The following is a 72,089-nucleotide window of genomic DNA, read 5'->3' on the forward strand; positions in this document are numbered from 1 at the left end:
ACATGACTAGTTTTCAGAGGCTAACTTTGACATCTGTTTATGTCTCAAACAGATGGTACGATGGTGATTGTTAGGAAATAATTGATACGAAGTTTAAAGAACATTTTGTTGACCACCTATCTGCATTTCATGAAGAGTGTCTTTATGGGACTTCGTACGACAAATGGAAAATTAATTGAACTTTTGTTGTAAAATAATTATTAGTGCCTATTTTATATTAAACTATTTCTTAACTCTACTTCTTTAGGTTGTAAATTCAGACATTATTCATTGTGGATTTATTACATATTCTCAGTTGATAGTGGATTTATTACATATTCCATATAAAACAGACATCAGACACACACAGCAATTGTTGATGGGTTGTTAAGAATCTGTACATTCTGTAAAACACTGATTATAAGCGAGGGAATGTTTACTGATGCACTGAAATGCCAAAGAAACTGTTACAGGCATGCGTATCTCGAGATCTCTAAACATAATACGGCATTGTGGTCGTCAATGCCTATATAAGACAAGTTCTGGCGCAGTTGTTAGATCGGTAACTGCTACTAAAATGGCAGGTTATCAAGATTTAAGTGAGTTTGAACGTGGTGTTATAGTCGGTAGAAGAGCGATTGGACACAGTATCTCCGAAGTAGTGATGAAATGGGGATTATCCGGTACGACCATTTTACAGTCTACTGTGAATTTTAGGAATCCGGTAAAACACCAAATTTCCGACATCGCTGCGGACGGAAAATATCCCGCAAGAACGGGACCAACGACGGCTGAAGAGAATTGTTCAACGTGACAAAAGTGTAAACCTTCCACAAACTGCTGCAGATTTCAATTCTGGACCACCAACAACTGTCAGCCTCCGAACCATTCAACGAAACATCATCGATAAGGGCCTTCGGATCCGAAGGCCCACTCGGGTACCCTTGATGACTGCACGACACAAAGCTTTTACGCCTCGCCTGGGCTTTTCAACACCGGTATTGGACTGTTGGTGACTGGAAACATGTTGCCTGGTCGGACGATTTGTATCGAGTGTATGGACATGTACGGGTATGGAGACAACCTCATGATTCCATGGACCATGCATACCGGCAGGGGACTGTTATAGCTGGTGGAGGCTCTGTAATGGTGTGGGGCGTGTGCAGTCGGAGTGATATGGGACACCTGATACATCTAGATACGACTCTGACAGGTGACACGTACATACGCATCGTGTCTAATCATCTGCATCCATTCATGTATATGTGCATTGCGACAGACTTGGGTAATTGCCGCAGGACAGTGCGGCACCCCACATATCCACAACTGCTAGAGAGTGGCCCCAGGTACACCCTTATGAGTTTAAACACTTCTGCTGGCATCCATACTCCACAGACATGAACATTATTCCTTGCAATGTGTTGTTCAAAAGAGATCTCCTCCCCTTAGTACTCTTACGGACTTATGACAGCCCTGCAGGATTCATGGTGTCAGTTCCCTCCAGCACTATTTCAGACATTAGTCGAGTCCATGCCACGCCGTGCTGCTGCACTTTTGCATGCTGGTGGGGGCCCTACATGATATTAGGCAGGTGCACCAGTTTCTTTGGCTCTTCAGTGCATATACCCACATGCTACAAACATCGGTTTTAAGTTCCCGGAGTCAATGACTAACTTCATTTTAAAGCTATATGCATCGAGTAGCTTTGGTAAGAAATACAGGGGTCGTCGAGCAGATGCGCAAAACTATAGACCTATATCTCTGACGTCGATCTCTTGTAGAATTTTAGAACATGTTTTTTGCTCGCGTATCATGTCATTTCTGGAAACCCAGAATCTACTATGTAGGAATCAACATGGATTCCGGAAACAGCGATCGTGTGAGACCCAACTCGCTTTATTTGTTCATGAGACCCAGAAAATATTAGATACAGGCTCCCAGATAGATGCTATTTTTCTTGACTTCCGGAAGGCGTTCGATACAGTTCCGCACTGTCGCCTGATAAACAAAGTAAGAGCCTACGGAATATCAGACCAGCTGTGTGGCTGGATTGAAGAGTTTTTAGCAAACAGAACACAGCATGTTGTTATCAATGGAGAGACGTCTACAGACGTTAAAGTAACCTCTGGCGTGCCACAGGGGAGTGTTATGGGACCATTGCTTTTCACAATATATATAAATGACCTAGTAGATAGTGTCGGAAGTTCCATGCGGCTTTTCGCGGATGATGCTGTAGTATACAGAGAAGTTGCAGCATTAGAAAATTGTAGCGAAATGCAGGAAGATCTGCAGCGGATAGGCACTTGGTGCAGGGAGTGGCAACTGACCCTCAACATAGACAAATGTAATGTATTGCGATTACATAGAAAGAAGGATCCTTTATTGTATGATTATATGATAGCGGAACAAACACTGGTAGCAGTTACTTCTGTAAAATATCTGGGAGTATGCGTGCGGAACGATTTGAAGTGGAATGATCATATAAAATTAATTGTTGGTAAGGCGGGTACCAGGTTGAGATTCATTGGGAGAGTCCTTAGAAAATTAGTCCATCAACAAAGGAGGTGGCTTACAAAACACTCGTTCGACCTATACTTGAGTATTGCTCATCAGTGTGGGATCCGTACCAGATCGGGTTGACGGAGGAGATAGAGAAGATCCAAAGAAGAGCGGCGCGTTTCGTCACAGGGTTATTTGGTAACCGTGATAGCGTTACGGAGATGTTTAATAAACTCAAGTGGCAGACTCTGCAAGAGAGGCGCTCTGCATCGCGGTGTAGCTTGCTCGCCAGGTTTCGAGAGGGTGTGTTTCTGGATGAGGTATCGAATATATTGCTTCCCCCTACTTATACCTCCCGAGGAGATCACGAATGTAAAATTAGAGAGATTAGAGCGCGCACGGAGGCTTTCAGACAGTCGTTCTTCCCGCGAACCATACGCGACTGGAACAGGAAAGGGAGGTAATGACAGTAGCACGTAAAGTGCCCTCCGCCACACAACGTTGGGTGGCTTACGGAGTATCAATGTAGATGTAGATGTAGATAATCTATCTGCCAATTAAGAATTAATAACAATGAATTGAGAAGTATTCGTTACTGAGATTTATTTACTTTTTGTTTTTATTCCTTTGAGACATACATTCGTTTACTAATTCAGTGACATGACTCATATGAGTTAGTTCATTTCTTTACTGCTCAGGGTTACTGCTACAATGACTGTCGCGATAGTCTAGTGGTTCTGAGCTCCATCCAGATGACCTCCTCGAAGTTGGTTGACGGGAAAGTTAGGTAAAAGAAATTCACCAAGCCTCGTGATGCAAAATGAGGCGCACTTTTATCAAATTAACCAACGGAATTGACGCATGGGCAAACAAAGCGATATAAATGCTAAATCCTTTCAGTAATGGGCCAAACATAACATTTAACAACGTTTGCGATCCAGATGACACATTTATAGACTACATGCGTATTACTTAACCAGAATTCTACATTAACATTACTAGTATTGTCATTCACTATTATCATTATTAAAGAAACCCTTTACAGGACTACAAGAATTATATTAAATTATGTATACAAAACATATACACTCAATGAGGATTTGAGTATTATGAAAATAGAAGTAAGGCAGAAATATAACAGTGAAGTAAATTAGCTCTGGAAAGATGATATGGAATAGGAGTGGCTCACAGAACACAGTATTCAGTAAGATAATTCGGCGCTGTTTAGTGGCAAGATGATCAGAACGAAATGTAGATTTAAGAAACTAGAGCAGCTTGGTACAAAGAGAAAAATAAAATTAAAGCAATAAAAAGACAATTAAAATATCAAATTAAAATATCATTACATCTTTATCTAATTTGCGCAACCTTAATGAAACATTTTCGAAACATGTGTATTGATAATAAACCAACGTCAAAAAGAATTAATTTATAATTACTAATAATGAACAGCGATTGAGAAAGGTGATGCCACGCCGTATTTTTCGAAACTGCCATGACATGCGTCACGAATTTGCCGATGCCATGGGAAACCCAATACAATGTGGCTGCGCCAGATAGCAGTCAAAGAATGTAAACAATATCAACTTTTATTAGCAACAATTGCATTTAAACAGTTCTTGAATATTGGTTTAGAACTAGGGGTGACCAGTGAGAAAAGCTTTCAACTCGGGCTCTTAATCATGCAATTTTTCACTAACAACGTTCGAATCCCACGAAGATCATTTGACACTGTATGCTGCAGACGAACGTATGATTTCTGGGAATTAAACGAACAGCTGCGAACCACCAACGTTATTCCATTATGGCTAGCACTGAAAGCTGTTATTCGAAGGTTGTTAGAGAAAAACTGCATGATTTAGCACCCGCATTGAAAGCTTTTCTCGCTGGTCACCCCTAGCTCTGAAGCAATATTCAAGAACTGTTTACATGCGATAGGCGTCGCAAAATTTCATCTTTACCTCTGTTTTTTTTCCAATGCTACCATACAAGAATACTGCGAAGGCTTGTGATACGAATGTCGAATACGCTGTTCTTTTAGTCAGCACTCCATCTAGCCTACATTTAATAGACTGCTTTAAAGGAAAGACGTCATATCCTGAATTTTCACGCAATATAACATAACTTCATGTATCACAAGAAACACTTTCGGCTATAGCAAAACATGAATTGAAACTACTTGTTTCTTCTGTCTGGCATTTACACTATATGATCGAACACATCCGGACACCTACATGCAGTACGGAACTGACCACTGGATGTCACGAGGGACGGACCTCTCCGGTATAAAAGGAGGCGGCGAGTACTGCGTTGTCAGCGGAGGAGCAGTGACAGCAGAATGGGCCGCAGAGCTCAGTGACCTCGAAGATGGATCATTCACTGAGTGTCACCTGAGTAACAGCTCTATGAGGGACACTTCAACACTTCAGCACTTCTAAAACTGCCCAAATCGACTTTTGGTGATGGCACTCTGTACTGGAAGCGCGAAGGAACAACCGCGACTGACCCAAGACCAGGCAGGCCTCATATACTGACTGACATGGACTGATGAGCATTTCGGAGAGTGGAAGAAAATATCACCTGAAATTAGTCGACGAAATCACTGCTGGTGCTCAAGTGGTTCCAGCATGCCTACTAACACAATTACCGTACATGAGGAGTTCAAGCGAATGGGGTACAATAGTCATAAACCACACATTTCAGTAGTTTTTGCTAAGCGAGGGTCCATGTGGTATAAAAGACGGCGCCACTGCACAGTGGATGACCGGCAACTAGTGAGCTGGAACCATGAATAACGCTATACCTTTCGGAAATCCGATGAAAGGGTGTGGGTTTGGCGAATGCTTGGATAACGTAACTATCTATCACGTGTAGTGGCAACAGTGAAATTCGGAGGAGGTGTTGTTAGGGCATGGAGGTATTTCTCGTCGTTAGGATTTGGTCCCTTTAATGCACCTAAGAAAACGCTAAACGCAGAAGTATATGAACATATTTTACAGCACCGTGTACCGAGCACCGTAGAGGAACACTTCGGAGACTATGATTTTTGTATCAGCATGGCAATGCATGGTGTCTCAAAGCTGCATCTGTGGGGCGTTTGTTTTTGGGCAATAACACTTCCGAACTAGACTGGCCTGCCTAGAGTCCCTACCTGAGTCTATTGGAACACTTTTGGGATGAGTTGTCGACTTCGCTCCAGATACCTAGTGTGGGACATCAGTATCTTCCCTGCTTGCGGTTCTTGAACAAGACGTGGCTGTCATTCCCCCACAGACATGCAGACACCTCACGGAAAGTGTCACCAGCAGCGTTAAGGCCCTCGTAAAGGATAAGAGCGTACACATTTCATATTGCTGTCCACCAATATTTTACAGAATACTTTCGCTGAGACTTTCTCCGCTCTTCTCAAGTGATTCAAGTTTCCATTATGGTTTCCTTTTTCAAAATTACTAACACCTATTGTTGGGCATAGCTGCCATGAATTATTACTCCCAAACCAGATGCCACTGCTCAATTTATTTTGTAACATTTTGTTTAAAAAGCATTATGGAGCAATCGAGATTCCTCAGTCAATGTGCGAGGTTAAAATACTAAATTGTTTCATCTGAAGAACTACCGTTAATTATTTAATATAATAATATAAATGCACTGATAAATTTCAAGACAATTTACCCCTACAAAATTCTATTTTAAGTTAGTAATCTACACTCCTGGAAATTGAAATAAGAACACCGTGAGTTCATTGTCCCAGGAAGGGGAAACTTTATTGACACATTCCTGGGGTCAGATACAACACATGATCACACTGACAGAACCACAGGCACATAGTCACAGGCAACAGAGCATGCGCAATGACGGCAATAGTACAGTGTATATCCACCTTTCGCAGCAATGCAGGCTGCTAGTCTCCCATGGAGACGATCGTAGAGATGCTGGATGTAGTCCTGTGGAACGGCTTGCCATGCCATTTCCACCTGGCGCCTCAGTTGGACCAGCGTTCGTGCTGGACGTGCAGACCGCGTGAGACGACGCTTCATCCAGTCCCAAACATGCTCAATGGGGGACAGATCCGGAGATCTTGCTGGCCAGGGTAGTTGACTTACACCTTCTAGAGCACGTTGGGTGGCACGGGATACATGCGGACGTGCATTGTCCTGTTGGAACAGCAAGTTCCCTTGCCGGTCTAGGAATGGTAGAACGATGGGTTCGATGACGGTTTGGATGTACCGTGCACTATTCAGTGTCCCCTCGACGATCACCAGTGGTGTACGGCCAGTGTAGGAGATCGCTCCCCACACCATGATGCCGGGTGTTGGCCCTGTGTGCCTCGGTCGTATGCAGTCCTGATTGTGGCGCTCACCCGCACGGAGCCAAACACGCATACGACCATCATTGGCACCAAGGCAGAAGCGACTCTCATCGCTGAAGACGACACGTCTCCATTCGTCCCTCCATTCACGCCTGTCGCGACACCACTGGAGGCGGGCTGCGCATTGTTGGGGCGTGAGCGGAAGACGGCCTAACGGTGTGCGGGACCGTAGCCCAGGTTCATGGAGACGGTTGCGAATGGTCCTCGCCGATACCCCAGGAGCAACAGTGTCCCTAATTTGCTGGGAAGTGGCGGTGCAGTCCCCTACGGCACTGCGTAGGATCCTACGGTCTTGGCGTGCATCCGTGCGTCGCTGCGGTCCGGTCCCAGGTCGACGGGCACGTGCACCTTCCGCCGACCACTGGCGACAACATCGATGTACTGTGGAGACCTCACGCCCCACGTGTTGAGCAATTCGGCGGTACGTCCACCCGGCCTCCCGCATGCCCACTATACGCCCTCGCTCAAAGTCCGTCAACTGCACATACGGTTCACGTCCACGCTGTCGCGGCATGCTACCAGTGTTAAAGACTGCGATGGAGCTCCGTATGCCACGGCAAACTGGCTGACACTGACGGCGGCGGTGCACAAATGCTGCGCAGCTAGCGCCATTCGACGGCCAACACCGCGGTTCCTGGTGTGTCCGCTGTGCCGTGCGTGTGATCATTGCTTGTACAGCCCTCTCGCAGTGTCCGGAGCAAGTATGGTGGGTCTGACACACCGGTGTCAATGTGTTCTTTTTTCCATTTCCAGGAGTGTATTAATTAAATGCAAAAATTAGGTGTCCGTGTCAACCATGTTCAGTTCAAATGGTTCAAATGGCTCTGAGCACTATGGGACTCAACTGCTGAGGTCATAAATCCCCTAGAACTTAGAACTACTTAAACCTAACTAACCTAAGGACAACACACACATCCATGCCCGAGGCAGGATTCGAACCTGCGACCGTAGCGGTCGCGCGGTTCCAGACTGTAGCGCCAGAACCGCTCGGCCACCAGCGGCCGGCCATGTTCAGTTCTTGCTCACTGTTTTGTAACAATTTTAATTCGCGTATCTCTTTAGCCCTTCAATCTTCATGTGCATCCAGTTCAGTCAATATACAGGGTGAACGTTCATAAAACTGAGAAGGTACAGGGACGGATCCCTGACTGGAAAGTGAAGAAAAAAGGTTTTATTAACATGTGTACGGAAATGAGTCATTGTCACGGTGGATGGCGGTGACAAATGAAAGTTCCTCTGAACACGTGCCGTTTGTTCCTTTCCAAGATGCTACTCCAGGCGAGTATAAAATGAATGAACGTAATGGAAAATAATACACGCAAAAATGAAGATTTGGCCCTGTCTGACTACCTCATGAAGCAGATCTTAGGATCTCTTAATTCTGTAAATTACAATCTGAACATCAATGAATGATGAAGGCAACTAATCCTACTAAATGATAAACGTTGCTACTGCTTATGTATTTACTGTAGATTAAAAAACCCTTTATATTACAAACTTTATTTCTTATGTAAAATTACTAATCAATTGCAGAACTCTGCCCCTTATTATGACTGCGCGGCCTAATTTCAATAGCGCGAAATGACTGACATCATCTATGTACCAAACACAAGAATATACTACTTTCAAAGATGATCTACAGTGGTGTGGAACCTCAGTGGAAATAAACTAACGTGATCACAGCTGTTTAGCTTTTATACCCTTATAATCCGAAGAAATTTGCTATGTCACCATATGTACTGCGTCTGGTGCTTCGAAGTGATGGTTGTCGTACTCGTCTGCGATGATGGAAGAATTCTGCCCACAGATAAACTCTTTCAAACACTAGGACGGCAGGAGGCGGTTCTCTGACCAACACACTCTAATACTGTCTTCTCCCCTCTGTGTTCTACAGACAAAAAACGCGAACTCCCATCCACAAGGACGGAGTTCAGATAATGTCTCAACGTAGGTACAGGCAGAGGAAGTGTTCTCAATTACTGAAAGCTGCGTACTCAACGACGACTTCAAACCCGGAGGTGAAGTCCAGAATCGTATAGATTCGCAACAGTACAGTGCCTAACCCTTATAACAGTAAACTCTCCTAAGAACAAAGACAGCAAAAAATGGTTCAAATGGCCCTGAGCACTACGCGACTTAACTTCTGAGGTCATCAGTCGCCTAGAACTTAGAACTAATTAAACCTAACTAACCTAAGGACATCACACACATCCATGCCCGAGGCAGGATTCGAACCTGCAACCGTAGCGGTCGCACGGTTACAGACTGTAGCGCCTAGAACCGCACGGCCACTCCGGCCGGCCAAAGGCAGCAAGTCCGTGTGTACCAACAAAGCTGATATCGAGTGAGCATCACATACGGGCGCTTGCAACGGAAGACCTCGTCTTTCCAGCGCTGGCCTCCGAGAAAGACTCAGCTCCCCACCATCGTAATTCCGAAAACTAATCGTATTCCCGAAACCATGGAATATTCTCCCTCTCTACAGATTCTTCCGAACGCCGAACAACCATATTTTAGACTTTTGTCGGCCAGCACGCAAAGTTTGCGAGGAAAAACCTGTACTCGTACAGTGGTACGCTTCTGAGTAACAGTCCTTGGAAATAACCCAGCCTGCGTGATTTCTGATGTTGCAATTCTTCGTTCCTCTCACCTGCGTCCAAAATTTGCAGAGTTCGGAAGTATTATCCGGTTATCATTCCGGCCCTTGTATAATAGCGGCCGCCCATCGCCCTATTGTACTCCAGAGCTAAGGTGCCACTACGTCCATCTAGCTACTTCCTGTGTTTAAGCAGGACCAACACCTGTGCGGGCCTTCCACCCAGAGCTTGAGTTCTGCTTCCCATTTCGCCTCCACTGGCGTCCCAACCTCTACTAGGATAAGCAATCGTTCATTACCCCATTATTTTATAATAAAGACACTCCGTCACCTTTCATGCAATGAGCGTTAACAATTATTTACAAGTCGTACGTGACAATGTCAGTCTCCTTTATATATTCATATATACGATGTACAACCAGTCACATGATACCTAATTGTGTTTGTAGATCACGCAAAGTATGTGGATGGGTGCTTGTAATGGAAGAGGAACTAGAGATCAAATTGCCAACATTCGGTGGATTATGGAAAAAGCGAGAGAATTCCAGAAAGATGTGTACCTCTGCTTTATTGACTACGCCAAAGCCTTTGACTGCGTCGATCACAACAAATTATGGAACGTACTGAAAAACGTGGGTGTACCAGATCACCTCATTCATCTGATACGGAGTTTATACCTTGACCAAGAAGCCACGGTGAGAACTATGTATGGAACAACGAAATGGATAAAGATTCAGAAAGGAGTCCGGCAAGGCTGCATACTGTCACCGTACTTATTCAATCTGTATGCAGAACATGTCATGAGGAATGCGAGGCTAGATGAAGAAGAAACAGGAAATAAAATAGCTGGAATAAATGTAAACAACCTCAGGTACGCGGATGATACGATCCTGTTGGCAGAAAGTGAAGAAGAATTGAGAACACTCTTACTGAAGGTGAAAGACGAAAATGAAAAGGCTGGTCTTATGCTGAATGTGAAGAAAACGAAAATTATGGTAACTGCACCTACCAATTCGTGGGATATAGCATGAGAAACCATGGAGGTAGTGACCACATTCAGTTATCTCGGTTCCCAGATCTCTGCTGACGGTGACTGCAGCCATGAAATCCGGAGACGCCTGTTGCTCGGTAGACAGGCGATGTCAAACCTTGACAAGGTTATAAGGTCCAGAGATATAACACTAGCAACAAAGATCCGTATTGTGATGGCTATGGTCTTTCCAGTTGTGATGTATGGATGTGAGACCTGGACCATTAGAAAGGCTGAACGGCGAAGAATTGACTCCTTCGAATTGTGGTGTTGGAAGAAACTTCTTAGAGTTCCATGGACTGCAAAGAGAACCAACAGATCAATATTGGAGCAAATTAAACCAGATTTCTCCCTGGAAGGTCTAATCTTAAAACAAAAGCTGACCTACTTTGGACACACAATGCGAAGGCATGCCTCGCTGGAAAAAACATTAATGCTGGGGAAGATTGAAGGAACTAGAAGAAGAGGACGTCAGAAGATGAGATGGTTCGATGGCATCACAGAAGCAATGTGTTCCAACCTGGAAGGTCTACTGGAGAAAGTGCAAGACAGGATAAAGTGGCGTGATTTGGTTCATGGGATCACGAAGAGTCGGAACCGACTAAACGAATAGAGAGAGAGAGAGAGAGAGAGAGAGAGAGAGAGAGAGAGAGCTTGTAAAGTGCGAAATTAAAGCCACTTTACACCTTGTGTGCTGTGTGATAGACGCAGCTTACTGTAAGCATCAGTATGGTCCGGTAATCATGTCGGGAAAAAAGTAGAGATGATGTTTATGCACGACCACGCAGATGCAAAAGGTCGAGAGGCAGCACGGCTCCACCAAAACCAGTGCCCTCACAGGCACCAATCACATTGCTTGCCTGGAGATTGTGCTGTGGTTCGTCTCAATATCCTGTAGAACCCTGTCCTCCAAATCTGGTGCACACAAAGTCCGACGCCTCCCTGCACTTTTGTCGATCTGAAGGAAGCATAGCCACAAACGACCAAAAAGGGCTTAAAATGTTGTGTCATGTGGTTGGTGTCTGTGAGGGTACTTGTTTTGGTACAGCCGTGCTGCCTCTCGATCGTTTCCACCTGCTTGGTCGTACACGAACTCGGCTTTTTCCCCCAACATGAATACCGGCCTATTTTGCTGTTTACAGTATGCTGCGTTAATCATACAGTCTGCAACACACAAGGAACAAAGAACATGTGGTCAACGGGACTTTCACTCATCAGTGCTATCTAGCGTGGCAACGCCACATTTCCGGTCGCATGTTCATGGGACATTTTTTCCTCTACTTCCAGTCAGGAATCCGTCCCTACAATGTGTCGATTTTATTACTGTTCACCCTGTTAGTATATGTACAGGGTTATTACAAATGATTGAAGCGATTTCACAGCTCTACAATAACTTTATTATTTCAGATATTTCCACAATGCTTTGTACACACATACAGAAACTCAAAAAGTTTTTTTAGGCATTCACAAATGTTCGATGTGTGCCCCTTTAGTGATTCGGCAGACATCAAGCCGATAATCAAGTTCCTCCAACACTCCGCGCAGTATGTCCCCATCAATGAGTTCGAAAGCATCGTTGAAGCGAGCTCGCAGTTGTGGCACGTTTCTTGGTAGACGAGGTTTAAACACTGAATCTTTCACATAACCCCACAGAAAGAAATCGCATGGGGTTAAGTCGAGAGAGCGTGGAGGCCATTTCCAATCTCCTGTTTAAGAAATGCCGAACGACATGATGGAAGTGCGGTGGAGCACCATCCTGTTGAAAGATGAAGTCGGCGCTGTCGGTCTCCAGTTGTGTCATGAGCCAATTTTCCAGCATGTCCAGATAAACGTGTCCTGTAACGTTTTTTTCGCGGAAGAAAAGGGGCCGTAAACTTTAAACCGTGAGATTGCACAAAACACGTTAACTTTTGGTGAATTGCGAATTTGCTGCACGAATGCGTGAGGATTCTCTACCGCCCAGATTCGCACATTGTGTCTGTTCACTTCATCATTAAGAAAAAATGTTGCTTCATCACTGAAAACAAGTTTCGCACTGAACGCATCCTCTTCCATGAGCTGTTGCAACCGCGCCGAAAATACAAAGCGTTTGACTTTGTCATCGGGTGTCAGGGCTTGTAGCAATTGTAAACGGTAAGGCTTCTGCTTTAGCCCTTTCCGTAAGATTTTCCAAATCGTCGGCTGTGGTACGTTTAGCTCCCTGCTTGCTTTATTCGTCGACTTCCGCGGGCTACGCGTGAAACTTGCCCGCACGCGTTCAACCGTTTCTTCGCTCACTGCAGGCCGACCCGTTGATTTCCCCTTACAGAGGCTTCCAGAAGCTTTGAACTGCGCATACCATCGCCGAATGGAGTTAGCAGTTGGTGGATCATTGTTGAACTTCGTCCTGAAGTGTCGTTGCACTGCCGGCCGTGGTGGCCGTGCGGTTCTGGCGCTGCAGTCCGGAACCGCGGGACTGCTACGGTCGCAGGTTCGAATCCTGCCTCGGGCATGGGTGTGTGTGATGTCCTTAGGTTAGTTAGGTTTAAGTAGTTCTAAGTTCTATGGGACTTATGACCTAAGATATTGAGTCCCATAGTGCTCAGAGCCATTTGAACCATTTTTTGTCGTTGCACTGTTATGACTGACTGATGTGAGTGCATTTCAAGCACGACATACGCTTACTCGGCTCCTGTCGCCATTTTGTCTCACTGCGTTCCCGAGCGCTCTGGCGGCAGAAACCTGAAGTGCGGCTTCAGCCCAACAAAAGTTTATGAGTTTTTCTACGTAACTGTAGTGTGTAGTGACCATATGCCAATGAATGGAGCTACATTGAATTTATAAAATCGCTTCAATCATTTGTAATAGCCCTGTATATAGCAGTGTTTCCATTCAGATGGATCAAGAAATCTATGAAGGTCCCCGAATTTTATTTTGATGTTCTTACTCTTCGTAACACATGATTTGGATGACCGTACAATAATAATGTCACAAGCCACCATTCTAAAATGTTCATTGAGGGCCAAACTTTTTACAAAGGGCCTAATGATATTCTGAAGTACTGTATTAGATACAACTGGTGGTGGAGTGTTTGTTGCTATCAGAACCGTTTCATCTTGCAGTGAAATTGAAGTAGACAGTTCCTCAGAGTTGTTGTTGTTGTGGTCTTCAGTCCTGAGACTGGTTTGATGCAGCTTTCCATGCTACTCTATCCTGTGCAAGCTTCTTCATCTCCCAGTACCTACTGCAACCTACATCCTTCTGAATCTGCTTGGTGTATTCATCTCATGGTCTCCCTCTACGATTTTTACCCTCCACGCTGCCCTTCAGTGCTAAATTGGTGATCCCTTGATGCCTCAGAACATGTCCTACCAATCGATCCCTTCTTCTAGTCAAATTGTGCCACAAACTTCTCTTATCCCCAATCCTACTCAATACCTCCTCATTAGTTACGTGATCTACGCTTCTAATCTTCTGCATTCTTCTGTGGCACCAAATTTCGAAAGCTTCTATTCTCTTCTTGTCCAAACTATTTATCGTCCATGTTTCACTTCCATACGTGGCTACACTCCATACAAATACTTTGAGAAATGACTTCCTGACACTTAAATCAATGCTCGATGTTAACAAATTTCTCTTCTTCAGAAACGCTTTCCTTACCATTGCCAGTCTACATTTTATATCCTCTCTACTTCGACCATTATCAGTTATTTTTCTCCCCAAATAGCAAAAATCCTTTACTACTTTGAGTGTCTCAGCATCTCCCGACTTAATTCAACTACATTACATTATCCTCGTTTTGCTTTTGTTAATGTTCATCTTATATCCCCCTTTCAAGACGCTATACATTCCGTTCAACTGCTCTTCCAAGTCCTTTGCTGTCTCTGACAGAATTACAATGTCATCGGCGAGCCTGAAAGTTTTTATTTCTTCTCCATGGATTTTAATACCTATTCCCAATTTTTCTTTTGTTTCCTTCACTGCTTGCTCAATATACAGATTGAACAACATCGGGGAGAGGCTACAACCCTGTCTCACTCCCTTCCCAACCACTGCTTCCCTTTCATGTCCCTCAACTCTTATAACTGCCATCTGGTTTCTGTACAAATTGTAAATAGCCTTTCGTTCCCTATATTTTACCCCCGCCACCTTCAGAATCTGAAAGAGAGTATTCCGGTCAACATTGTCAAAAGCTTTCTCTAAGTCTACAAATGCTAGGAATGTAGGTTTGCCTTTCCTTAATCTAGCTTGCAAGATAAGTCGTAGGGTCAGTATTGCCCCACGTGTTCCAATATTTCTACGGAATCCAAACTGATCTTCTCCGAGGTCGGCTTCTACTAGTTTTTCCATTCGTCTTTAAAGAATTCGCGTTAATATTTTGCAGCAGTGACTTATTAAACTGATAGTTCGGTAATTTTCACATCTGTCAACACCTGCTTTCTTTGGGATTGGAATTATTATATTCTTCTTGAAGTCTGAGGGTATTTCGCCTGTCTCATACATCTTGCTCACCAGATGGTAGAGTTTTGTCAGGACTGGCTCTCCCAAGGCTGTCAGTAGTTCCAATGGAATGTTATCTACTCCTGTGGCCTTGCTTAGACTCAGGTCTTTCAGTGCTGTGTCAAACTCTTCACGCAGTATCGTACCTCCTATTTCATCTTCATCTACATCCTCTTCCATTTCCATAATATTGTCCTCAAATTCATCGCCCTTGTATAGACCCTCTACATACTTCGTCAACCTTTCTGCTTTCCCTTCTTTGCTTAGAACTGGGTTTCCATCTGAGCTCTTGATATTCATACAAGTGGTTCTCTTTTCTCCAAAGGTCTCTTTAATTTTCCTGTAGGCAGTATCTATCTTACTCCTAGTGAGATAAGCCTCTGCATCCTTACATTTGTCCTGTAGCCATCCCTGCTTAGCCATTTTGCACTTCCTGTCGATCTCATACTAACTCCTCAGAGTTAATATGCGTAAATGTTAAACTTGACAAAAGGAGTAAATTAATAATTGGATCCTTTTACTTAGTCACCGATCCAAATGACGTAGTTGCTTCCAAGACAACTTAAGCCTCATTTAAAATACATGACACAGTCATACGACTGTATACAGATCAATCGTGTAACACCTATATCGATTAGAAGTAGGTTTATATTATGTAACTTGTGTCTGTAATTATGAAGTGTTTATTCCTTGTTAGTTAAGGTCATAGATTTGTGACAGGAAATTTAAAGTTTGTTATATATATATGGAAAAAGATAAATGGTAATTTAGAAAATGAAATTTTATAATATGTATAAGTTTATAATGTGTATTGGAAGCTGGTTCATGCTTAGGACACTTTTATTGTCAAATGTAAAAGAAGTAGTGAAGTTCCTCCACAACGGAAGTGGCATGGCGCGATGAAAAAGCTGGTTTTGGCGGTCGAACTGGGTGACTGCTTCGTGTAACCGGTACGCAGTCAGTGGTTAGCCGTTGCACGGTGCACACCGACGGTGCCAAGGGAATTGGGGGCAGCTTTGCATGGGATTTTGCTTCAGATGTGGATCTGGCTTGGTACTCTCGGCAATAAGGAATAGCTCTAATAAGTTGAATAACCGTCGCAAAGAATAAATTTTACAGATCATTCGAACATGAAGAACCGTGAGTACAGTTAGGCCGCACGTCGCATGCCACCACAACTTCGCCACTGCTCCACCACCTTCATGCATACGGACATGTCACAGAGCATGGACCAGTTAATTTGTGTTAGCGATTTTAATAATAATCCAAGTGCTATAAATCTGTGTTTGGTAGCGTATTTTCTATTCTAATCATGAACCTATGTAGGGTCCCCGCCTAAGTGTTTATAAAACCGAGTATCCTGTTTCAAATGAACTAGTGATTTATTTATGTGTGTCAAATGTGCAGAGATCAACAAAACTGAAGTTAGTTAGAATTTTGCTAAAGTACTCTTAGCTTATTGCAAAGTATCTTTTTGCAAAAGTACTGTGCCAGATTGTGTATGTGTTACAGTCTAAAATACCTTCTTCACAGGTGATGAAAAAGGCAAATAAGTTAAACTCGTTTGAAACATAATTAGCGTTGCTTATTATCATAAATGATTTTTTTAAGTTAATTCAGCTCAATGTTGAATAATTTTCCTTGAAAATTGAAATACAAACTCGCCCAAGTGAAGTTAAAAAGTGACTTCGTTCAAATTAAATTTTGCTACTGAAATAATCAATGAGTTTGACGAGTGATACTATGCCAGTTTATGGGTCCCCACCATATACTTCTCATATTAGAAATATAACTGGAATATTATTGCTGTTACGGAAAACAGATATAAGCAGAGGGATATGTACAGTGGTAATGCAGTATCATTTATCTTTATTTGTCGTTTTTACATGCCGTTTAGGGCAGTGGCCCCTCAGGTCCATCTTTAGTCCTGCACTTCTTGCATTAACAATTCAATATTGGTTCAGGTAATGATTTGAGTGTAACTGTTATTACCATAAGTTTGGTACAATTTTTGCTTTCTACGATTGGTGATTTGTTCATTACTGGTAACTGCTGCCACCCACATCTTATAGTGCCCTGTGCCCGCTTCTATCCTGTGTGCTATGCAAAGGGGTATATTAACGAAATTACCCTCAATAACTAACATTCAATTTTTTCAAGCATATATTTCAAAATTAATGTACCTAATTGGGCTGGCGAGCGTTTATTGTTTCATTCGTATAAGAATTTTACTACTTTCATTAACGCCAAATTTAAAACCTGTTTAGTTTTCTATTAATTGCAATATCTTCAATATTACAGTCCGATACCTTTATCCGTTAGTTACACACGGGCTCAAAATTCCCTAACCCTCTCAGAGGGTAACATTAGCTTGTTTCGCAGCAAGTTAGTATTACACATGGCTTTTACTGTGACAGGACGTATTGTTCGGTAGTTAGGGAAGAGTGGCGTATAACTTATAACAAAATAGTGTTATAACCTTTTCTCGAATTGTAGCCAAAAATGCATGTTTAAAGTCGGTGGGAGGAATAAAACATAGCACAAAATGTACTAAATAAATTCTCTCATAATTACTATGGGCAATTAGTTCAGGGTGCACTCGAATTGTAAATGGTTGTGAAAATGGATTTGATCTGTTAGTAGCATATAATCCTGAGCAAATGGGGAGCATCATGACACATAAAGGGATTAGTGACCACAAGGTCGTTGTAGCGAGACTGAATACCATAGCAACCGAATCCACCAAAAATAAAAATATATCTATTAAAAAGCATAAAAATGTTCCCTTGACGCCTTCTGAAGAGGCAGTATCGAATGTATCCGAACTAACTACATGACTGTGACTGAAACTTAAAAAAATAATATCTGCGGCAACTTATAGATTTATAACAAATAAATGATTGAGAGACTAAACTGATACAACGTGGTACAGTAGTGTGGAAGCAAAGAAAAACGGATGTCGAATTTAAAGGAACGTAAAACTTTTAAAATCGTCGATGTTTCACAGTATCTAGAAATTTAGTGCGAACATCTATGAGAGATGGGTTTAATGGCTTACACAATAAAGTTGTATGTCGAAATCTTGAGGAAACTCCAAAGAGATTCTAGTCGTATGTGAAATACACAAACAACAGGAAGCAATCACTACCTTCACTGCATAGTAGCAATGCTAATATTACCAACGAAAGAGCAACTGAAGTGGAGTTACTAAGCACGGTTTTCCGAAATTCCGTCACCAAAACAAACAGAGTAAGTATACGAGAATTCGAATCCACAACATCTGCAAAACTGAGAAATGTACAAGTCGAAATCCTTGATATAGCGAGGCTGCTTAAATCGCATAATAAAGGCAATTATTAAGCACTAAACTGTACACCATTTAGTTTCCTTTCACGTTGTTGTTGTGGTCTTCAGTCCTGAGACTGGTTTGATGCAGTTCTCCTTGCTACTCTATCCTGTGCAACCTTCTTCATCTCCCAGTACCTACTGCAGCCTACATCCTTCTGAATATGGTTAGGGTATTCATCTCTTGCTCTCCCTCTACAATTTTTACCCTCCACGCTGCCCTCCAATACTAAATTGGTGATCCCTCGATGTCTCAGAACATGTCCTACCAACCGATCCCTTCTTCTAGTCAAGTTGTGCCACAAGCTCCTCTTCTCCCCAATTCTATTCAATACCTCCTCATTAGTTATGTGATCTACCCATCCAATCTTCAGCATTCTTCTGTAGCACCACATTTCGAAAACTTCTATTCTCCTCTTGTCTAAACTATTTATCGCCCATGTTTCACTTCAATACATGGCTACACTCCATCCAAATACTTTTAGAAACGACTTCCTGACATCTAAATCCATACTCGATGTTAACAAATTTTTCTTCTTCAGAAACGCTTTCCTTGCCATTGCCAGTCTACATTTTATATCCTCTCTTCTTCGACCATCATTAGTTATTTTTCTCCCCAAATAGCAAAACTCCTTTACTACTTTTAGTGTCTCATTTCCTAATCTAATTCCCTCAGCATCTCCCGACTTAATTCGACTACATTCCATTATCCTCGTTTTGCCTTTGTTGATGTTCATCTTATACCCTCCTTTCAAGACACCGTCCATTCCGTTCAACTGCTCTTCCAAGTCGTTTGCTGTCTCTGACAGAATTACAATGTTATCGGCGAACCTCAAGGTTTTTATGTCTTCTCCATAGATTTTAATACCTACTCCGAACTTTTCTTTTGTTTCCTTTATTGTTTGCTCAATATACAGATTGAATAACATCGGGGATAGGCTACAGCCCTGTGTCACTCCCTTCCCAACCACTGCTTCCCTTTCATACCCCTCGACTCTTATAAGTGCCGTCTGCTTTCTGTACAAATTGTAAATAGCATCTCGCCCCCTGTATTTGACCCCTGCCACCTTCAGAATTGGAAAGAGAGTATTCCAATCAACATTGTCAAAAGCTTTCTCTAAGTCTACAAAGTCCTTTCAGAGGACACTGATGTAATAGCTCCACACTTACCAGCCATATACACCCGTCGTTCTCTCGACGAAAGATCGGTACCTACGGACTGTCTGCAAGTGATGCTCTCATTTGTCTTCTCGAAATGTTATGAGAAGATCAAAACCAATAGCAAATTGATTTAGACGAGATATTTGTAGGACGCAAAATTGGCAATTGACTCTAAACAATTATAAGTGTGAGATCATCCACATGAGTACCACATGTACGCCGATAAATTACGTTTACCCGACTAATTATAAAAGGTCAGCCAATTCAGCTAACTACTTATGGATTACAATTACGAATAGCTTGAATCTGGGAACACGAACCAAAGATTGCAACGGTCTACCAAAGAGACTGCCCACACTCCGCTTGTTCGTAGTCTTCTGGAGTACTGCTGCACGTTGTGCGACCCGTACAAGTATAGACGGAGGGCATCGAAAAAGTTCAAAAAGGACAGCTCGTTTTGTATTACCGGGAAGTAGGGGACTGAGTTTCACGGATATAAAATACGAATTGAGGTGTAATCATTAAATCACTGGCGTTTTTCGTTGCGGCAAAATCTTTTGTCGGAATTTCGGGCACCAGTTTTCTCCTCAGAATCCGAAAATATTTTGTTCACACCCATGTACATAGGAAGAACTGATTGTCATAGTAAAATAAGATCAATCAGACTTCGCACGGAGTGTTTGAAGCGTCTGTTTTTCCCTACTACTGTTCGAAAGTGGATCGGTAGAGAAATAGCCTGAAGGTGGTTCGATCAGTCTGCTGCGCGGCACTTACGTGTGAATTGCAGAGTAATACAGCAGATGTAGCTGTAGATGTAGGGAGGACAGTTACGGAACCATAGTGACAGGTGGTGGGGTCTGCAATTTCATTCCTGAGTAATACATTGAGGTAACAAAAGTCATAGGATACCTCATAATATCGTGTGGGACCTCCTTTTGCCCAGGTTAGGGCTGTAAAATGACGTGGCACTTACTCAACAAGTCGTTGGAAGTCCCCTGCAGAAATATTGAGCCATGCTGCCTCTATAGAGTCCATAACTGCGTAAGCGTTGCGGGTGCAGGATTTTGTGCACGAACTGATCTCTCGATTATGTACAATAAATGTTCGTTGGGACTCATGTCGAGCTGTACTGATGGCCAAATCATTCGCTCGAACTGTCCAGAATGTTCTTCAAACCAATCACCAACGGTTGTGGCCCTGTGACATGTTTGGGAACATGAAGATCATGAATGACTGCAAGTGGTCTTTACGTTCTCGAACATAAATCTCTCCAGTCAATGATCGCTTCAGTTGGAGCTGAGGGCCCAGTCCACTGCTTGTAAACACAGCTTACACGATTACGTAGCCACTATCAGCTTGCACAGTGCTTTGTTGACAACGTGGATCCATAGTTTCGTGGGGTCTACGCCACACTCGAACCCTACCATCTGCTCTTCCAACTGAAACCTGGCGTCATCTGGCCAGGCGACGGTTTTCCAGTCATAGGATTCAACCGATATGGCCACGAGCCCTGGACAGGTACTGCAGGTGATATCGTGCTTTTAACAGAGGCATTCACGTCGGTCGTCTGCTACCACAGCCAATTAACATGAAATTTCGTCGTACTGTGGATACGTTCGTCGTACATTCCACATTCATTTCTGTGGTTATTTCACGCAGTGTTGTTTGTCTGACAGCACTGACAACTCTACGCAAACGCCGCTGCTCTCGGTCGTTAAGTGAAGGCCATCGACCACTGCGTTGTCCATGGTGAGAGGTAATGCCTGAAATCTTGAAATCTGGTGTTCTCGGCACACTCTTGATACTGCGGATCTCGGAACAATGAATTTCGTAACGGTTTCCGAACCAGAATGTCCCATGCTTCTATCTCTACGTCTATCTCCAACACCATTCCTTGTACACAGTCCGTAAATTTATGAATTACCGTCGTGCGGCCATATTCACGTTGGAAACCTAAATTACCGCGTACAGACGACTGTTTCAGCAGGAAGGGACTTCCCCCTCCCCCTTTTATACCTTGTGAACGCAATACCGCCGTCACGTGGATACGTATATATCGCTATCCCACGTCTTTTGTCACGTCATTGTGGTGTGGAGGGAACACTGGTTATGGCTATGTTGAAGAGCATCAAAAAATCAGAAGCATGTTCCTAAAAGCTGCGTCATGGTCTTGAACTGAACAGTGACCCGGACATAGAATAAATTTCCTTCACTTCACGACTATGGTCACAAATTTTTTTATCATCAAAATACCGGTATCGGTCTATAATGAAAATCTTCAGATCCGTTTTATAAAAACATGACGTGATATACTGCTGCCATGGTTCCAGTATATTAGGACATGTTTTTATAAAACGGATCTGAAGATGGTCATTATAGAGCGATACTAGTAGTCTGATATCAAAAAAAGGTTGTGACCATATATGTCAAGTAAAAGAAAATTAACATGTTTTTATTTGTGCAGGAGACTAATAATAGTAACAAAAGATGACGTAAGGCTTTCGTTTGTAATTCAAATCTTTACGGTGATAATATTCATCTTCTGATACTCTGGACCTGCAACCCTGGACAATGTCGCAACAATTAGTACATCCAGAAGATTTGCCTATTTGAGAGACTACTTATGTGGGCTTGAGTGTGTGCTATGCCGTAAACAAAAGAAGATCTTGTTGTGAGATTCACTTTGTCCAATATTACACCTTGCCGTGGGTACATTAGAAACAACGCCATCGGTCCGGCGACAGCGGCAGCCAAGACGGTTGGTACGCCTGCGCCGCGGTCTTCTCGAATTCATTAGCGCGCACTTGTTCCGCAGAGCACAGAGCAGTTCTCATTCCGATTAATTAATGTAATTCGGCGGCCCGCACCAGCACTGCGATTCCTAACGACGTCGTTACTGGGCCGTGTTTCTGCTGCGGGCACGCCCCCTCTACCCCCCCCCCCCCCTCCACACCCGCCCACTCATTTTTTCCCTTCCTTCCTGTTAAATGAGAGTGCCTGGCTCCTGTAACATTCTGCCAGTGCAGTTCGTATGTAATGCATGCTAACTGAACGGTTATAATACTTCCCAACGTCACCACGCAACAAAGAACAGCTTCACAAGCGACGACTTGGTCTGCATTTACTGTACTGGATTAAGGTACACCGTGTTCCAGAAGTACTTTCCTGATTTCACGAGACTATACCTCTACATGAATGAGGGTAGAAACTTGAGGTGAATTTTATGTTAGGCATCGACACTAAAGCTTTTAATCGTTGCCAATTATAGATAGCTTGCCCTGTTAACGTCGTGGGCCGAAAGAAGTCTCTCGTGTAGCTACCTTTGTCGCTTGGTCGTTCGGTCGTTACCAAACCAGTAAACATCAATCCTCTCTCCCGCCACCCCCTCGGTTCTTTAAAGAATCGGACTCTCATTTATAAAATCGATTGAGTAGGATTTGTTGGAAGTCGCCAGTTGTTCTTATTATCACACTCTGAATGACTGCAGTCTGTGAAATTTACGCTCCCTTTTAAGAGAAGCTAACTTTTCACGCATCTCAAAGTATATGACGTCATATCTTCTGAACTATGGGTCATACATTCTTATAATTTAGCAGGTACATTCATTGGTATATGCGAATAGAATGATTTGAGAATGGAGTCAGTAGTAAAGAAGCAATGAACTAAAATGTTATGCCTGATGCTGAAGTGTTACTGAATGAACAGCTAAAACGTAGTAAGCGATAAAAATCTTTTCTTTCCTTTCTTATGTGGAAGTGTCAGAGAGAAAAAGGTTCAGAAAATGTTATTATTGTTCCTGTAAATGTTTTTTAATTTATTCAGTCGGGGTAAATAAACAATAAATAAATAAGTATACAGTGTGTCCGAAGAGGAATGGTCAATGTTCAGGGATATCAAAGGAACGATCATTCGAAGGAAAAGTCAATTAAACATTGACTCTGAAATGCATACCTTAAGAACATCCTCATCTTCAATAGCGTGAAATGAATCTCTACTACAGCAAACTTTTTACTTCCATATTTTACGACGATGTATTCTGGGCCAAAACAAGAAGAAAATATTTCCAGTACACCTCGGCTCTTTGACGCATAGCTGCCTGGTGTACCGGTATGAAAAGAGCGTTTCTTTGTGAAAATGAAACATTAATTTTGAATCGAAAAGTAAAAACGTTTTATTCCAAGTACTGACCACTGCTTTCTATACACCTTGACCACCTTTCTGGCAATGTGTAGACACCACGCCAATAGAAATGTTCGTCATTTGAAGCAAACCAATCAGACACCCAATTTTCGACTTCTTCGTAGGATCGAAGTGTTCCTCAGCCAATGCGTGTCCCATTGATGAAAACAAATTGTAGTCGGAAGGGGCCAAGTCTGGTGAACACGGCGGGTAGGGTAACAGCTCCTAGCCAAGTGTTTAGATTGTATCCTGAACCAGTTTTGCTTTGTGTGCAGGTGCACTGTCGTGTAAAAAAATTACTCTACCATGTCTTCTGGCCCATTCTGGTCTTTATTCGATCAATTCATAGTTCAAATTTATCTTTTGCTGTCTGTATCGATTAGTATTCACAGCTTCACTGGGTTTTAGAAGCTCATGATACACCTCACCTATCTGATCCCACTAAACACAGAGCAATGTCTTCTTGCCGAATCGATCTGGTTTTGTAGTCGATGTTGATGGTTTTCCCGGATTAACCCATGATTTTTCCCGTTTAGAATTCTTAAAATAAATCAATTTTTCATCGCCAGTAACAATTCGATGCAAAATTGATTTTCTTTCATGTGTTTGAAGCAAAATTTGACAAATGGTTTTTCGGTTTTCCATCTGTCTTTCATTCAATTCGTGTGGCACCCATTTTCCAACCCTTTTGGATCTTTCCCATAGCTTTGAAACTGTCAGATATTGTTTGTTGTGCAACATTTAGCATTGCTGCCATTTGCTTCTGACTCAAAGTATTATCTTCATCCAATATTGCTTGCAATTCGGCGTCTTCGAACTTTTTTGGTGGTCTTCCACGTTCTTCATTTCTTACATCAAAATCATTATTCCTGAACCATTGAAACCATCTCTTGCATGTTGCTTCTGATAGGGCATGATCACCAAATGCCTCGACAAGCATTCGATGTGACTCTGCAGCACTTTTTTTTTCAAATGAAAACAAAAAATTAATGCTTTCCGCAAATCATCAATTTCCGGTACAAAATTCGACATTGTTAACACGATGAAAACTTAAGATGTTGTTTGTTCCGTGACTTGATGTATACTAAATATCTTTGACAGATGTCATACCAATCACACACAAGAAACATTAAGGCTCGTTCACAACAAATGCTCCCTATTGACACATTTGTATCATAGTGCTCATTTCATGCACCTGGTAAAGTACGTGTCCTAGCCACTTCAGCTGAGGTTTGCTCACTCCACTCGCTGAGTTTCATCCGCCTCGTGTCCTCTAGTCATCAAAGAGACGACAGTTGCATTATTTATACGGAAGTTTCAAGCTAGAAGTTTGAGACATATAATGTTTACCTCTATGGAGCTCTAATCACAATTGTAGAGTCACCCCTTTTTCACCTGGTAATGTGAAAGGTGGTATTATGGACGAAAACAAGAACAAAAAGATGTCCAGTAAACGTAGACTCTCAAATGCATACTTGTTCAGACTTGCTACCGAAAAACACGTCCCTTTACTGACCAGGTTGATTTCTTCATTGGTTTTCCCAACAAAAAGATCGTAAAAATCGCTATTTTTATAGGATGACCGAGGAGAACGGACCCGTAAATTCAGAGCATATCCGGACTCACTTTCACAGGTAATCCGTTTTCGAATCCTAGCTGTGACCTTACAAGTTTACGAAACTTCAGTGACCAGCAGTAGTATGCGCGGCGGGGAATCCCCGGGAAGGAAGGTCACTGGTGCCGCCTAACGAAGCGACCTCTCGACATTTCGCGAGCAGCGCCGGGCAGTGGCTGCTCGTCCAGCCGGACTCTGCTGCGCCAGACTGGTTGGTTAATCGAGTCGGCGGAGGCGCTGTGCGCGGGGCGCTCCGTATCTTTCGAAAACCATTTATAACGGCCGGCAGCGGCCGCGCGGAGTGGGTGGGCGAGCCCGGGCCGTGGGCAGTGGTGCGAGGTCCCGCAAACTGGGCCCGCCGTTAATTTAAGCAGCGAATACATTAGCGGCCTGTTTCACATACAAATGCCTTTTCTATGCATAGCGCCGCCGACGCATTTGCATTTTCTACGAACTTAATTGTATCTTTTTACACCATGAATCTTCGTCTAAGGAATTATTAAGAGTGAGTGGTAAATCGCCGCCCCTACGTTAAAAGTCGCGCTGTCACGTCTTTCTGCAGCTCGTCAAAACTCAAGTCACTCGACGTCATTTCTATTCAACACGACCGAGCGATTTGCCGCAGTAGCTGCATCCGGAGGGAGTGAGACTGTAACTGCCAGGTACCCATTCAGATTTACATTTTCTGCTCTTCCTGGGAAAGCTCCACGCGAGCAGAAGATGGTTCCTGAGACATGGGACTAGGAAAGCGGGAAAGGTATTGACGGGGTCTAATCAATTACCGTTGTTTGCACAGGAAACACATACACTTTATTTAAAAAAAAAACTCCCAACAATCATTTTTAAAATATTTTAGCACACTGGAGGCTGAAAGCCGTATTAGAAGAATTGCAAGTTATTGTCGGCTGAAAGCCACAACTAATGTTACAAACAATTAACCGCTGAAGGCATGAATTACAAGTGGGGAAGGCAATAAAATGTTAAAACATTAGGGTAAATTTTACCCATTTACGACAACTTGTCCAAATAATACGGAATGATACACAGACAGTGCTCCCTGGATAGACCTGAGGAAGGTGACCACAGCTGTGTAAGGGGTGAGACGGGCAACCAAGAGTTCCAGGCCTACGACAAAGACAGGCCGCGGAGCGCGCGTCACGAAGGTAGTCCTGCGCTCGCTCGCTCGCTCAAATCAGCAGATCAACTACGTTTCTACACCTGTGAACTCGTAACTAGGTGTATCCGTATCTTAATCTACGTTTCTACACCTGTGAACTACCGAGCGGGGTGGCGCAGTGGTTAGACACTGGACTCGCATTCGGGAGGACGACGGTTCAATCCCGCGTCCGGCCATCCTGATTTAGGTTTTCCGTGATTTCCCTAAATCACTCCAGGCAAATGCCGGGATGGTTCCTCTGAAAGGGCACGGCCGCCTTCCTTCCCGATCCTTCCCTAATCCGATGAGACCGATGACCACGCTGTCTGGTCTCCTTCCCCAAACCAACCAACCAACCAACCTGTGAACTCGTAACTAGGTGTATCCGTAGAAACGAAAACTGAATCTTCTACAGGAATCCGCTATTATGGAATCTTACTGCTATTAGTCCTATAATTATGGGAAGTCCATGGGCCTACTTACAATTTGTTACGGCTGTACTGGCGAACAATAAAAGCAAATCATGATAAAATGATTATCAGTTGCATAAGGCACCACTTCGAGCATCTAATAGGTAATGTTAAGCAGAAGAGTCTAAATGCTATCAACAAGACGTTATACCATTTATATCGAGTATTGATCTTAAATTAAATTTTGCTGTAGTACTGTTAATCAGTAAGACTTCATAATAGCAGATTCCAGTGAAAGATGCAATTCTCGTTAGTACTTACATGCCCAGCTACGAGTTAACGGGTTTAGAAACGCATTTTGTCTGCTGAGCTGAGCGAGCGAGCGAGTTCATGAATACGTTCGTTACGTACGCGCTGCGGCCTATCTCTCTCGTGGGCCTCGCCAAGAGTTGTACTCGTGTAACAGGATGGCAACTCACTCTAGGGGTAGCTTAAGCGCCGACACACCGACTAACCAATCCGCCTAACGTACGATCACCAGTACAACGATGGGATATTTTTCGGCAAGAGCGAAGATAGCGATAGCACCACGTCTTCAGAAACACACCCCAGGCCGAAGGAAACACCAGAACTAAGGTAGACCTCCCAAAAACATGTACACAGTACAATTCAAGAGGGTGTCGAAGTACACGCCTTGTGGAACAGCATCAACTCGACGAGGAAAGGTATACTGCTGGAAAAGTACATTCACCTCCAGGGCAGGTAACTGGGGCGCTAGAGGCCACAAGTCAGAGAATACCGCTGGTTGCACCTCACTAATAAGAATAATACTAAATGCAAACTAACATCAAGGAGTAGACGGCGGCTAGTAGCTTCCGCCAACCTGACAGACTCCACTTGTTGCGGCTGGTCTCACCGAGCCTGGGAGCACCAATATGCAAACAACAGCGAGATTTCAGACAGTGGAGGTTTCAGTACTGAACACGGTTCACTCAACTTCAAACGTCCTGGGTTCGGTCGTCGGCTACGGCCCCTCGGCCCGACAGTGCCTGCATGCCGCCAGCAGTCCTGGCCTGCCCCTGCGCTGCGGACCTCCTCGCTGCTCCGTCCGAAGCCGAACTGATGTTCGTCCGCAACTGTCTCCAAATCCAGTGCGCAGACAGCATTAAAATAACTGCTGATTCAAAACTACAAGATACACACGGATCCGGGAAAACAATTCCACCAACAACTCACAATACTAAAACCAGTCACTGTGAAACAACACGGACGAATTATAAGTCGGCACAAACACAGAGAAGCCAGAAGCAGACGGAAGACCAAACGCACGTCTTCCGCTGCGACGACGGACCGAACGACCAACCAGTGGTCGTCCCCACTCGAATCAGGCACGGGAAAGGTCCCAGAATAAATGGTCCACTGACAATTTATTGCCATGAGATCACTTTGACGGGCGGACACACACACACACAAGTGAAAGATGCACTACTCGAATATCACGGCCCATTCAACTAAAACTCGCTGAATCCGGTCCTTGACGTGGTCGTGCACTCTCGCGACCATATCCTTCCGTCGGACAGTTTATGTGTGTCGACAGCGGTTGGGCGAGTACTGGCTGTCCGGACCTTACTGCTGCTCCGTCCTAGCTACACTAGCTCGACACAAGACGACTCGGAAATACTAGAGGCAGCTCCAAAGATAGCACCACGGTACGCGCTATCGATAAGCACTGCTGCTGCCACTCACGGAGAGACAACACGAATATACGTTGTGGCGCCAGTGAACACATTAAGAAAACGATACGCCACTATTGCTATTAAAAGATGCCGAGCTATGTACGGCATCAACGCGAGCCGCACACGGCTCAGTTCCTTCAAACAACACAGGACTATTTCATCCCCCGTTAATTTCGTATTGCAATATATGTCCCAATTGTGATGTAGTCAACAGACGTATCGCTGGCGCCGTCAATCGCACCACACATATGCTCCTAGCTATCGGAGCACCGCTGGCCACACCAGTGAGATGGAAGTAGCAAGACACGCCCGCAGAAGTTCTCCGTGCCACCGTCGGCGGTATGTCATGAAACAGATCGACACACGGACACGATAGCAGTTCTGCACCAAGCTCATTTCCAGACAACGCCAAGCTGGCAGTAACAGCGAGAAGAGAACAGTGGGTGGCAACAACACAGTTAGAGACAACCAGTGAGTCTCTCTAAGTAAATCTGCAAGACCTTGCATATGCTTGTGAACTTCGTCGTTGAACAGTGCTACGAGGAAGAGTTTCTAATGAAGAGTGCTTCGAGTCAATAAAATTAGTATGTGTTTGAGGCCGCATTGTCACTTATAAAATTCCGACGATTCGACGACTATTTCAAGACGCCTTCCTCAGTGTGTCCTGTTAACTGAGTACACCCTGGGGAAGGCGTCTTGCAATAGTCGTCGAAACGTCGGAATTTCATGGTTGACAATGCGGCCTCAAGCCCAGAAGAGTTTTATTGACTGTGACAACGGCCTCGGAAGCCTACGTTTACAAGAGTGCTTCGAGTTCTATTACTATCGCAAGTCTATTTGAACAGCAGTGTTACAATGCTTCTATCAATGTACTCTGAAGCACCAAAGAAAGTGGTATAGGCATGCCTTTTCGAATACAGATTGTGTAAACGGGCAGAATACGATGCTACGGTCGGCAACACCTATAGAAGGCAGCAAGCGGTTACTAGGTCGTTTATTGCGGCTACAGTGGCAGATTGTCAACATTTAATTGAGTTCGAACGTGGTGTTACAGTCGACGTATGAGCGGGACACAGCGTCTCCGAGGTAGCGATGAAATGGTGATTTTCCCGCACGACCGTTTCACGAGTGTACCGTGAATATCACGAATCCGGTAAAACTTCAAATCTCCGACATCGCTGGGGCCGGGAGACGATCCTTCAAGAACAGGACCAACGACGACTGAAGAGAATCGATCAACGTGACAGAAGTGCAACCTTTCCGTAAATTGCTGCAGATTTCAATGCTGGATCATCAACAAGTGTCAGCGCGCGAACCATTCAACGAAACATCATCCATAAGGGCTTTCGGAGCCGAAGGACCACTCGTGTACCCTTGATGACTGCTTGACACAAAGCTTTAAGCCTCGTCTGGGTCCATCAACACCGACATTGGATTCTTGATAACAGGAAACATGTTGTCTGGTCGGACGAGGGTCGTTTCAAATTTAATCAAGCAGATAGAGGTGTACGGGTACGGACACAACCTCATGAATCTATGGACCTCGCGTGTCAGCAGCGAATTGTTCAAGCTGGTGGAGCCTCTCTCATGATGTTCGGCGTGTGCAGCTGGAGTGATATGGGACTCTTGATGTTGTGACTTGGCAAGACAGCCAAGTCACAATGAGAGGAAGCCGAAAGGCACGCGTTTAGCTCACGCAGATTGGCGTGAGGTCTGGAACAGTTAAAGGAATTAATAGTAGCAAATAAAGTACCTAGTTGATATAATACTTAACTTTAATCCACAATTGTAGAACATCTCTCTTGACGATACATGTTATAACCACAATATAAAATAATATCCAATGCTATGGCGCCTTGCTAGGTCGTAGCAAATGACGTAGCTGAAGGCTATGCTAACTATCGTCTCGGCAAATGAGAGCGTAATTGTCAGTGAACCTTTCCTAGCAAAGTCGGCTGTACAACTGGGGCGAGTGCCAGGACGTCTCTCTAGACCTGCCGTGTGGTGGCGCTCGGTCTGCAATCACTGATAGTCCGACGTATACTAATGGACCGCGGCCGATTTAAAGGCTACCACCTAGCAAGTGTGGTGTCTGGCGGTGACACCACACTTGATACATCCAGAAACGACTCTGACAGGTGACACGTACCTAAGCATCCTATCTGATCACCTACTTTCATTCATGTCCATTGTGCATTTGGACGGACTTCGCCATCTCCAGCAGGATAGTGTTATACCCGACACATCCAGAATTGCTACAGAGTGGCTTCAGGAACACTATTCCGAGTTTAAACACCTCCGCTGGTCTCCAAACTCCCCAGACATGAATATTATTGGTCATATCTAGGATTGCTCGCAACGTACTGTTCAGCAGAGATCTCCACCCCCTCGTACTCTCACGGATTTATGGACGGCCCTGCAGGATTCATGGTGTCATTTCCCTCCAACACTACTTCAGACATTAGTCGAGTCCATGCCACGTCGTGTTGCGGCTCGTCTTTGTGCTCGCGCGGGCCCTACACGATATTAGGCAGGTCTACCAGTTTTTTTGGCTCTTGAGTGTATATAAATCTACTTACGCTGCGCCCCTTAGTCACAGGAAAGTAGAAGTGGGAAAACGAGATCTGTAAAAATGTTTCAATTCTTACATTTTAGGCGTGCTATAACCATGTCATTTACCACCTATTCAGAAACCAATTAATTTCTGACGACTTGTCACAACACCAGTGTTCACTGCATCAATGGGACACAAAATACATATAGTCTATACAAGAGGAATAATGTATGTCGATTACTCTGTTCAAAGAAAACTCTTATTTTTTCAATTAAAAGAAAAATAATCACTACATCTGGAAGACAGTTCGCCCCAGAATCCGTATTTAATTTCAAAGTTTCTTTAGAGACCTTAGATTTCGTGAAATAACGGATTTTTGACATACTGACGGCAGCTTTTGCTTTACACGTCTCTAGCAAAGTGACAGGCTTTCGCAAAAAGACTTTCGACTACAAACAGCACTAAAATCTGTCAAATTACGAAATAACCATAGAAATAAGTAACATATGAGTAAAAAAACTAAATATTTCCTGCGACACTTCATCCTGGGAAAGTAGCACTGTAACGATGAGGAGGGACCGGGCAAAATTATAATCGTCCAATTGTTTTGGTATCGCTTTTCCATTTGCAAAAAGTCCCGTCACTAACGGCACCAGGGTACTTGGGAAGAAATGTAAATGATCATTCATGATACGGAGTTTAAATGGCATATTCCAGCTCATAACGTGGTATGCTTTTAGTAGTTGACGCACAGTGATGTTTCTCTGCCCAATGGTTGGCTAAAAGGTTTTAGAAGGCACTTGCGAAAGGCAGTCAATCAGTGGTTCAAGAAACGAAGAAAACGCTCATCAGTTATAAATTCTGTAATTAGCAATTCTGCATTTATCCCGTCTTTTATTTTGCGCTTAATGATCCTTGGAAACTTTCTTAGTAAGTACATGTTTTAGCCGAGGCTTTCGCGAAACATTCTATGAGAAACAGTTTAAAGTGCAGCGGAGGTAGATATGCGTTTTTAGTGGTCAGTACGTGTTCACCTCATTATTGAGTTCAGTCAGTAGTTCATTCCAGGAAGACCGCCTCTCCAAATAATAGTCGTTTCTTTTTCTCTCAGCTGTCTCACTCTGATAGAAAGGGAAGATGCTTTGTGTGCCGAGCTGCAAGCTGCCAAGAATTAAAATCTCCGTATATGCGACATTTTTAACGATCACGCTGTATAAATGTGTGTAGCAGGTTCATATTTCCCTTTTGCGATTAACTTTAGAAGCAGTCGGAACATAAGGCTAACGTTACTTCCAGGCTAATGTTACTTTAAACCCTGAAGAAACGCCTCTCATTTACTCGGAAATCGTGCCCACGAGTGTTCTTAATGAATTTGGTATAGCCATAGGAAACCATGTCACATTCCTCGAAGGAATACTCAGAAAAAAACATCTTCACTGTCACAAAAAACACTCACTCTAGTATCGTGAAGAAGACGACTGCACCCTCTTAATCGTAAAGCAAAAAGTCAGTCAGTCATGATCGTTGTGATCCCCTTGAAACAAAAAAATGTGACCTTCGATTCAGAATGACCACGAAATGTAACGTCGGCGTATGTTTCTGCTTCTCTGTCTTCTATCTTCGACCTCATTCGGTGTTATATTCTCGGAAGGCATCCTTGTCCGCAGTTATTCATTGTGTCATACGGGCCTTATAGTAGAGGCAAATTTATCTCATAATTATCATGATTGTTTTAACTAAAAATGCACATAATTTTGTAATCATTTAACAAAAATGTTCACATTGCAGAATAAATAAAAACGAAAACCCAATGATGATGGCACAATGGTGCTGAAACATGTTTGGGTACCGAGAAAAACTGTGTTTTGCATAACTGGCGGACCGGGCACATTCAAAAAATTTTAACTGCGAACACGGCCAATACAAGGAGCTGCAAATAAAAAAGATGGATATTGTGAATTTCTTGCGCCTAGATTTAGAAACTTGTTAGTACAAAACAGCGATAACTTTGGTATCATTGCTCTAGAAGATTTTAAGTTTTGTAATACATGGAAACAAAGTAAGCAATAATATGGTGTCACTATTGTTACGAATGACTGTGGAAACACGAGGTTATTAAAAACTAGAGTCGGTATGCAGCCCTCTTCTCTTAAGAGATTTAATCCTAAGCTAGATTTTGCACCACACGTGCAAATACTCCAAAACAAAAGATTTACAATTTCAGAAAAATAGAATGATTTATTGAAGAGAAAGTGCTTCACAAATTGAGCAATTGGTCCACTTCTGGCCCCTATGCAAGCAGTTACGCGGCTTGGCACTGATTGATAACAGCTGTCGTCGACGTATTGCTGTGCTGTAGTGGTGCCGCGGATGACAGTCAAAGGACTCCTGCTATGGAATTAAATGGCGCCCCCACTTGTTGTCGGACCGCATGGTGGGTGACAGTCAGGTAGCCTGGAGCGTCTCCAGACACGTCTTCTTAGGTTATTGGCGCTCAGTTCAAAGCGGGAATCATCCACTACAGTCAATGACATTCCAGACCGAGTGTGCCCAACACCACTGCAGTCGGGCTTGCTGGTGCACGAACGTCAAAGGTACTCACCGCAAGTGGCGCTGTGCGCTCAGCTTATTTACTGTGAGCTGCCTATTAATGATCCTTGAGGTCGCTGGAGCACCAGTTGCACGTATAATCGATGACGATGATGAATCCGGTGCTCTGAGTGCCCCTCTGAGGATTGCTGGGTCCACACGTTCTGTCGTCTCTCCAGGTCAATCGCTTCCTTGCTGAAGCTGTGTTCGGCTGCGGTTCACCCAGTCCTGCCAACATCGTCTGACAGTGGCAACACTTCCATTCAAATGTCGAGCGATTCGCCGATTACGCCAACCAGCCTCTTTGAGCCCAACTACATATCGTCTCTTAAATGCTGACACCAGTGTGTATTGTTCACGCACCAGTCTGCAATGCACAGTTACTCTCCAAATGAGTACGCGGAATAAAATTCGCCGCGCGGGATCAGCCGAGCGGTCGTGGAATGTGCGGCTGGTCCTAGCGGAGGTTAGAATCCTCCCTCGGGCTTTGGTGTCTGTGTTTCTCCTTAGGAAAATTTAGGTTAAGTAGTGTGTCAGCTTAGGGACTGATGACCTTAGCAGTTGAGTCCCATAAGATTTCACACACCTTTGAAGATTTTTTTTTAATGAAATTCACAAGGACCTTATCTCCTGCTACAGACTTACCCCTTGTTTACTATCCTTGCCAGATGCTCGGTGAAATTATGCTGCAGCGTCACACATTCATCCGTCGGCCGCAGAAGTTTACAAAAGTTAGCATTTTCCATCGATTCCTTTGTGAATATTAATTTGTGTCCAATTTGTGTAACTCCTTCCCAGTGCGTGGGTTTTCTTTTTTATTTTTTTCCCCTCACGGCCTTATACGCTAAGACGCTACGGAGATATTACGAATCTAACCTACTTCATTGTTGTAGGCCGTAATAATCAGAATTCATTGTCACCCTCTCGTCCTGCTTAGACACTGATTTCTATTCCTCTTACATTCCTGTGCTGCGGGATTTTGCGACAATACGACACTTTTGTACAGTGATAGCAACATGTTTTCACAGAACAGGAGGAAAAAATCATAGAATTAGCAGGAATTTGGGAAAATTAGAAATAGTTGGCCTATGACAGACCATTGGAAGAAAGATACAGCAAATAAAAAGTGTTTCGATGACAAAAACTGTTATAAAATGATTCTTTGGTTTGTACTGCTCTAAAATAGTTATATGGGTACAGAACCTTCATTGTTTAGTTATACATGAAAACAAGTAAGCAATAATGTGGTGTTAGTATTGTTAAGAATGACTGTGGAAACACATGAATGCAATATATTATAATGGAGTCGAGGGTACGGACACGATTGAATGCCAGGATGGTAGTTTCTGACTCAGAAAGGGTGTGGAGGACGGTGACTTGCGTGGGGAGTCAGGAGATTTCAGTTAGCAATTACATTCTTTATTCTGCAAAATTCTCTTGCAGGGAGATTGATGACGGCGTCGCTGAGGCGTGAGTGGACCCGCTGGTTGCGACCTCAACACCGACGTTGCTGACTCACGCCAGTAGGGACTCCGCTGACATGAGGTGTGCGTCTCTAGTAGCCGATGGAACTGCACCGCTGTGGCTGTGAAAAGTGGCCCAGAGTTCCGTAGGGCGTTCGAAACACCAAAGAGCCTGAAATAGAAGAGGTGTGTTTCAAAATGGTGCAGATGAACAAGTAATCATAACAACAAGAACTGCAGTTACCTTGAAATCTCCATATATGCGCCATTCGTAATTCTTATGCTGGAAAAGAGTGTGCAGTAGTTTAAAGTTAATTTCCTTTTGTCTTGGCCCATTCTAACATCTCACAAGCTATGGAATACTTTTTAGCGCACTGTATATGTGACACCATCAGCAATATTTTATAGTAGTAGTATTTGGTATTGGTGAACGTAGTTGAAGTTTCCTGGTCGGCCGTTCGTTCGAACGTTAGAGTTCGCTATACTTCCATTTGTGGCACAATATTTTTTGCGTAGCCGTCAAAATATTCATTCCAGTACAGAAGCCACTACCACAGGTTGTAAGAAGACTCAGTCTGACTTACTGAAAAATCTTGTCATCGTTTGTTGTTGTGGTCTGTAGTCCGAAGAATGGTTTGATGCAGCTCTCCATGCTACTCTATTCTGTGCAAGTCTCTTCATCTCTGAATGATTACTGTAATCTCCATCCTTCTTAGTCTCCTTACTGTATTCATCTCTTCGTCTCTTTCTACGATTTTCACACCTATACTTTCCTCTGATACTAAACTGGTGGTCCCTTGATGCCTCAGAATGTCTATTACTAACCGATCCCTTCTTTTAGTCAATTTGTGCCATAAGTTTCTTGTCTCCCCAGTTCTGTTCAGTATTTCCTCCTTAGTTACGTGCGCCACTCATTTAATATTCAGCATTCTCCTGTGGTAGCTCATTTCAAAAGCTTGTATTTTCTTTTTGTCTAAACCGTTTACCGTCGATGTTTCACTTTCGTACGTGACAAACCAGACAAATACTTTCAGAAAATACTTCCTAACACCTAAGTCTGTGTTCGATGTTAACAAATTTCTCTTCTTCGGAAACGCTTTTCTTGCCATTGCCATCATCCGTTATGAAGCTCCCTGGCCGATTAAAACTGTGTGCCGGACCGAGACTCGGATTCGGGACGTTTACCAAAGGTCCTGGGTTCGCATTTCGGTCTGGCACACAGTTTTAATCTGCCAGGAAGTTTCATATCATCGCACGCTCTGCTGCAGAGTGAAAGGTTCATTCTGGCGTCATGCTGCCCAAAAAACAAAACTTTTCTACTACTGTAAGTGTCTCGTTTGCTAATCTAATTCTTCCCACCTTATAACCTCCTTTCAAGAGACTGTCCAGTCCGTTCAGCTGCTCTGCCAAGTCCTTTGCTTTCTCTGACGGAAATACAATGTCACTGACAAACCTCAAATTTTTATTTCTTCCCCCTGGATTTAGATTACTACTCCAAATTTTTCTTTGGTTTCCTTTACCGCTTACTCAAAGTACAGACTGAATAACATCGGGGACAGGCTACAGCCCTGTCTCATTCCCTCCTCAAACGCTGCTTCTCTTTCATGCCGCTCGACTCATAAATGCCGTCTCGTTAGTGTACAAGTTGTATATAGCCTTTCACTCCTTTTATTTTACCTCCACTACCTTTCAAATACAGAGTCCCAGCCAACATCATCAAAAGTTTTCTCTAATTCTTCAAACGCTGTGAACGTAGGTTCACTTTCCATAACCCATCTTCTAAGAAAAGTCGTGCGATAAGTATTGTCTTGCGTGTTCCTACATTTCTCCGAAATCCACACTGGTTTACCCCGAGATCAACTTCTACAACTTTTTCCATTTTTCTGTATATAATTCGTGTTAGTATTTTGCAACGATGACTTGTTAATCTCGTAGTTCGGTAATTTTCACACTTGTAATTTTCACATCTGTCACTACCTGTTTTCATCGGAATTGGAATTACTACGTTCTACTAGAATTCTTACGGTATTCCTACTGTCTCATGAATCTTGCACGCTAGATGGAAGAGTTTTTTGACGTCTGCTTCTCGCAGGTCTATGAATAGTTCTGATGGAACGAGAAACTACATTATTCCGAAGACAGGGGTAACTTCCCAAAAAATTTATATAGTATATTTGATTATACGTAGCGAGAAGAAATCAAAGATGATTACAGCAGTCTTACAGTGCCCACGTGGGCGTCTTCAGTTAGCATTATGTACCTTTCGAATGGTTCCCTATTGGTTAAAAATATTCATCTGCCTGAGTTGGGATGCTTTAAAGCATGAAAGTATGTGGCGTGAACCATTATTGGTGAGTCACTAGAGTTGACTATAGGCAGTATTCTAATCGTAAACACTGGACTCAGTCTCTGCCAGCTATTTTATTTTATTTGAAAGAAAGAGAAGGACTCAAAAAAATCACCTTTGAAGATTAGGATATTTCTTACTGCCGACAAGCGCAAAAAATTTCGAGTTTAGTAATATTATTTTCCGTAGGTGAGTATGTTGTGGTTTGCAGTCTGACATACGCAGATGATCACAAGTTTTCGTGCGAAAATCTGAAACAGATACGGGCTGTTCCACGGCACAAGTTAGAAAGTACAGAAGAGACGAACTACTGTAAAGCAAGCAGACTTCTTCTAACGAGATGCCAAACCTAATCCTTCATTTATCCGCAAATTGGTTAAAAGGTCATACGATAGGCAATAATGTCACAGTACAAACTAGAACTCGAGAAGACTTCTGTCTGCACGTTAGAACACATGATCACGAGTTACCACAAACAAACAAATTACAAAGTATGTTACACCAGCTTCTTGACTGAATCAGTCTTATAAAATCTACTGTGAGAGCAAGTGCAGTATATAAAATAGAACCTACTTTTAACAACACATCGAGACAGCTAAAGCAAACAATGCAAAAGGTAAAGCAGAAGGTTTCTTCGGAACATGGGGTGACTGCATTCTGAAACAGGTGGCGAACATTTTGTTATTGGAGCCGGGTACCATGCTGCAGGCCATCTTCCTCAGTAAACTGCAGGTTCTGCAACAGTGAGTGAAGAGGAAATGATATGCATGAATTCTTTGTTAACTTCCTTTTTCTGTTGGATTTGTGGAAAGATTCATTTCAGTGTTCGAGTTGATTATCAAAGTTCGCTACCAGTGTGTTGATATGTGATCTTGTCTTTTATATAGCTATGACAACACCTATTGAGTAATAAATGAAAAAATATGTGTAAAGTGAAAGTCTAATGATCTTGACGTTGCTGGCTCAGTTTTCATTATTGGTAACTTTTTTATTTTAGTTAAATTCTGTATTTTTATCAAACGAAAATATATTTTGCAAATACTGAATCACAGTTTTGAGCAAACATATATTTTTTACTTTTTAATCAGAGAATAAATTGAAATTTAATGCACATGTAGTTCGTTGTTTAAACTCAAATGGGAATTAAGATAAAATATGATTTTTTATAATAATTGTAACTTAGTAACATCGCCATTCATTAACAGATGTGGAATTAAAATTATGTTAAAAAATGTGTTTCTAGAGAGGTTCCAAAAAATGACTTTACGATTACAAAACTTCTTTTATCCGTGCTCATACATCTTTTTCCAATATGTGATGAGAGCTTTGCTTAAAATTTCTATTACAGCTCATAAACTTTAAGCTCCTTCGTGTTTAGCATTACTTCAGTTGTTATTATTTTCATCTGCAAGGAACATTATACTTTTCCAAACTTAAGCAGTTACCAGATATTTTAATGTTTTCCACTTAATATATCTGAAATGCCATCATTTTTTACACTCTTCCTAATGATATTCCTAACACTCACCGAAATAAAGAAAATCATTCACATTTTAACTGGCATCTTGAGTAAAGACAATAGAAGACAATTACAAGTTTTTTTTTTAACTAAATGCAGAAGAACAGAGTGGCCCAAGAAATGGACAATGGATTCACACAACAATAGAAGCACTATTTGCCGTATAGTGAATTCAATAAAGAACATTATTCAGCACTCATTACGTTAAAATGGCAAAACTTTTGAATCAACAGTGGTCAAAAACATTTTGATGTACAATGTCAGTAACTTAGAGCTGTTTCAGTTTTATTAAAGTTCTGTAGTAAATTCGTCTTAGTACCTTAGGAATCTGATATTTGGACACTGAGCATTAAATCAAATTTTAAAGAAACTGGAAGAGGGCAGGTCTGTGAGGTCCCCCTATCACTCACAAAAATTAAGCGTTTCCTGGTTCCCTGCGAGTATTGCAAAAGAGTTGAATGCCAGCATCAAGATGGCAGAGTGTAAGACAATTTCTTTACTGGTCGATGTCGCTCTTTCAAAGAGATTCCTGCGTACGCTGAGCTAGTTCCTGTTTCCGTAATTCAGGACAAAAGAAGGTATCATTACAAGGAAGAAGAATCTACCGACAACAAGCCCCGAAAGAGAAGAAGAAAAAATTCTGAGGACAGAGCGCCAGTAATGGCAGACGTATTGGAGAAATACTTCGTAGCTGTTGCGGACACCTCCTGAGCATCGGCGGTAGCAGCGCTACGGGCCCTACGACGTAAGCCGGCGCCCCTTAAGTTATGCAAACTGCTCACTCTTGTGCTGCCGATATCGGCGCCCCAGACCTGAGAGGACGCACGCCTCTGAATTAGGAGTCGGCCACGAGCGCTTTCTTGCGGAGGTCCCCTGTTTATTGTGCCAAGCAGGTGCTCCTTTATTCTCCAATCCCGCTCCTCCTTCTCCATCCGACCTTGCTCCCACTTCTACATGCGCTCGCGCTCGCGCTTATGTGTATGTGTGTGTGTGTGTGTGTGTGTGTGTGTGTGTGAGTTCCTTTCTTTCGCCTCCTCTTTCATTCGACAAACAAGTTCTCCACGACTTTGTCTGCACATCATCAAACTTTGTTTCTCAGGGCTTATTACTGAACTATACGTTGTCTCTAAGCAGCAGCAGTTTTCCATCCCTCAAGCATTAGTTGTTTCCTCAACACCCTTTTATTAATTCGGCTAGCCAATCATACGAAGAGAGACAAAATGTTGACACAGAACCATAGAGGGATATCTATAGTACGCACGGGCTGTAAAATAACATTTAGAATTATAGTGAACAGATTCAACCCATACACCGAAGAAATCATCTGACAGCATAGTGAGAGAGGAAATATGGAGGGTAGTGGCAAAGTGTTTGATACCCGACAAGGTATTGCAGTGTGATAGAATCAAAGTGTAGAGTTGAAGTACAGAGAGAGATCTTAGAAACATTTAAGGCAAAAATACGAGGTAGGTATTATATCACCATCCCTGTTCAATTTCATACTCACTAACACCCTGAGGACAGTAACACGAGAATCTGCAGGACTCACCGTACGGAAAAGGATAAATGTTCTGGCTTTCGCGGATGATATTGTTGTGATAGGAAAGAGTATGGGAAACCTGTAGAATATGTGATCTGTACTCATGGAAGAAGCTAAGAAAGTAGGTCTAAATATAAATGATAGTAACAAATTTCGTGGTAATAGGAAGAAGACCTCAGTTAGGACCAAACCATTTAAAAATCAGAAATCTAAGAACGGTGTGCTACGGAAGCGAGACATGGACTCATCACTTTTGAAAATAATGTACTGAGAAAAATATATGGACCAGCGAAGGAAAATTACCAGTGGAGAATAAGGAAAAACAGAGAACTCAGACAATTGTACACAGTACCTGACATCTTAGCGAACGTGAAAACTAAAAGACTCAGGTGGTACGGACATGTGAGGAGGAACGGAGAGAGCGCGGTAATAAAGCCAGTGATTGATGGAGAAGCCGTAGGAACGAGGCCGCTAGGACGACCGAGAACGAGATGGAAGGGTAATACCGTTGGAGACACGCAGGTACTGGGTCTGGGAGAGGAAGCTGCAGCTGACAGAAAGGTGTGGAAGGCTGGACTGAGTGAGACCAAGGACCGACAGCGGTTTGTGTGGCTATTGTAGGATAAGTAAGTAAGTTGTCTATAAGCTGCTGTCTTTACCGCTAATGCACACTTGCTAAAAGCTATGTGGAAGACAGGATGAAGTGTTTCCACATTGTTCACTGAGTGTCCAAAAGGCGTGGGAAGACGCTGGATTTGACTTTGGTAGTTGCTTCTCTCAGGGCTCCCAAATCCGCAGCGACTCGTCGAGAGGTCGATGAATTAGATACGGATGTACTGGAATCGTCCTCGAGAGACGCTGGTCGCTGTCTTTCACATATGCATACGTGACTAGTGATGGGCTGACGAACATGAGTGTCTACAGACTGTTGTTTTATGATATATGGATATGTGTGCTCGCACTATGTAACAGCGTCACCAATGAATTTAATAGTAATGAGAACGACATATAAATGTGTCAGCTCATTTCAGGTTGACATGGACTAATAGCCATAACGTCTTCACTCGATAATGGCCTAAGGCCGGAACTGCAGTCGAGAAGTAAAGAAAGTGTTACAGTCACTGGCGTGAATATGTCTTTTATAAAGTTCTACATGACTGTGAATCCCAGGTATAAAAGGTTTGTGATGGCTTCATCAGGAGTCAACGGGCATCGGTTGCTTTCCGTAACTGCTCTATTAGGTCAAGGTTGTGTGATCTCGGTGACGAAATTATGACCATGAATTCACTAGAGTACCTGTAACAGTGGCGTGAAAATTCCAATGTTGAGAAAGCGTATTTCGTGGCGTCAGACCTGAAGATTATCTCCAGTGGAGAATGAAACCGGTAGTTGGTAATAAAAGAAGTTGTGAAGTTCCTTTATTCATTATAACAAGACAGATCATTGTTAATAATATAGGGCTTCAATTCTGGAGTATTACATCTGTATCTGTACTTGAGTATTGCTCATCAGTGTGGGATCCGTAGCAGGTCGGGTTGACAGAGGAGATAGAGAAGAGCCAAATAAGAGCGGCGCGTTTTGTCACAGAGTTATTTGGTAAGCGCGATAGCGATACGGAAATGTTTAGCAAACTCCAATGGCTGAGTCTGCAAGAGAGGCGCTCTGCATCGCGGTGTAGCTTGCTGTCCAGATTTCGAGAGGGTGCGTTTCTGGATAAGGTATCGAATATATAGCTTCCCACTACTTATACCTCCCGAGGAGATCACGAATGTAAAATTAGAGAGATTCTAGTGCGCACGGAGGCTTTCCAGCAGTCGTTCTTCCCGCGAACCATACGCGACTGGAAAAGGAAAGAGAGGTAATGACAGTAGCACGTAAAGTGCCCTCTGCCACACACCGTTGGGTGGCTTGCGGAGTACAAATGTAGATGTAGATATCTGTCAGCGTGACACAGATTTTATATTGGCAACAATGTTGTCAGCCAGATAGAATTTTTCGGACTATGTCTTTGCTACAGCCTTTTTATCCTTGCATGTGAGAAATAAATAAGCCTCTTATTTAATTTATTTGTTGGCCATTTGATGACCAAGCAGCCTCAGAATCTGAGTAGCAGCCGTGGACGTGCACTTGCAGAATAGACAATGGGGTGAAAAATTTACAAGGGGCGGACAAAAATAAAAATATAAAAAACGCGAGACATCGCCGTGCCTAGTACGGTGTAGGGAAATGGTTTGCATTCAACTTCTGGTCGTCTTGAAATAGATAAATGCAAGTGGTTTATGGTTTGTAAGGGAATCTTATACCATTCTTAGTGAAAAATAGTGCCGAGTTCGGCTGATCGAGGTGGATAGCTATCACGCAACATCCACTACAAAGTAGACCACAAAACCTGATTTACAGTAAGAACTGGTGAGTGTGCCGGCCAGGGTAAATCCAGCAATTCGCCCTCGCGCTCACAAAACCAGTATTGGAAAATGCGAGCTGCGTGAACAGGGGCCCTTTGTTAGGGGAGCACCCACCATACGGGCACGACCTAATCACCGGCGATCGGATTCACGTGGCTCCGACATAATGCTCTCACAACTACAAGGAATACCTTTCTGGCCACTACTGTCACTTCGAACGGGGTTGAGGGCATTGCACAGCCGCCGTTCTTAATGAAATACAACAACACAATCTCTAGGCTTGTCTAGCATCTGCAATTACGTTTCAACATGCAATTGCCGAGGTGTTTCCATACTTTTCTTTCACCCACGTAACGAACAAGTATATCCACCAAATTTCACAGGATTGCATATTTACTTTTGTCAGCGCCTTGAAATATCTGCCAGTGGACGTGCTGTAGATTGCATTGTTATCTATATAGATTGCCAAAGCTGGAAATCAGCTTAAAATATTGGACTGATGATTGGCCCAGAGTGACAAAGTAGAAAACGGGCTACAGACGTTCTGCTTTGGTGCCTCTACTGGCATGATACAGTTTTGCGGGTAGTTCAGTGTTTACGCGGATTAAAAACATGAATCTGAAAACAAACCAAACATTAAAGTTTTCGAGATGATAATTCCTAAATTTTCCATACTCTGAATTGACTACTAACTCTTGACATGGGTCTAGAATAGGATACACCGACGTCGGGCGGACAGCTATATTTTCTGAAGTCGAATTAGTTACTCTCCTTCCAAAATGTGTCGTTAACGGTCGGAAGAGACATGCCCCTTTGTGTTCAAATCTAATGTTCCCATAGGGGATGACACAGCAATCTGTCTTGGATGGAGAGTCATCGATAAACCTACAAGTAGCTTCGGGCGTGCCCCAGGGAAATGTTCCGGAACTAACAGGCGGTGCTGAAAGCATGGTTCCCCGCTCGGGAAATGAGTGTTTGTGCTGTCCTCATCATTTCATCATCATTCGGGAAAATGGCGAGACTGGACAGTGAAAAAATTGGGAATTTGTACGGGCACTGATAAAACGCCGTCGAGAGCCCTACAAGCCGAAATCACCACCACTTGAAAGCATGCAAATAAGGGCAACACGAATGGCCATAGCATTCTTGATCCGCAGTATTGCAGAGATGCTGAAGAAACTGAGCTGTCAAACTCTTGAAGACAAGCGTAAACTGTTCTGTGAAACCATAGAAGGCCTAGAACCAACTTTAAGTGATGAATCTAGAAATACACTACAAACCCCGAAGTGTCGTTCCCATAGAGGTAGAAAAGACAAAATTCAGGCTTTTTCCAGCGTGTTTGCTGCTTCCAAGGTTCTCGGATGAACTGCCTGATCCAGTCCACGATATTTCAGCAATTAACCTCTCTGCGGAAAACATCGGAAGCAAAATTCAACTAATTACAACGCGTACTCACGCGTTTAAGCAATGATTCATCTCGCGCTCCGTACGTGAATGGGGCGAGAAAAATTGCAGATAGCTGATACAGTGGGAAGTACCCTCTTTCAAGCAATAGTAGATGCAGATGTAGGGAATGAGACAACGGTCTTCGCGTAGCCATTGGGCATAGTCGCGGGACTTAATTGCTACTGTTAAAAACGTATTTGCATCGGTCATTGAATCGAAATACAATACTTTGGTATCCCAATGTCAGAGATTCAGAATAAATGTTGCGTTTTGCTTTTCGCATGAAAATTTTTGAAATATCTGCATGTACTGATTCGTTTTCCCATGTTTGTAGTAATATGTAATATTAAGAATAACGAATAAACGTCATACATATGTAACGAGCCGCGCTTCGTGTAATTACGTAACGAGGAATTATCCTAATCGGGTTCATTACGCGCCCGGTGATGTGACACGAGCGATCCACCTGTCCGGCGGAGCGTTGCGCGCTGAAATCGATTTCGACAACAACCGTCCTGTAATTTCAGCGAGTCGGGCAGCGCGTGGCGGCCACAGCTCACTGCGGGGAACAATAAAAAGCTGCGCACGCCAGATTACGGGACTCATTGCGACGCGTTTAAACCCGATTACTGTCTGCACCGGTGGCTGGGGGCCGCACAATGGATTTCCAAGTACGAGCTGGACTACCTCGGCACCTGCTCCGTGTCAATCTAACGATCTCCCCACATTACACCACCTATTGATTGATTACATAATGGTGAAACGGCGATTTGGAAAACAGATTTTAAACTGTAGGATGTTTCTAGTGGCTATGACCTTAATACTTTGGTGACTGCCTGCGAATTAAAACTGAAGCAATTGGAGAAAGAAATAAAGGAACCGTACATTCGTAATAACAAAAACCACAGGTTGTTGAAAGCAACGATTGACTGCAAAAAGGAAATGGAATAAAACAGAAGAGGATTGGATAACACTGAGAGACAGAATAGGAAAGGCAGCAGATGATCTAATAGTTACAAGGCAAGGACTACTTGGATAGTAATGAAACAGACGAAAGAGAATACAGCTATAAAAAAATGAGACTGATTGTAAGCCCAAACTTTCAAAGCAGGAATGGATGTACGCGAAATGCAAAGCTGCAGAAGCTGGGTAGGAGAAAGGTAGATGACGTCTATAGGGAAACTGAAGACATACCTCGTATTTTGACACAAGAGAAGTAGGTCTATGTACATCGAGAGCTCAGATTACAAGCCCATTCTAAGGAAAGAAGAGAGAGCTGGAACGGAGAATGAAAATATAGAAGAGCTATATTTGTGAAATATACTTCAAAGCAATACCATATAAAAGAAAGGAAGTGAATGAAGAGGACATGGGAGATATGACACTACAAGAAAAATTTTACAGAGCACTGAATGACCTATCTCGTGACAAAGCCCCTGGACTAGATATCCCCACAGAATTATTGACACCGTTGGTTGACAAAACTGTTTCAAATGGTATGCTAGATATATGAGACAGGTGACATATTTTCAGACGTAATAAAGAGTAAGACAATTTCAGTTTCAAGAACAGGCAGGTGCTGAAAGGTGTGAATATTTCCAGACTATCACTTTAATAATCATTCCTGCAAAATACAGATACGAATTATCTATAGAGGAACAAAAAAACTGTTAGAAGTCGACCACGGGGAAGATCAGTTTGCGTTCTGGAGAATTCTAGGAACATGTGAGGCAATACTCACAATACGATTTATTTTGGAAGATAGGTCAAAGAAAAGCGAACCAGCTTTTACAGGATTTGTTCAAGTAGAGAAAGCTTTTGACAGTATTGACTAAAAAAATTCTTTGAAATCTAAACGTGGTAGAGATGTAATACGGGGATCGAAAGGTTATTTACAACGTGTAGAGAATCCAAACTGAGCTTTTACAGGATTTGTTCACGTCGAGAAAGCTTTTGACAGTATTAACTGAAAAATATTCTTTGAAATCTAAAGGCGGCAGAGATGAAATACGGGGATCGAAAGGTTATTTGTAACTTGTAGAGAATAAAAACTGCAATTGTAAGAGTCGAAGGACAAGAAAAGGAAGCAGTTGTTGAGAAGGGAGTGAGACAGTGTTGTATCTATCGTGACGTTATCCACCCTGGACACTGAACGAGTATTAAAGGAAATCAAGGAGAATTCTGGAAAGGGAGTAAAAGTTCAGGAAGCAGAAATAAAAACTTTCTCGATGACGTTGTGATTTTGCCACAAATGGCAAAGAAGTTGACAGAGCCTTCGAACAGGGTAAATAGTGATTACAAGATGAACACCAACAAAAAGAAGACATGAGTAATGATACGTAGTCGATTTAAATCAGGAGATGTTATGAAAATTAGATCAGGAAATAAGACATTAAATGTAGTAGACGACATTTGCTATTTGGATAGCAAAATGACTGATGGTATACGAAGTAGAGAGGAGATAAAATGCAGACTGCCGCTAGAGTAAGAAAAGAATTTTTGAAAATTTGCTATTTGTAACATGTAATATAAATTTACCTGTTGTCTGGGTGTAGCCTTTTACAAAAGTGAAACACGGTGCTGCAGAAGTGCGTTGTAGAATAGATGGGTTTGTCGAATAACTAACGAGGAGGCATTGAGTCGAAGTGAGAAAAAAGAAATTTAAGACATAACTAGACTAAAGGAGGGGTCAATTGACATGTTCTCAAGCATCAATGAATCGTCGATTTGGAAATGTGGCAGCTGAAATTTGAGTGCGACATCATGCTATGACTACAGAAAGCAAGTTAATATGTATGTGTGTTGCAATAGTCATTCGGAGATGAAAAGCGTTGCACAGATAGAGTAGCAAGAAGAACTGCTACGGAATGAAGATCACCACGGGAATATTTTAAAGCAAGCAGTGTTTGCTTGACTTTATTGGTCTATGTGCTTTTCAAGAATTAAATACTATATCTCTCTGTGCTCCGTTTATTTCTTTATTACACAGCCCGTAAATCATAGGTTTTCTAACAGAAATACTGATTTGAAGTGTAATTTGCAGGTATTAATCAGAGGTTCTGGTGTTTAATGCCTTTCAGAGTTCAACGACAAACGGAACGAACTAAGTTTTTCACAAGCACTGTAATAGGTTTCATGTGGATTCGAACGAAACATGAAAGGCAGAGATAGAAGAAGTGGAATGGAAGGGGGGGGGAGTTAATGACACTCCTATTCCATTCATGTATTGAGCAAGGAAAAAATTGCTATCCATATTTTTCTGTTGAAGCCCAAATCTCTCATAAAGTATTCTCAACATATTAACGGAAGGTATACAACAACGTTAGTAGTATTTGACAGTTTCCCTCTAATACAGATTCTTTAAATTTGTCCAACAGACTTTCAAGACAACGACATCGACTCTCATCCAAAAATTGCCATTTAAGTTTCTTGAGGATCTCCCACATATTGCCACGTAGAAGAAGGTGTAATTAGATGAATGATGAACACAAACTTCACTTAACGAAGGTTTATTCAGCACTTGCACATACAAGAGCGCGGAGCGAACTGCCTCCAGCCACAACACATACAGTATATATACATCTACAGAACATTCCAGTACAATGATTCTTGATATTTGTGGATACTTCTAGAATGTATTCGAACCGAATGTAGAAATTAAAATCATACAGTCAACGTAAGTTTTGAACTTACGACCCTCCGTGCAACAGTTTATCACAACCACTATACAACGGTGTTACTCAGCTTCTTCTGCGACAATATTATCGTAGAGCCTACACTGGTCTGTTAGGATCCTAGTGATGGGTTTCTACACTGCTGGTCATTAAAATTCCTACACCAAGAATAAATGAAGGTGATAAACGAGTATTCATTGGACAAATATATTATACTACAACTGACATGTGATTACATTTTCACTTAATTTGGGTGCATAGATCCAGAGAAATCAGTACCCAAAATAACCACCTCTGACTATAATAATGGCATTGATAGGCCAGGGCATTGAGTCAAACAGAGCTTGGATGGGGGGTACAGGTACAGTTGCCCATCAGCTTCAACACAATATCACAGTTCATCAAGAGTAGTGACTGGCGTATTGTGACGAGCCAGTTGCTCGGCCACCATTGACCAGACGTTTTCAGTTGGTTGGAGATCTGGAGAATGTGCTGGCCAGGGCACAAGTCGAACATTTTCTGTATCCAGAAAGGCCCGTACAGGACCTACAACATGCGGTCGTGCACTATCCTGCAGAAATGTAGGGTTTCTCAGGGATCGAATGAAGGTTAGAGCCACGGGTCGTAACACATCTGAAATGTAACGACCACTGTTCAAAGCGCCGTCAATGCGAACAGGGGGTGACCGAGACGTGTAACCAATGGAACCCCATATCTTCATGGCGGGTGATACGCCAGTATGGCGATGACGAATACAAACTTCCAATGTGCGTTCACCGCGATGACGCCAAACACGAATGCGACCATCATGATACTGTAAACAGAACCTGAATTCTCCCGTCGCCGGACGAAGTGGCCGTGCTGTTCTAGGCGCTACAGTCTGGAGCCGCGCTACCGCTACGGTCGCAGGTTCGAATCCTGCCTCGGGCATGTATATATGTGATGTCCTTAGGTTAGATAGCATTGAAAATAAGTTTGTTATCATTTTCAATTCAAGTTTTTTATATCAATTGTTCTTTTTTCTGCTCTTTTAATAAGATTTGGTTTAAATGAGAAAAAGTTTATTTGATTAAATAAAATTAATGTAGTCGAAAATATAATGAATAGGGAGAGTTCTAGGGGACTGATGACTTCAGAAGTTAAGTCCCATAGTGCTCAGAGCCATTTGATTCACCCGAAAAAATGACATTTTGTCATTCGTGCACCCAGGTTCGTCGTTAAGTACACAATCGCAGGCGCTCCTGTGTGTGATGCAGCGTCAAGGGTAACCGCAGCCATGGTCTCCGAGCTGATAGTCCATGCTGCTGCAAACGACGTCGAACTGTTCGTGCAGATGGTTGTTGTCTTGCAAACGGCCCCATCTGTTGACTCAGGGATCGAGACGTGGCTTCACGATCCATTACAGCCATGCGAATATGGTGCCTGTCATCTCGACTGCTAGTGATACGAGGCCGTTGGGATCCAGCACGGCGTTCCGTATTACCCCCCTGAACCCACCGATTCCATATTCTGCTAACAGTCATTGGATCCCTACCCCGCGAGTAGCAATGTCGCGATACGATAAACCGCATACGCGATAGGCTACAATCCGACCTTTATCAAAGTCGGAAACGTGATGGTACGCATTTTTCCTCCTTATACGAGGCTTCACAACAACATTCACCAGGCAACGCCGGTCAACTGCCGTTTGTGTATGAGAAATCGCTTGGAAACTTTCCTCATGTCAGCACGTTGTGGGTGTCGCCACCGGTGCCAACCTTGTGTGAATGCTCTGAAAATCTAATCATTTGCATATCACAGCATCTTCTTCCTGTCAGTTAAATGTCGCGTCTGTAGCACGTCATCTTCGTGGTGTAGCAATTTTACTGGCCAGTAGTGTAAATTCGTTCAATTCCAGCTACCATGTCTACATGCTATGGGCTCCAAACTCTAGAACACTACTCTGGAGTTGCTCACACTAAGATCTCGTATTGGATTTCCCTTACAGATGTGCGGCACATTTGCAGAACCGTTCCAACAAATCTAACTTATCATTTCGCCTTTGCTAACATTGATTTAGGAGAAATTCTAGCACGGAAGGGGATTTACCGACTGTTATCTTTCCGAGCCGACATTCGAGGGTATAACAGGAAAATGACGTACTGTCGCCCACACATCATGGCCTTTGGAGTACAGAGGTAGAGTGAGACATAACTGGCCAATGTTATATACATAAAGGACTAGGCGATACATGCTTATAGAGAAATGCGCAATGCATTGTAATTTTCTATGGCTTGTACACTGAGATGACAAAAGTCAAGGGATATTGTTATGCCGTTATACACAAGAAGGCAGTACTGCATACATAAGCAGTTATGGGGCAGTGCATTGGCGGAGCTGTCATTTGTTCACAGGTGATTAATGTGAAAAGGTTTCCGACAGGATTATGGCCACACGACGAGAATTAACAGACTCTGAACGTGAGATGGTAGCTGGAGGTAGACGCATGTGACATTCAGTTTCAGAAATCTTTAGGGAATGTCCGACATCCACAGTGTCAAGAGTGTGCCGAGAATACCAACAGGCATTACGTCTTATCACGGACAACGCAGTGGTCGACATCCATTATTTGACGACCGAGAGCAGCGATGTTTGAGTGGTTGTCAGTGCTGACAGACAAGGAACACTGTTTGAAATAATCGCGGCAATTAATTTGGGACGTACGACGAACCTATCCGTTACGACAGGGTGGCGAAATTTGGTGTTAATGTGCTGTGGCAGGAGATGACCGAAGCGAATGTCTTTTCTAACAGCACAACATCGCCTACAGAGCCTCTTCTGGGCTCTTGACCAAGACTGGAAAATGACGGCCTGATCAGAAGTGTCCGGACTTTTGAGGTAAGAGCTGATGGTAGGATTCGAGTGTGGAGCAGAATTCACGAAGCCATGCTCCCAAGCTGTGAATAAGGCACTGTGCAAACTGGTGATGGAACCATAATGGAATGGACTGGGACCTCTGGTCCGACTGAACACATTGACTGGAAATGGTTATTTTCGGCTACTTGAAGACCATTTGCGGATCACTTGACATGAATTCGATGTATCATTATGGATGTAATCGAGAGGCCAGTTCGTGCACAAAATACTACATTAGCAATACTTTAGAAGTTACGTATGGCTGTAGAGGCAGCATCCAGTGACGCCTGTGAGCTGAGGATGACACGGTGGCCGGCTGGTACCGTTGGGCCTTCGTGGCCTGTTGGGGCGGAGTCGAGTGTTACAGAGGCAGCATGACTCAATATCCCAGCAGGGGACTTCCAATGACTCGTTCAGTCCATGCTGCGCTACGCCTGACAAACGGAGGCCTGCCACGGTGTCAGGAAGTATTTTATGACTTTTGCCGTCTCAGTATGTATTTACGATATGTTTCTTTCTTTCTTACGTACCATTATTTTAGACAGTGTGAAGTAAGTTAATGACTTGCAAAAGGCGAAGTTCAGATTCTCATTACGGTTTTGTACAAACTGAAACTTTGTGTAAAAATGTTTCACTTCAGTTATTACATTGTTTCAAATCTAGGTAGGCCAAAATTCTTTCAAAACTCTCATTCGTAGTATCTTAAGACAGAAGTGTCTGTAAAACCCTGTAAACGTCACAGTAAGTCGTTGGAAAAGAAAATAATTCAATCTCTCCAGTTTAATGAAATTTTAAAATATATTGACTTAGAAACCAACAATATTTAGGTAACATAACATCTGTAAATACTAGTAACAAAGTTGATTAACTTTTTCTTCAAAAATATATATATTTCTTAATTTATGATTAAAAACTGAAAATTTCGAATTTTTGTGGGGAAGGTTTCTTGTGAGAAATATTTATGTCTCAGTGTGTGTACGTTCAGTTCCTCATTGTAATTCAAGATAAATTAAAACTGCTACAGTGGACAACTTGTTAGGTAATTATTAATCACTTACATTAGAAAAACAGGTTCCAAGCCATAGGTGGAGCCTTTGTAGGTGTTACAGAGAACTGAAGTTGGTGTCAGTAATGTGTCAGAATCCAACCAGTCACCAACAGAATACGTAAAACTGAAATTATGAAACTGTGACGCTATTTCAAATGATGAGTGATATTACGTGGCATGAAAAGTGCATTTTATTAACAGTCTGAGTTAAATCCTGGATCTCTCGTCAGCTTTAGACAGTACTAAGTACTTTATTGTGATTCAAGATATTTTTCCTATCGCAGTTATATGTGCAAATATGATAATTTTTAATCGACCACTCTGTTATAGTTATATAATTAACTGTGGGTAGAAAGTTATATACGAAGATGTAGTTTCTGATATAGACTTACGACAGATGTTCGCCTCCAATCTTATACTCGAATGCTGTAGAGTAGTTTCTGTTCGTTCCTCTTCTTCTCTTCCCTTTATAGGTTACGTGATTTCTCCGATTCACGTCAACAAGGTCAGTCTGTTCCATGCTCTTCCTCATCTGCCCAGCCACTCTTTGTGTTTGATAGTTTGTTTTGGTAATTTATTTTCATACCTTCTGGCTGCATGTTCCCATCATCTGTTTCTGTTTCGATCAGTTTTCTTGCGCACTTAAACTACTTATAATTAATTACTAATATCTTCTTCTATAGTTCACCTTTTATGGAGAAATCTAATTTCCGCAGCATGGTTCAAAATGGTTCAAATGGCTCTAAGCAGTATGGGACTTAACATCTGAGGTCATCAGTCCCCTAGACTTGGAACTACTTAAACCTAACTAACCTAAGGACATCACACACATCCGTGCCCGAGGCAGGATTCGAACCTCGACCGTAGCAGCAGCGAGGTTCCGAACTGAAGCGCCTACAACCGATCGGCCACCGCGGCCGGCTGCGCAGCATGGATCCAGTTCACTTTTGCGTGGCAACGTAGTATAAGATTCATAGAGCATACTAGACACTCCCATAACTTTGTAAATTCATGTGTGTCTCTTTCGTGGCCTGTTTTCTTTCGGCATATTTCTAATTATTCCATAGATTATGTTTAATTTTAGGATCTTGCTATTAGTTTTACTGTCGAAATTTCGTACTGTTTCACAGCCGAGATACAGAAAGTGGGTTACCTGCTCCAGTATTGCATTATTTATTACAGTTTTAGATCTTACAGGCAATTTTCTCTTGAGTGCCATCAACTTCCTTTTATTAGTGGAAATTTTATATGTTATATTTAGAAATCAACAAACTGAGATGATAAATGGCTATTTGGAGAAATATCTCCTTTTTCTCGAACTATTGTTTGACCGTCTGCACATAATAGAACAGTAAAAGTATGTTTATGTTGACGCAGTACGTGATAGTTTGTTTACAAGCCCTACCTGTCCTTAGCGTTACCTTGTGTATTGACAAACTCAAGTAAGTCCTTGAGAGAAGCTGAACTTATTTGCCAACATCGCTTGTATGAAATGAAAAAGAATTCAGATCTGTGAATGCATTCATTCAGTGTAAAACTGTACATAGATAAAATTGAGTATAACAGCAGGCACACTGTAGTAATGAAACCGTATTACAACGTACTTCGTCAAAAGTTTATTACATGTCTGCTACACCATCTGTACACGTACTCTTTCTATAACACTGCGATGTATGTGCGGGACGAAATGAATGATGCATTTGCAAGTCAAGGTAAAAGCCAGTGAAGGTAGTTATTGGTGAAACAACCGGTTTTCTATTATATCGGTTTCAACCAAGCCAGGTTAAGATTGCTGTTAAAACCGTTCAAAGTAATCAGTTTCTGAAAGAACCGATTCTTGCTTTTTTGTTCCTGGTATTTCCGATACTAAATATAGGAATCGAATAGAGACTGAAAAATTTTGAGTAGCTCAGTATCAAGAGACATAGGATCAAAATATTAAATTAAATGTGCAAATAAAAGGAAATTTAGTCCGTCCACTGTCTGTTGCTTTTTTCGTAAAGTGATAAGTCGTTTAATACCACAAAAAAATTGATTCTAATTTTTTGAAACTCTGCTCAAAAATCATGTGGTAGTAGAGGATCATGCCACTATCTGGGCATTAGGCGTAGTCATTGCTAAACGGTGAAAACTGAGGGTGACAAACTCTATTTTTCATGTTAGTTTATCGGTTTTCAAGGGCTTCACCCAAGGAAAGGCATATTGTGTAGCCGCAGGCAGCAGATCAACTGTTTTCAATTTTTATCGTAAAAGATGATTTAATTATTAAGTTTTGAGTTTTGTCTTCATAAGTTTTCTCAGAGTTTGTTGGTTCTTCCCGGTTTTATTCTCTTGAAGCAAATGGAGTATTGTATTTCGTTGATAACACACGTCGTAAGATTCTTCCAGACCAGGGGTGGTGCCGTTCTCTAATACAGTAGATGTCCGACGTCAGTGAGAAACTACCGTATGTACCAGAAGGTGTAAGTATTGCACACAGCATTTATACGAGTGCCATCTAATAGGCCACGCCGCATGGCAACAGGTACATTATTCTCTCAACAACCCTGTACCAATTCTTATGCCAAGTGTTTGTTGCTCATTTCTGTTGGCACTGTTGTCAAAACAGAACTGATCGCTTTCCGCATTTTCTATTATTAAGCAATATTTGAAAGAAATGGAAATGTTTCCAATAAAGTTTACTCGTCTTTTAAGAAAGGTTTATTTTAAAACTAAAAATTAAACTGCAGCCATGATTAACTGAAGTTTAGGTGTTTTCACGCTGTTATTAACAAAAATTAAGAGAACACCTGTTATAACCGAGGCGAAACAAATATCCAAAAACATCGATTGTTAATGAATAAAATACCGGTATAGGTTTTAAGCGACCGTTTTTCCCCAACCCCTAATTATAAACAACGATATGCAGAGAAAAGCCGTTTTCTTGTGATTAGAGTTGTAAGCGGCAGAGATCAGATTACACGAAAATGAGTCTGCTGGGACTAACTTTGGCGCCTAATCCGGCGGCAAGCCATAGTGTGAAGACAGCAGGTGGTGTAAGAGGCCATTACTCAGACTTCACCGAGCGGCATCTGGAGACGATGAGGTCTGGAGAACGCGCAGATGCTCTGCAGCCGAGTCGCCGCATCTGATTCGCTTTTAAACCGAGGAGGAACTGCAGCCAGCGATGATTAAGTCCTTAAGGCGTCCAAATGCGGTCCTCCGAGCGAGCAAGTTTGTGAAATACTGCTGAACACTTCTCGGACACATTAGGCAGCAGCGGGAAGACGGCGCACCGCGTCGCCGGAGGGGCAAACGATGTTTTCATGCCAGTCGCGAGTTTGGGGCATTAACAGCGGCGCGCGCGCTCGGGCGGCGCGTTTATCACGCACCTTCCTGCGACCGCAGCACAGCGCAGCGCAGCGAGACGCGGCGCGTCCGATTCCGGCCGCATTGTGCGCTCTCGGCGATTCTGCGCACATGTCGCAGCGAAAGCACCGGGCTGCGCGACCCCAAGCCGCCAACTTGGCGCGCCTTTAATGGGGCGCATTCATCATCGCGCTCCGCCGGCGCCATTTACATATCCTGCCTGCAACTCCTCCTCGCAGAACACCTCTAGCCCGGAGCATTCCTCCCTGCTGTGCGCCGGCTGCTATCCAGTTACACCCTCGGTATATTTAATTCTAAGACGTGATTATTGCTGTTTCCCTTTTTCAATTCCACTATTTTTTCTCAGAATCTGGGGGTTCTACATGGTTCTTTCTAGTGTAGACGGTGATACATATCCTTTAAGAGACCCTGCAAAGATGACTTCTATGCAAACTGTGCAATGTGCTAAATCTACTGAGTGTGTTCTGTTAGGGTCTTGCGCCTAATCAGTCAGCAACCAGCAAGACAATAAGGTTACGCGGGCAGGCACTTCACAGGCGACAGATGTTCACACGACATAAGGGACGGACGTGCTCCGCTCGGCCAGGTGACAGCCCAAGTGCCAATGACAGGCACTGGACCAGAGGACCTATTCTCCTCAGTGGGCCACATGACAGAAGTGAGTACCTGCTGTACAACTGTGCCTGGGCAATATTTAAGCCACAGCCATGTGACCGAAGGAAGTACCTGCTGTATACTTGAACCTGGGCAATATTTAAGCCACAGCCATGTGACCGAAGGGAGTACCTGCTGTATGCTTGTACCTGGGAAATATTTAAGCCACAGCCACGTGACCGAAGGGAGTACCTGCTGTATACTTGTACCTGGGCAAAATTTAAGCCACAGTCGCGTGACTGAAGGGAATACCGGATGTATACTGGTACCTGGGCAATATTTAAGCCACAGCCACGTGACCGAAGCGAGTACCTGCTGTATACTTGTTCCTTGGAAATATTTAAGCTACAGCCACGTGACCGAAGGGAGTACCTGCTGTATATTTGTATCTGGGCAATATTTAAGCCACAGCCGGCGCTGTGATCAACGAGTTTGCCCCGAGCGACTTTGCTGGACCAGGCGCCAATTGTGAAAACATTCACATAATCACGATCTCACTCTGGAGCTGCCGATATGACGACGACGCTGCCCACGTCGACCTCCCGCTCCTGGACCTCCCTGATGTGGACTTACACCATTCGTGGCGTCTCCACGGTAGAGATGTGTACTCTGATGCCATGATCAGCACCTGGACTGTGTACTATTCATCTCTGTTTTTCGTCAGACTTAGACTCAGACTTCTGTCCGTCCCTTCAGGACTTTAACTTTTGCACGTCACTACCGGACCTTGGCTGCAGCACGCTCAATGTATTGACATTGGATTTTGGAACTTTCAATTTACTTTAACCTTCATATAGTTGTTTCAGTATTCAAAAAGTGACTTTAATTATTAATTCCCATGGGAGAAGATTGTTCATGTGTGTCACAATACGAGTAAACTCCACAGCCATTTACTATATGAATGTCTTTCCCATGTCAGTGACTACATGCGCTTTTGCAGCATACGTAAATGATGATATTCTTCTCGGGTCTGCAGCCGGATAGTGCAGTCATTAGGGCACATGCTATTTGCTGATTTCGCCAGAACTGATTCAAGCCATGAACAATCGCTCTTTTATACAGAACGGAAATCTAACCACATGTGTGATAGCACTTGTCGCTGCTGCCCCTTACTGCACGTGAAGGTATAGCGTCCCCGTGGTGAAAACTGACGTAAACAAAAAATCGCTGTGGAATACCACCGTTAATATACTGGGTTTCCTCAGTCGTAGGTCTTCTCTTATCTGCCCAAGAAGCGCTGTTACCTTGCCTGGTGGACGAAATTTTCTGTGCTATATCTTTTTAAAATTCTTCCTACCCTCGAATCATATGGCATTAAAGCCACTGATTTAGATGCATCTTCTAGTGGTTCAAGTTCTAAACTCGAAGGATCGACGCTCTGTTTGTCTGTGTAGCCATGTCTACAAAAACAGCAACAATTTAGCAAGGTATACTTTCGAAAGTGTATTTCGTAACAGCAAACATTAGAGCATTCCTTGGCTTGCTAAAATGACCTAAGATTGTGAAAGCTTGGTGTTTACGACATCCCTTGTCTTCTGGAAAATCGTGTATTGATCAATCAATTCGCAGCATTAATGGCAGATGTATCGTACATTGAGCACCGTCGACACACACGATTGGTTGGTTGGTTGGTTGTTTTGGGGAAGGAGACCAGACAGCGTGGTCATTGGTCTCATCGGATTAGGGAAGGATGGGGAAGGAAGTCGGCCGTGCCCTTTCAGAGGAACCATCCCGGCATTTGTCTGGAGTGACACACACACGATTGTTGCAGCCTGAAAAATCTGTGGTGGCGGAACTATCTCATACTGAGAGACACAGATTGTAGTATGATGAGGCATAAATGATGTCCTTGCTGTAGGAACTGTGTTTTAAAGGACTTTGTCGAAATCAGAGTGGTAGACATTATAAATAGACTTGGATTACCCATTACGATTTGTAGCTCTGTTTTATACAATATGAAAAGGCGACTGTTGTTATTTCACCTGGCAAAACATCCTGATCATGTTACTCGATAGAGATCTATCGTTTCTACCAGCGTTCAACACTGGGGTGCTGTACTTCACTTGCACTAGGGAGCAGCAGCAACGATTTGATGCGCGCTCGCCGTTTGTTTTCTGCGGTGTATAAAAGGGCCACCATTCACAGCTTGACTCTGTTCCCAGAAGATGAGCAAACAGTGTTCTAACCTGAAGATGGTGACGAGGTGGGCCACTGAAATATTGCGTCCAGTTGAGTGCATGATCCGGCTTAGACCCGGGAAATCTAGAGTACCGACTAGTATTTTGTTTCATAGGAAGAGGCAGGACTTTTCAAATGTAACAGAACTCTACAGGTACAGCACGTGTTCCTGGGCAGCGAAGATTGCTGTGAAGTCTTTTTCTACGGTCATCTCTTTCTTCAGCGAGAGAGGATCTGCAAAATCTATGTCATTGACAGTAAGAAGCTTCGAGGTTCTCATTCGATATGTAGGTTGGAGCCTTCGTGATCTTGCATGGTAAATATGAGTACTGTACCATTTTAATGGCTTGATGATCAGTAAATAACCAAAATTCTCTCCGAAGTTGAGCTAACACAGATCGGTCGGGAAAATGATGGAGATCAGTATGTATTTGAAAGATCAGAAGTCTCGTAAACTGAAGTGACCCATGAAGGATTACTGGATGTTGTGGCTAACTGGTGAGGTCCTCATACTGAAATCCGAGCCCCAGACGAAGAAGTCCGTCTTAGGAGAATGAGTGCAAGAGTCTAGTGTTAGAGTCTTGCGTGATTGGTTTTCCGTTCTGAGGTACGTGAATTTCTCGCTTGAAAGACGGTCTTTGGACTGTTCTGATCTAGTTAGTATACATGTTTCAGAGGAACTGCTGCCCACTGCCCAGGTATTTTATCTTCGTATTGAATGGTACATGTGAAGCAAAAGACCCAGCCGATTATACAAATTCGAGTACGAATTCCAGTTGAAGGCGATTTTAGAAATGTCTATTTGGCTGTGAGGTATAGTACTTTCCATCACAGGCTTTTTCTTTTATCCCCTGGGAGGTCATTAGTACAGAATAGCACCACAAGTGTGATGGCGTTGCAATTTTCATTCCGAGGATGGGTTGATTCAGCTCTCCGCCCTACACTGTCCTGTGCAATTCCCCTCGTGTCTGCATAACTGTTGCAACGTACATCCATCTGAACATCTTTACTGCATTCAGACCGAGGTCTCCCTCGACAATTCACCTCGCCCTCCTACATTAACAGACTGATAGTACTTTATACCTCACGATGTGTACTCCCCTTCAATACCCACTTTTATTCATGTAGTACCATCTCGTATCCCGACCTGAGGAGTTTTAAACGCGCACTGAAATGAATGGACCTCGATGACGACCACTAGATGACACATGAACAATCTGCGAGCACTGCTGTCGCCGCTGCAGAGCTATCTACGGAGACACGCCCATCCTGCTGACCTATCAACGATCGCGGCTGCCCTTTAAAGCCAGTCAGTTGTCATTCCACTGCGCGTTGTATGGATCTCGCTACACATGTTATTGCAGTTTTGGATTCGTTACATCTTAGGTTTTCGACGTTGATTTACTCGTTGTAACTGTTGTTCTGCCGTGCCGTCTCCGTCGCATATTTTTCTCTCGTTGTTGCCCACCTGTTTGCTTCCTCTCTGGTGGCTCGCTGATGGTGCCGCTGGCCAGTCGGCCAGTCCCCGCAAGTCCTCCAGTCATTCCCGGCGTTGTCCAATCCCGGTTACTATATCTGGCGACAAAGTAGAAGGTTAGCAGCGTCCCATGGAGGTCAAAATTGTACATAGAATAGGAACAGTAACACCTGCTCCTGCAGCAACAATTGTAACAGTAAATCTAGCAGTAGATTCAACAACAAACTGAATTGCTCCGTAAGGAAAATCAGCTTTTGTCGCACTGCTTAAGAATTCAGGGTTGCCAGCCCGTCGACTCTGTGGTCATTTCGTAGGTGGAGAACTTCCATCTCCCGGCCTCCTCCCATACGCGTTTCTGCAGTTTAACATTTTCTTGCGGTCACCCTAGAGGTACTTCTTACTGATGAAATTGGTTTCACTCTTAAATCCGTTCGCACTCGCGTTCGAGGAGGTATGTTCATCGCTGTTAGTTTATTATTCGCAACGACTTCCTGTGGGAGCATCGGCCTTTGAGCTCCATCAGTACCAAAAGCAACGTGGTGAGTCGTACTGATCGTGAGTGACGGATTTGTCAAAGACTGAGTCGCTATTGCGATTTTATTTGTACGAATCTGGCTTGCAAAAGTTTCTGTGGAGATTCTTTGATCTGAATTGTAAGTGTCCAATTCGCTCTGGGTCCAATGGTAGCCATTGCATCCCTCGAACTAGACCATCCCCCCTTGGACGATATTTTGAAAATATCACACTATTCGGAGGTTTCACAGACATTAAATGAACGGCTCATGGATCGACCCCGAGAAACGCCGGTTCGGCCATCGCTATGGAATCGGATATGCAGTAAGCCTTTCTCTCAACGGTGGCGACTTGATTCGTCGAGTTTGGGTGTGTCGGTGGCATCTGACCAACGTGTCACTCCCAATAGGCTTAAGAATCTGGGTCTCACGATACCATCTGAATGTTTCACAGTACATCCACATGTGAACTGCCCGGATCAATGGGCGCAATACACCCATCGTGTGGAAGATAGCCGTCTTTCCTACTGTGTGTCGTCAACAGTTGGGACAGTCAGATGCCACTTCCGACATGCGTCAAGGAGCAGTGCTTGAATTTCAGGCACCTGTTACGCAGAGTGATTCTTCCGTCACTAAAGTGTTTACCAGCCACTCGTTGCAGACCAAGATGTCCAACTCCAGATTGACATAGGAGCTACCATTTCTCTGATTGATCTCCAAGCGTATGGTCGTCTTGGTTGGTCTGACTTGACCTGGCCTTCCCATACCTAGCCCTTATATGAGTTCGATTCCCCTCCACACTCAATTCACAATCAACATTTCATATAAAAATATAGTACATCTAATAATTCTGTCTGTTTCGTACAGTCGTACAGTCACTCAGCTGGCATCTTTTTCCGTCTGGATACCTTCTCAATATGTAGGTTCTCCATCACTGACAAGATGCTGGCCATCTCAGACACGGTTCTCTTTCAGGAGGTCGACGAACTCTGTGCCACCTTTGTGCATCTATTCGAAACTGATAGTGGGGGGGGGGGAGGGGGGGAGGGGAACTCCATACCGGCTTTTTGCGTCTATTCGAACCATCGGGCTCATCCTGTTCTTGTCTCCTTATAGGCAGCCGTCAAGCAACAACTCAGTCGCCACCACAAAGCTGGGCTAACTGAACCTGTGAAAACTGGTGGTATGACCACACCCTGGTGGTGGTGGCCAAGAAATCCAACGGCCCTGTATGGCTGCGTGGAGATTTTAAATCGACATCAGCGCACACGGCCAGATGGAAACCTATGACAAACCATGTACTGAGGACCTCATGAAATTTGTTCGAGATGAACATTTTTCTGAGGTAGACCTTGATATCTTCCACTTCAGCGATCTTCTGACAGTTAACCATGTCCATCCACGCTTTTACCAACTATTTCGCCGATGTAAAATCGTCATGTGTGCTACGCATCAGGACCACATGCACAACACTTGTAACCTTTTTACTGCGATGAAGGGTTCAAGTGCCACTACCAGAAATACCAGTTGTTTCAACAGCAAATACAATACCTGAGACACTTGCTGGACCGCAACATTTTTGATATTATCATTTTGCCCATTCCCCAAGACTCTGAGGAGTTGCAGGCTTTTCTGAGAAAGATGGATTATTATTGTAGGTTTCTCCCACGAGCGGCCCCCTTCATGAATCTGCTCAAGCATTTGCAAAAGAAGTCCTTTCAGTACAGATGGCTGGCCACCCGTGAGCATCTTTCCGCACAGCTGAAGCATATGCTGCTCTCATCACCCTACCTTACGTCTTTTTCTCAGTCACGTGCACAGGTTTCGGCCGTTGATGCTTCTCCCTATGTCACTGGTGAACTGCTGGCACAGGACCTGTGATGGTATGGAGCACCCAATTGCATGTGCATGTGCAAACACGCTGACACCATCTCAGGAAAGCTACATACTGGTTGAAAAAGAGGCTTCGGCGATCATCTTTGCCGTTAAGAAATTCCATGTTTACCTCTTCAGGAACATCTATTATGGATAAAAAACCACTGGTAACACTCTTTGAGCCCTTCTGTCTGCTTCTAGAATGGACAGCATACCGGCTCCAGCATTGGGCACTTTTTCTGAACAACAGTTATACCATTACATATAAACCCACAGCACAACACGCAGTTCGGATGCCCTTCTCCCGTCTCCCCTCAGGGCCTTACCTGCCTTTTGACCAACAGGAAATCTCCTGTTTCCACATGCTCTGGAACGTTTTCCCATTAGTCACTCAGAATGCTGCAGACACACCCCGCGCCCCTCTCTAATGGCGTCATGTACTATGATTTAAACTGGTGGCCCACTTATTTTTCTAAGTCTGCCGATCCGGAACTTCCAAGCTTGGGCTCACCTCTCCCATTTTTTTCTGGTCGTCTCCAATGTTATCCTGCTTGACGAGGATGCGAATACTCCTAGAGTCGTCATCCCATCTACCCTGCACCCTCAGGCTTCCCAGCACCTCCATGGGCATCAAGGTACGCCTCAGGCGTAAGCTCTTGTAAGGTGACATGCCTACTGGCGGGGGCTAAACAAAGACGCGAATGTCATGGTGCACAGCTGTTTTGCTTGACCAAGAACTAGGGTGCTCCTCCCAGTCTTTCATCACCTTACCCAGCCTGTGTCACCCCTTAAACCACATTCATTTGGACTCTGCTGCCTCGTTTTAATGCGTCTAAGCGGCTCACTATCGTGCACGCTTATTCCAACTACCCGTATGTGACCAGCATGGTGTCCACAATCAGTGACACCGCGCTGAACGCCCTGATCCAGCTTCTAGTCATCGGATGGCTTCCCTGCAACATCATGTTGGACAATAGTCCCCAATTCGTGACTACAGCTTCTGAACAGTTCTGCACCTCCAATAGCAGCAAGCACCTCTGTGGGCCACTTGTATTCCAATGACGAAGTGGGCCATATGGTGTGAATATTTAAGCAACAAAATAAAAAAGCAGTAGGTACTACCACCACCTCCGCTGCACTCACCATGTTTCTTAGCACCTCCAGGACCATCCTTCCCTACACAAGTAGCTATGCAGGGCTTCTCCATAGGCAGCAGCCGTGTACTCACCTCCACCTCCTAGCACCACAGCCCCAGGAGGTCATACCTACTGGCCACACAGCCGACACTGGCTCATCTGGACCTGGAACGCCCACCCTTGTCGATTACCTTCCCACACGGGTGAAACTTGCTTTTCATGGCACCTGCAGTGGCTCCTGCAGACATGGGGATGGAGGTGAAGTCCCCATTGCAAATTCTGTCCCCAGGGCTGTCATTGGCCCTACAAGCACAGCCCAGTGCTTTGCCAGACGCACCATTTCTTCCTTCCCAGCCAGCGGGGTTAGTGCTGAGATACCTCCTGTGCCGCTAGCTGACCTTCCCACGCATGTGAATTTCCGTTTCTAACCACCCAATTCATGGAGGAGGGATCTGGTATCCCAGCCAGTTTGAAGGCCCTCCAAAAGACATGAAGCTCGATGGCAGCTATTAGATGTCACTGCTCTAATCTGCAGTGCTAGTTACACCTGTTTGCTCTCTGGCGGCCCACTGTTGACATCCTCATCTGATCGATACGGCTGTGCCGGTTCTCGATTCGTTCCTCGCCCTTCGATCCCAGTCACCATTTTTTCATCAATTCGATTCAGTCCCCCACATTAGTTTCTGAATCTACCTAACTAGTACCAGAATCACTTTTCACTCTGCAGTGGAGTGCCTGCTGATTTTAAACTTACTGGAAGACTGAAACTGTGTGCTAAACAGGAACTCGATACTCAGACCTCTGTTTTTCGCAGGCAAGTGTGCTACCGACTAACTTTCTAAGCACACCTCACGATACACCCTCATAATCTTGCTTTCTGTCGTACCTCATATCCTACTTCCGGAACATCAGAGACGAACTTCTGCATACTACGTGGTGCTAGTGCTTTTTCAAACAAAGGTATTGTGGAAAAATGGCTAAAACAGGGTGTGGGAAAATGTTTTCAGAATGAATCTTCACTCGGCAGCAGAGTGTGCACTGAATTCCACGTTTCTGGCAGATAAAACTGTGTGCTGGACCAGGCTGTGGCTTAGTCAAATCTCCACAAATCCACAAGGTATGCAAGACAATGTCTGCTAATATTGGACAGTAGAAAACGAAGAAGTCGAGTAGTAAGCTGCGAGGATAAATTGTGACCAGTGCTTAAGTAGTTAATTTGCTGACACAGTAACTCAGTTCCTTCGGCCAGGGCAGGGACACTAGGGGACTATCAAGCACCTATAACAAAAAAAAGAGTGAAGTTTTCACCGATGGAACGTAAGAGATGTCATAGATAAGCGTAGAACTGCTGAAGAGAAACAAGGGAGAAACAAATAGCAAAAAAGAAAGAAAAAAAATCGGCAGAACACTTGCCCATGAAGGGACGGATGCCTGGTTCAAGCCCCAGTCCAGCAAACAGTTTCAATCTGCCAGGAAGTTTCGTACCCACCTCACTGTTAATATTCATATGCAGCAACGCGTTTCAGAAGCTTCTGTTCTATTTCTGTTTGAACGCCCTATCGTTCACGTTTCACTTTCATACAAGGTTTCACTTGTGAGGTCTTCGTTGTGGTGTTTAGCACACCCCTAAGGTGCTGTGGATCACATCCCAGAGTGCTAAAGCAAAAGAAAGTTCCTCCTAAGATCATTTAAATTTAAAAGAAACAGGGTCTGCAACGTATATCATATTGTTAGGGTAAAATTAATAGGAGGTGGTCCAATGAAACATAAAATTACAGGTACTAATCCAGACTTGGTAATGGAGGGATTCATCAAACTGCAAAAGGAAACTGAGAGTCCCTATAACAATTTGGTTCGTTGAAAACAAACAAAAAATAAATAAAACTGATTTACCCACTGAATCAAGAACATAAACATTTAATAAGTGAAGAAGGGATTGTAAATACGAACCATAGCCTTGGCACATGTAGGTCAGTAGATAGAAGAACGATATAGAACTGGATCCAGAATGCAGCAAATGATTGTGGAAAAGAGGTTACTGATTTAAAGAAAGAGCCCAGAAAACCATTAACGAACACCAATACCCTCGCGTAAGTGCATGATGGGTGCAACTACCTGTCTGTGAAAACCGAATCTGAGAAGCGAAACACTGGATTTTCTGCTCACCTAGTCTCTTCAAACATATATATATATCTTGGAAACATAGGATTCTTAACGTTAATAGTTTTGTTGTACATGATTTCCAATACAAGTCTTTATTAGTATTATAAAATAGCTTCCAAAATACAAGAAAATGACAATAACAATAATAATAATAGAATAATTTCTGGCAAGAAATAATTTCCTATCGCCAGTAAATAGATCTTCACAGTAAGATTTCTGATGTGCTTCTAAACAGTTAGTATTTACAGTACGCAGATACATTTTACATTAGATGCACATGTCTCTTATATTGAAATTACAAACAGGTTTCCTGCCTCGATATATTTTGGTATTTACCCAACACTGTAAAACCTAACTTTTGAAACTGGTTGCAACACAGCTATTCTTGGCGTTTCATTCACGTTTTCTACATCATCTACATCTTCACTGTCACAGGAAGTCACTGAACAAGGATGTCTTCGCCTTGTAGCTAGTGGCACGACATCTTAAGGATCTTACCGCTTACCATTCAGTTTCATGAAGCTCAGCAGGAAGAAACGAGAATTCATCATCTTCCTAATCAGATAATGGACGCCTTTCTGTCGTTAAAAACAGCTTCCAATTTATCATCAGTTCTTCATGCTTTACTGTAGAGAGCAGAAATAACAGTTATTTCAGTATTCCATTATCGAAGATCAAACTGAAATTAGCAGATGTGCGTTATGAGCTGAGGTTCAGAAAATGGTATGTTTCGTAGTAAAATTTACACAAATATAAACGAAGTCTTAAAATCCAAAATAGTTAGCGAATTTTGTGGAAAAACACAGTCGCTGAGTCTAATATTTAGGCACAATAAATTATTACACACCTTTGGATTTGTAGAAGCAATCACTGTCTGCGTTCACCCATTTGTAAACTAACACATGAATCGTACCTTGCAAGGTGCTTCGCGCTGGTTTCAAAACTACGAACTAGAAGGTTCACACTAGCTGACTATAGGTCTATAAGCAAAAAATACGCCTATTTACGGAGGAGAAAAAGGTAAAGAACGAAGGTGCACATTGGTGGGCCGAGGGAACAAAGAGTTTAAATATTTTGACTCACATATAGGAGTGCAGAAAGCAGTGAGTGATATGAAACTAGAAAATTTACGAACTGTCATCAGCCATGTGAATGTTTACTTCATGGAAAATGTATAACGTGTCACTTTAATTGTGATTCGTGGATCTACTGACTAATTCGAACTGCAGAATATTATGTCTGACTACGTTTAGAGCCATCGGCAAATCTTTTTCCTTCAAATAGCCTTAAAAAAAGATGAATTGGAATTTTGAATTCAGTCATATCTAAATAATTATCTGTAAAACGTGATTAAGCCCAAAATATAGCACGTCTTCATTAAGAATCCACACTGAAATGTTAATTCAGAAATAAGGAAAATTTTTTGTAAATGCATCTTCATGGGTGTTTAGTGCCTGTAATTGTTATGAAGGATTTTCTTAGGGTTTGACGCCTTTTACTTAGTCTTATTCTGTGAAAGTAAGCCTAATAAAAGGCTCACTAACTGAAGTGTATAACCTCTGATCTAGTACGGATGTTAAAAGTTAACATGTAAAATATGAAAATATCAGTGGATTAAGTATACTGTATTTTCTTGTGGACTGGAAACGCTAACAACCCAAATATATCTGACTTGCAATTTCTTGACCATTCTGGTTTAAATAAAGCATGTGGACTGCTACCTTTGAGGTCTCCTCGGCGCCATTTATTACATTTTGACTACTGACCCAACCGTCTATTCAGAGGCCGCGAAGCCTGCTGTTAGGCCTATGTGCTCACTTTGCGTGGTCTCCAATCAGACTAGGCGTGTGAAAGACCACAACGCATGTTAGCAAGTGCCATTTATTACTTTATCTCCAAGAAATGGCACCTGATATGAACTAACTGTATTTTATATACAGTCGAAAGGCGATACCGTGATTATATATATATATATATATATATATATATATATATATATATATATATATATATAGGGAAACTGTCAATATGTACTGCACAATGCTTTGTCACGAGAAAACATGCGTACTGAGCACTGAATCTGCTTGTTAATTCTATATTCTACTTTTCTTCTGTTTCTGCTGTCAGTTGATGTTTTGCTCTTGGGTAACAAATTCTTGTGTATTATCTTACTCCGCCTTAATCAACAACTCTGGATTCTGTACCCTTCTGCCCAAAACTAATTGTGGATTTTAGCTTCGTTTAGCCGTGGGACGTATTTACTCCCTAGTATTTTTTTCTGAAGTAAATTTGCATCCAGACCACCCAGGATCAAAACAGATGTAAGAGCCTGTGCAGAGAAATACAATGGAACTGCAGAACGGCTATATTATAGTTAATTAACGGTATCAATGATGAGGTAGAACAACATCATAATCGCAGTCAAGAACGTGATCTCATCAAGATATTCAACAGCGTCGCCAGCGGGTTTACTCCTCGTATGTAGGTGACGATAACAGAAACCCTATCGCAGACAGGGAAGAAGCCGTTGCCAAGTGGAAACAGTACTGTGAAGGTGTATTCTAGGATTAACAACAGTACCGGTACGGGAAGTGAAGCAGATGGACAATTTACAGCGCCACCTACAATGTTAGCCTGCGAAGCAGAGAACGTTATATAAAATCCGAAGAACTATAAATCCCTCATATAGACAGTAGACCTGGTGACATGATAGAAGAAATGGAGCAGAAAGGTGTTGGCGTGCTGCATTCAGTGTGTAGAAAAATATGGCAAACTGGGAAGAGGCCACAAGGCTGGTATACGTCTCCCTTCATTCCCCCACAAAAAAGGTCAATAAGGAACTATTCCAATTACCGAACTATTAATCTCATATCCCACGCAAGCAAAATTTCGATCCAAGTTTTCAGCCAGAATTTAAATTCATACATTCAGCCTCATATACACAGAATAAGCCGGTTTCGTTGAAATAAAATGTACTCGTGAGAAGATTCAAAACATACGATAAATAATCGAGAACCTGCGAGAGTTCTGCGCATCTGCATCTGTTTCCAAGGGTATAGGAAAGCCTTTGGCTGTATTTTCTGGGAAAAGTAGTGGCAGGGGCCGTCTCCCATCACACTGATCTCAAGTCTATACAGTAATTACCTCGCAGCTGTGAATGCCAGTGCTGGCATATATGATTTCTTCAGTGTGCCAAATGGTGTCAGAAAGGGTTACAGGGCTGCGTTCTTTTCCTTAAATTTTGAAGCAATTACACGTCATACCATTAGAAATGCTAATGATGGTTGGACTAAAGGCAAGTCAGCTGGTGGTGGAACTATTAACACCTCGGTTTTGTTGATGACACCGTGCTTTTAGCCGGGAACAAAGATGAACTTGCTGATCTAATAACCTAAGTAACGAACATTATCGTATGGACTGGACCTCAATCTCAGCAGGTCCAAACACATGATAATTGGTTGAGGACAACAGGTTCAACTCACAGGTCGATTAAAGTAACTAGAAGTCGTGCGTTCTTACATCTATCTTCTTGGGTCAACCATCTACGGCACGGCAAGCTGTGAAGCTAAGACAAGACGACGAATCACACTGGGGGTAGTGGCTGTGATGAAACTCACGAAGATCTGGCAGAACAGAGCAATAACGAACGCCTCCAAAGTTCCGTTTGGTGAACTACTCGTGCTTTCTGTCTTCTTTTACGGTTAAGAAACATGGACACTTGAGACCATAGACAGGCAACGTATCGATGAAGTTGAGCTTTGGTGCCAGCGCAGAATGCCGCGCAAAAAATAGATCGGAATAGGTACAAGTTTGTATATTACTCAGTAACTTTATATCTCTAGGCGCCTTTCTTCCCGCGTCAACCAAAAAAAATTCTACAGTTAATTGGCAACATTGTGAGAAGAGGTGGAGAAAACCTAGAGAATAAGTCATGTAAGGGAACAGCGAAGGCGAGAGACGGAAGGGAAGAGCAGCAAGCAGGTGAATAGATGAACATAGATCTCTGGTCTACCTCTATGGAAAGCTCCAAGGGAAGTTGGTAACTTCCCAGGAGAGACAAGCTTTGTGCTTGGTGTTACGATGCTCAGCAATGAGCACAATGACTTGTGATGATGATGATGGTCTACAATATGAATACCATTCTTTCAACTTTTCCACACATTCCCCTACCACCGCTATGTCATATGCGAACCTCAACGTGTCTGTAATTGCTTCTTGTGTATTTACTCCAGATTCCTCTTAGTATTGACTGATCTGTTTTATTGGTCATTGAACATAAGTTTGAATAATGCTGACGATAATAACTACACCACTGATTATTTTGGCATTTTGTCCATAATGTCAAAATGTTTCTCAACCGTTCTTAATACACATACATTGTTAAATACTCATTAATGGCAAGCATATCAGCGTTCGCACTGAAATGCAGATAGAGACGGGGCCATTATCTCCGTCGTACATTCCTGTTATAGTGCACAAGGTGACAGATTTCTTTTTATAAGGCGTGAAGCCAAAAATAGACGTTGGAGGCCATGTGGGAATTTTCATGGTATGCAGAACAAAGTCGTGGAGCGGATTAGCTGTATAACATTGCGGCGGATGAAATACTGTAATATGTTGCACAATAAGAGCCGCTAGACCAAATATAGCATCAACGAAACATGCGATGGACGAAGCCTGTCAGCATCATTTTGCTATTAGTTTTCATCGAGGTTCTTCAGGCATAGGTACTTGCCTTTACTGGGAGTACACAAAGTTTTCTTGTAGCTCTCAGCTTCGTAGTTATAGAAATAAATAGAATCTAAACACCTGCCGCTTGCGCGAATCTGACATTGATTTGTGTCTTCAAGGTGCGAAACAGGAAATCGTCAGGCATTCGCAGAAAAGTCTATCAGTTTTACCTGTACGAAGCAATGAGCGAATCCGTGGTTTGCATATTGGTAGCAGCTCCAGAACTGACAATGAAGTGATCGGCCGTCAAAAAAGACTGAATGATTAATGGAAAGGGCTGATGCGATGGGTGGGAAGGGCAGCCGTGAGGTTTAGCCGTGCAGTCTCAGGCGTCTTGCCACGGTTCGTGTGGCTCCCCTCGTCGGAGTTTCGAGTCCTCCCTCGGGCATGCGTGTGTGTGTTGTCGTTAGTATCAGTTTAAGTTAGATTAAGTAGTGTGTAAGCCTAGGGACCGATGACCGTAGCAGTTTGGTCTCATAGGAACTTACCACAAATTTCCAATTTTCCGGGAAGGACAGACGTTATAACATTTGCACATCCACGATGAGGGCGAAATGAAAGGAACTGATCCCTGATGTCAGTTATCTCAAGCGTCATATGTTTTCGACGTTGATGTACATGACGAGTCGTGTAAGACGTAACACCCGTTCTATTTCCTGAAAGGTTCAGGATTTAGAAACGAGGTTCTCAGTAAATGATAGTACGGAGGCAGACACGTAATTTCGTTGTACGTTGAATTTTCATAACTCCTGAATCAACCCATCTACTGACGCAACTATGGCTTTGTTCTTTAATCAGTCGATATACATCCTTCAACGGCATTCAAAAGCAACTGGAAGGACGAGTACAGTGATCTAACGTTTGTTTCTATCGACGTTGAAACTTTTTGAAAAGTATTCGAGTAATTTGCTGAAACTGAAAGATGAGCTCCCCGCAATCGGTGACTGCGATGTATCCAATGACAAGTGTGACTTCAGTACCGGCCTCTGTCGTATCAGGTCTTCCGACTGTTGACTTCTTAAAATAAAAACGTCCACTTAAATATACACCGAAGAGCCAGAGAAATTGGTAGGACTCCCGCGAGAACGCAGAAGTGCCGCAACACGACGTGGCACGGACTCTACTGTCTGAAGTAGTGCTGTAGGGAATTGACACCATGAATCCTGCAGTGCTGTCCATAAATAAATCAGTAAGAGAAAGGGGGGTAGAGGGTGCAGATCTCTTCTGAACAGCACGTTGCAAGGCATTCTAGATACGTTCAATAATGTTCTTGTCTGGGGAGTTTGGTGGGCAGAAGAAGTCCCCTATCACTATATCTGTACACGTCCCACACCATTACACAGCCCCCAGCAGCTTGAACATGCCCCTACTGAAATGCAGGGTCCATGGATTCATGAGGCTGTCTCCATACCCATACACGTCCATCCGCTAGATACAATTTGAAACGAGACTCGTCCGACCAGGCAACATGTTTCCAGTCATCAACAGTCCAATGTCGGTGTTGACGGGCCTGGGCGAGACGTAAAGCTTTCTGTCGTTGAGTCACCAAGGGTGCACGAGTAGGCCTTCGGCTCCGAAAGCCCATATCGATGATGTTTCATTGAATGGTTCGTACGCTGACACTTGTTGATGACCCAGCATTTAAATCTGCAGCAATCTGCGGAAGGCTTGCATCTCTGTCAGGTCGCACTATTGCCTTCAGTCGTCATTGGTCCCGTTCTTGCAGGATCTTTCTCAGGCCGCACCGATTTCGGAAATGTGATGTTTACCGGTTTCCCGATATTCACGGCACACTCGTGAAATGGTCGTACGGGAAAATCCCCACTTCATCACTACCTCGGAGCCGCTGTGTCCTCCGGCCGGGGTGGCCGAGCGGTTGTAGGCGCTTCAGCTTGGAACCGCACGACAGCAACGGTCGCAGGTTCGAATCCTGCCTTGGGCATGGATGTGTGTGATGTCC

This window comes from Schistocerca serialis, chromosome 8, assembly GCF_023864345.2.
Source record: "Schistocerca serialis cubense isolate TAMUIC-IGC-003099 chromosome 8, iqSchSeri2.2, whole genome shotgun sequence".
In the NCBI taxonomy this organism is placed as follows: domain Eukaryota; kingdom Metazoa; phylum Arthropoda; class Insecta; order Orthoptera; family Acrididae; genus Schistocerca; species Schistocerca serialis.